We start from the raw sequence: 72,089 nt of genomic DNA on the forward strand, positions 1-72,089 counted from the left end.
CCTGGTATGTAATGCACCTTGTACACGAAGTCAAACAGGCGTACAGACATTCTCGCTAACCTTGAGGATGCAGTGTATAATCCCTTGGTTGTCAGCACTTTGACTAAAGGCTTGTGGTCAGTGCAGAGATGGACCATCCTTCCCCAGATATACTGCCGGAAATGTTCCAATGCCCATACACACGCGAGTGCCTCACGTTCAATCACGGAATACTTTTCCTCCGCTGGAGTTAGTGATCGTGAGGCGAAAGCCACAGTATTCTCATTGCCCTTGGAGTCTTTTTGGGTTAGGACAGCACCAATGCCCTTGTTACTGGCATCAGTTGTCAAATAGTTTTGCAAGGTTGAATCGTATCCTTGCAACGGTAAAGCCGTGCACATGTCGTTCTTGAGGTTTTGAAAAGCGGTTTCACAGTCCTTGCTCCATTCAAACCTGTTCTTAGTTTTGAGCAGTTGTCTTAGATCGTATGTTTTCAATGCAAAGTTTTTGATGAATTTGGAGTAAAACTCCACCAGACCTAAGAACGATCTTACTTCATCCTTGTTGGATGGAATGTGGGAATCCTTAATTGCCTGTAACAATTCCATTTTTGGGCTAATACCTTCACCTGTTATCTTATGGCCCAGGTAATTTACAGATTTACATGCAAATTTGCACTTGGAATGTTCTGCGGTGAGACCTTTACTTTCCAGGATTTCGAGGACTTGCTCAACTCTTACATCGTGTTCTTCCTTGGTCTTTCCCATAATCAGGATATCATCCTGAAATAGTAAAATTCCTTTAATTCCTTTGAAGACATGGTTCATAAGCCTTTGAAACATAGCTGCCGCTGAGGCCAAACCAAAAGGTACTCGGGTGAACCTGAAACAGCCATGTGGAGTAATGAACGTCGTCAATGACCTGCTGTCACGATGTAGTGGCACTTGGTGGTATGCAGACTTCAAGTCCCCCGTTGAAAACCACTTTATACCCTTGGTTGCAGCCAACATTTCGTTTATTTTGGGAAGTGGGTACTGTTCTACAATGATGTTTTGATTGAGGTCTCTCAAATCGACGCAGAGCCTCAATTTTCCGTTGGCTCGTTTGGCAATGACCAATGGGGCGACCCATTCAGAGGCATCGATTCTTTCAATAATTCCCTCGTTCAGGAGTTGGTCCAATTGAGATTCAACCTCCTCTCTGATGGCAAAAGGGATATTTCTTGATTTATGTATCACAGGTGTGTTAATAGGTTTAAGTTGTATCTTATGTTGATATCCCTTGAGCTCTCCTACAGTCCCACTAAATACCTTGGGGTATTTCTTTAGCAAAGAGTCTGCGTAATTCATGTCATCAAAAAGGCTTAGAACGGGATCCTCTCTACTCGGATCAAGGATGATTCCCAAACTTCCCTGATCCATCCATACCAATACAGATGGACCAACTTCAGAGACATACAGTTTACTGTCGGATTCACGACTTTTATATTTGAAATTTAGTCTCTTGTAACCACAAACCTCAATTGGCTCTCCAGTAAATGACCTTATTTTTATGTCTGGTTTCTCTAAGTCATTTCCCAGTTTAGATTCGAACTTATCCTTCCATACTTGCTTGTTGACTATGGTGTATGGAGATCCGGAATCTGCCACAATGTCAATATTTATTCCTCCAATAGTCATGTGACATATGGGTTTTCTTGTTCTGGTTATTTTTCCTGTGGTGTTTATTACATCTACGTACTCGCCCTTTTCTTCTTCAATGCATAGTACATACATGTTAACGTCATCATGTTCATCTTCACTGTCACTTGAGTTCCCACTGTACTCAATCATTTTAATTTTTTGCGGTTTTCTTTTATTACAAGCTTTCACATAATGCCCTTTAACCCCGCAATGTGTGCATTTACTTTCTTTGGCTGGACATTTGGGATCATTGGCCAAGTGAGATGGGCTCAAACATCGATAACAATGAAATTCAGTTTTGGTATCATTTTTCTTGTACACTTTTCTATAGTTTTTTTGATGTACATTGGTTTTGTTATAGATCTTTTTATCAACCACCTTCCCCACGACGTCACTTTTATTTTTCTCTTTCGTCTCTGCCAGAACTGCCTTGGCGCAACGCCCTGTAAGTTCTGCCTTTCTGGCTATATCAATTATGTTTTGTAGAGGATACTCTCCCTTAGCCCAGATTGTCTTGTATGTTGGAGTTAGATCCTTGCATTACAATCTGATCACGTATAAGTTCATCATGTAGGTCCCCGAAACGACAATTTAGTGCTAGGTTTTTCAATACAGACACATAGTCGTCAATAGATTCATTTTCACCTTGTTTTCGGTGGAAAAATTTGTATCTGTCCACACCGACGCATACTCTGGGTTTATAGTACGTATTGAGGTCGTCAATGGCATTAAGGAAAACGTCGCCTTCATTTTCGGCCCTAATCCTTTTGTTTATAGCATTATACACTTTTATGCCACCAGCCCCCAATGAATGCATAAGTAATTTATACTTCCTTTCAGGCTTGACTTCGTCATCTTCTTCCAGTGTGGATATGTAGTTTAAAAAGTAGTCTCTCCACTCTTCCCATTTGAGAACTGGTTCATCCCCTGCTCTTAAAAATGTCTCTGGTGGTGCGAGATTCCACACATATCCAGATGCCATGGCAAGGGTTATGTTAAAAAGGTTGGTGAAAGAACAATAGTGAAATGAGGAAAGTACACGTTATGAAATAGTGAGGGTAATTCTCAAGGTGAGCGAAGATGTAATGAAAATGTGCTAAAAAACGCAGGGGATAACGTATCTGCCAAGCCCTTGGGAGTGAAAAGGGTTAAAACTATCCACAAGATGCCAGTATTATAATCAAAATGCTTACTGGTGTTGAAGTCCCAAAGGATAGTCCTGATACACTGTGTGGTCTTCCTTGAGCGCGCGCTGCACCGGTGGTGGTTTGTTTGCTTAATCCGGTGCGCGCGTTGAAATTGACAGAAGAAAGGAAGAATGCAGCGTTAAACGTCGTGGCGATCGTCAGCGGGAAACACTAGACCGCTAAAAGCTGGACGAAGGATTTTCCAAGATGGCGGCACGTATCACGTAGGAGCGTGATGACGTGCGAAGCAGCTGAGATCGAGTCAAGTAATGTTGACAGTTGACGGATGACAGTTCAGGTGACAGTTGTGGCGGTTGGAGAAACCGTTGAATATCAGTCAAAGAAACGGAGGTTTTTTTTCCACTGTCAGCCACTGCTCAATAGTTAATTCTTAACATAGAAATCGCCACAAAATAATTCTGTAGATCTTTTTTTTTTTTTTCTGAACAGAAAAATGTTACATAGGAGAATATTCACCTCAGGAGAAGCGGATGTTCTTAGTAGTAATAGTTAGCGCTCCGCTGGCACGATGAATGAAAACGAAGTCAAATGAAACTGATTGCAAGTGCCTCAAATTCCAGGTGATGTCCTGTAGTAACTCACGAATAAGGAAATCCGACTGAAGAAAATGCAAGTCTCTTGTCAGGAAAGAATGAATTTTCTTTCTTTGAACGGCGAACGTGGGTTCCGTGTTGGCACTCGTCGCCAAGTTGTTAAGAATGTGCTCACACTTAAATGAAGCAGAAAGTTCCTTTAATTAGCATAAACCAACACATGCTCCAGAAGGGAGGAGCGAATGACGACTTGCAGTGTCGGCGATCAGCTGTCAACTGTCAGTGCTACAGTTGGACAGCTGATGACCTCACAGGTATGGTGTCCGCGCAGGGACACACAGTGGCAAACTAGAACGGTGTCCCAAGTGGGACATAAGAGGAACGTAACAAGATCGTCAGTTATTCTTTATGCACTGTGCCTCCTGGTTGAGTGCGTTGTCCATATGTGAATAAATAACTTATGAATCTTACTTGAGCAGTCATCTTTACACCCCTGCAGCTCCACTCTGCCTATTGCTTAAAGATTCAACCCCCCCCCCGAAATTTGGCTCTAGTTGCGCATCTGGCCAGGGGAACGACCCGTGGAAGCGGCACCAACGACGGAGGGGCGCCATGGGAACCACTGAACCAAGTGATAAACAACCACACACCGGGAGCCCCCAGCACGGCCCCTGGAGACATGCGCAGTCACTGGTGACTCGACCGTGCTGCCCCCTGGGAGACCTGTCGCAGCAGCAGCCCCTCCCTCCCTCCCTGTGAGGAGGCCACGGTGCGCGTGGCCCACGGACCGAAGCTGCGTGACTGGCGCTGCGTGCCTCGTAGGACGGCTCCTCCTCGGACTCCGCCGGTGTCTTAGGCTCCAGCCCGCCTTTTCCCGCACGAGCGCTTCTAGGATGACTCCGCCCCTGGATTTCACGTCTAGACCGATGGCCCAATGAAACGGGAGAACAAGCCCACGTCACGTGAAGGCGGAAAAGAAGAACCCGGAAGTATCCCAGCATCAGAACACGGAAGTAGCGGAGCATCGGAGCACGCGGAGGCACCGAAGGACAGCTATCCACCACTGACTCTAGAGACGAGAGGCGCCGGGAGGCGACCACCCCACGCGGCCCCTCCACCTTCCTGGAGCAGCGCGGCTGACTTGGGTAAGTGCCAGGCACTCAGGGTGGTGCCGGAGGGGGGGGAAAGTCGGCGCTGGCGGTCAAGACTCTATCACTCCCTGTGGATGTGTCCGTTCCTGGAGCATGGCCTCCGATCCAGACCTTTGGAATATAGTCTTCCATCCAGGTTTAAGAGCGTCATGGGTCGGTATGAGCCACATGCTCTAGGATCCTTGCCCTGCTTTGGTATAAGTTAAACAAGTGCTTCACTCTTAGATGCAGTGACCCCCCCCCCCCCCCCCCCCCGAAACAGCCATATGGTTAAAATAGACACTAGATGTGGAGTGCGTTCAGAACTAAATGTTTAGGCAAAACTGGGCAGTCAACCCATCTCGGCCAGGGACTTTATGAAGCTTAAGGGTCCCTATTGCTCCCTGAACCACCTCCTCTGTAATTGGGCTCCAGAGTAATTCTTTCTGTGCCTCCGTTACTTGAGGAAGAGTGACCTCATCAAAGTTTTCAACTTGGGTCTGTTCCTCCGTCTCCTGTCGTGTATAAGGTCTCGTAAAAGTGACCAAATATGTGTGTGCCTTTTTAACATCAGAGACTGTAACACCTCCCACATTCCCTCTAATTCCCCCTGTGGATTCCTTCTCCCTCTTAACCCTCAACTGCTATGCGGGAGCTCTCCTTACTCCCCTGATCATACATCGTCCGCTGAAGCTTCAGGACAGTGAGCTCAGCCTGGTTGGTATAGATGGAGTTTAGTCCACCCCCCCCCCCCCCAATTAGGGCCGTTACCTTTCTTTGGTAGGCCAAAGTAGAATTTTCCTTGTGAGACTTTTCAGCCTCCACAAGCTCGTCCTCTAATGTTTGTCTTTCTGCAGCTCTTTGCTTATTCAGGGAGGAATTTAAAGCTATGCAATACCCCCTTAGCAAAACCTTAAAGGCATCCCAAGTCTTTGAGGGAGAGGAGTCACCTGGTTTTGTTAAGCTGGAAATATTCCCTGATCAATTTTCGTAGGTCATCGCGCCTGAGTCGATCCCGAACCAGTCCCCTCCCGGTTTCAAGATCATACAGATCTCTCCCTCTTTCATGGTGGGGGGATAAGATTCCACGGTAGACCTCCCAAAAAACCAACAGTAACGCCTATGTCACAGTGCCAGAGTAAGCTCGATAGAACTCATGTGAGAACCCATCTCCTCCAGGGGCCTTAGCTCCCGGGAGCGTCAGTAGTGCCTCCTGTACTTCCTCCAGGGACAGCTGTGCGTCCAGTTCTTTAAAGGCCAATGAGGGGAGGTGCATCAGGGTCAGTGTTTGCCGGAATGGTACGTATTGGTTCTCCCTGACCGCCGGGTCTGCTGCATAGACTGTCTGTAGGTGTCGTTGGAACACCTCCAGGATTGTGGCCTTGGTGTATACGGTCTCACCTGTCGATGTGCGCAAGGCAGTGGTCAGGGTAAGGGCTTGCTCCCTCTGGAGAATCCAAGCTAGAAGACGTCCGGACCTGTCCCCATGTCTCTATGCGGCTGCTGCTGATACTGATGGAGCGTATGTTTATCTAGTCTTTCCCATATGTCACTGATGCGTGAACGAACAGCCCAATCCCGAGCAGCAGCAGCTGGTTTGGTCAGATCTGCCGCCCGTGCTTCCGCTAATGCCATCTCCTCTGCCCTGAGGTCTCGTTGCAGCTGTATGCAAACACCACAGGTCAGTCCCATACAGGCCTTCCGTACCACCACTTTCAGTGCTTCCCATTCTGTTGCCCTAGTGGTGGTTGCATCCTCCCAGTTGATTGTCATGTAGTCCGTCAAGACATGGGATGTGGTCTCCGTACCAACCAGGTCTTCTAGATTGTCTGCCGAATTTGCCATGTTCTGGGTAGGTGAGTGGGGGTGACCTAGCGGTTCCACACAACTGATCCGGGCATGATCAAACAGAAATCGAGCCAGATGGGTCACCTCCACATTAGGAAGGCCTCCATCCCCGACACCAAGACCCTGTCCAATCTGCTGTGTGTGTTATGAGCAGGTCATCTGCGGCTTATTTCGCTGTCTAGGAGGGTGCCTGTCCAAGTTTGGATCCAGCACACAATTAAAATCTCCCCATCCAGAGAAGAGGAGCTTCCAGGTCCGGGGCCAGTATGTCTTGTATGGACTGATAAAAGCCTGGATCGTCTACGTTTGGGGCATAGATATTTAGGATAGTGATATCCTGTCTGTCAAGTATCACCCTGTGTTATTCGATGATATTAGTAGATGTAAGGGAAGTTTAAACAGTTTGTTATGCTGAGCGGAAACAAGGAAAGAGTGAAACCCTTTGCACAGATCGCCTTGCAGATGGTGGGTGCAATACCCGGCGAGCGGGACCATTTACAGGTCTCTCCTGGACTGGCGGCGGTTTGTTGACTTCGTACGTCCCTCGATACAAGTTGCTATGTTTAACCCGCTGTGGTAGCTCTGGGTGAAATAACGCACTCCGCACTTACAAGTGTTTCAGTGCCTGGAACCTTCGGGTGTGAAATCTTCAGGCCTGATAATCCATCCAGGAGACACGGCAACCACTCAGAGAGGCGCCGGGATTGAAGCCTTGAACCCAGCTGGGGGGTTTTATGAACTGTGAATGTGTGCTTGTCTGCGTGCGCGTACATATGTGTATGTCTGCATGCTTGCGTGTGCCAATGTGTACATAAACCTGTGTGGATGCGGGCTTTCATATATATGCATGTTTCTGTGTGTAAGCACATGCTTGTGTTTGTATGTTTCCGTGTGCCTTCACATGTGTAATCGTTTGTCTGTTTCCTGGTGTCTCTGCATTTGATCCCACCCACGACCCCCCGAGCTGTTATCTTTCAGAGTTGTTAGCTGATCAGCAGTGCTGGCTACTGTCTCTGACAATCATGAGCAAAAATCACAGAGAAATGCGCATTCACACAATCGGAGAAAAAAATCACATGACGTCAAATAAATTATCAAGAAACATCCATATACAAATGTCACGGGCCAGAGATAAACACACAATCGGAAAAAATATCTTATGAACAGAGAAACAAACGCAAAACAATGAAATAATAAGAGAGATGTTTAAGAGAAACAGGCACAAACAGAATCCAATGTAAAATCAGAGAAACGGTCACCAAGGAATCCAATAAAAAAAGCCCCGAAAGAGTCACATAAAAGCACGCAGACCAGCTTATAAACACTTTCTAAATCGGGCACAATTTGGATACATCATATTTAACCCAGTCACTTCCGCCAACCTGTCCCTGAAAGCGGGTCATCCAAGGCCTAGATTTACAACTGCGGACTGCTAGACTGCTGCAGCAGGTACAGTAACCAACTGAGCTATTTCACCCCCGAAGGGGTTATGGCAGACAAAGCACTGCGAGTACACTAGTGTAAATGCAATAGGTTTCGCATTTAAATGTTTTTTTTTTTTTTTTTTTTTTTTTTTTTTAGCAATTGCCATATTAACCCCTTCTGTGCCCATGATGAGTCCAGCTCGTCATGGCACCCACCCACCCACAGGGGAAGCGCTGGCGCTTCTCCCCCCCCCCCCCCCTTTTTTTCTTTCTTTCTACTGGGAAGGCAGGCGAAGACCTTACCCTGCCTCCCCATCAGTGACGTCAGCGCGCGAGACGCGCTGACGTCATTGGAGGTTTCCCGTTTGCTCTCCGTGGCGCAGGAAGCTATCTGCTTCCTGCGCGACGAAGAGTAAAGGTGAGTTTTGGGGCTGGGGAGGGGGGATTTTTGCATCTGTGGGTTTGGGATAGGGTGGGGGCACTTTGGTATGCCCAGGCATGCCACGAGGCTCGGCTTCGTTTGTGTGTGCCTGTTGTTGCTTCCCTGTGAACTGGATCCAAATTTGAAAAATGCTCGTCTTTCTAGTTGCTTCCCTGTGAAATGGATCCAAAAATGCAGAGCAATGCCCTTCTTTTTAATTTTTCAAATCCAAAGTGCAGCATCATGTAGAGAAATAGAATTTCATATATGAGAATAATAGCAAGACAGAGGGGTTGCAAAGTGGCCAGATTAGTTTTTTTTACATCCAAATACACCAGCATCACTTTACAGAGTTTGCCAGTGAAGTGCTACTTTCATTTTCTCGTCTTTCTTTGAAGAGCATTGTTGTTTCCAGGTTGGGAGAGTGTACTATTCCTGGAGGTACTGCAATACCTGGTTGATGGGTGGATTGGAAAACACAATGTGTACCATGGCTCTGTGTTTATGGATGTGGTCTTTGTATACCATACTGCTTACGTTTTGTAAGGATGTAAGCAATGGACAGTGAAACGGTTCCCTTCAGGGCCCTCTAGTCATGTCCATAACTTTTCAGGTGAAACCACTCGCTGATTTCTGAATAATTAGTGAGAGATCGTTTAGGTAACAATGTTGTTTCTGCTTACATTTCACATGCTTTGCATTCCCTTTGAGTGGTTGCTTTTTTTTCTTTTTTTCTGGCAGCATATTACTCTTATCAAGTGCATAATTTGAATTGAGCCACATCCAAGTGTTTATAGCGGGCACAATTAGGTTACAGCTGAAGGCAGTGCGAGTTTCAGTGGGCAAGTATGGTGTTCAGTGGGGATGTGGCACTATGGCCAGAGCAGTGGAATTTGGAACTGGGGAACCGAGTTCCGCATTCATGACCAGTCCACCACACCACTGTACTGAGGGAGCACATTCCCATGCTAGACCGTAGAAGGCCCCACTAGACCTTAGAAGGCTTGATGTCTTAGCACAAGCAGGTGTTCCCTAGTGGTGTCAATTTTGGGTTAACCTTGAAGGCCTGTCCACCACAATCCATTCTGAAGTCCATCTCAAATTTCCCACCTCCCAGCGTTCCCCTGGGTCTCCTGGTAAAAATGGTGCCTCACTTTTGTGTGGGAGGCCCAAGTACCCGCGACAGGCAAGGGCCCAAACGTTTTTTTTGGATAGGCAATGTTGATGTCGCATCACTACGTTTTCGGCCCTTGCCTGTCGCGGGTACTGGGGCCTCCCACACAAGTGAGGCACCATTTTTACCGGGAGACCCAGGGGAACGCTGGGAGGTGGGAAATTTGAGTGAGTCCGGTGATGCCACAACTTTCCCACACCCAAATGTGTGAAAAAAGTGATTTTGTTCAGCTAAAATTGAGGTTTGCAGGGGATTCTGGGTAAGGAAACGTTGGGGGATCCACGCAAGCCATACCTCCCTGGAAGCCCCTGGGTGTCTAGTTTTCAGAAATGTATGGGTTTGGTAGGATTCCCTAGATGGCCGCTGAGCACCGGGCCAAAAACCCAAGTGACCCCCCCCCCCCCTTGCAAAACCAGGTGGTTTTGAGATAGGCAATTTTGATGTTGCCTCACTACGTTTTGCGCCGTTTCCTGTCGCGGGAACTTGGCACACCCACACAAGTGAGGTACCGTTTTTCTCGTAAGACTTCGGGGAACGCGGGGTGGGTGGAAATTTGTGGATCCACGCAGATTCCGGAACTTTCCACTACAGAAATGTGGGGAAAATGTCTTTTTTTTTTTTTTTGGACAATTTTTTAGGTTTGCAAGGGATTCTGGGTAACAGACCCTGGTGGGAGGCAGTCAAGTCACCCCATCCTGGATTCCCCTGGGTGTCTAGTTTCCAAAAATGTATAGGTTTGCTAGGTTTCCCAAGGTGCCCGCAGAGCTAGGGTTCAAAAACTACAGCTAGTCATTTTGCCAAAAAAGGGTCATTTTTCACTGCGAAATTGAGGTGTGACCACGTTGCGTTTTGCGCCGTTTCCTGTCGCGGGCACTATGCCTACCCACACAAGTGAGGTACCATTGTTATCGGGAGACTTAGGGTAATTCAGTTTTGTAAAGGAACTGTTATTATCTATTGACTTTCGATGCATTTCTGCCTTCCAAATGAAAGACATTGTGTAAAAAATCAGTCATTCTAAAAAATGACTGATAATTCTCATGCCTCGTATGAGTATTCCCAATTTCAGAAATGTGCAAATATCTACTGTTTCTAAACTCTATATTTTGTTCCCATTTCAGAAATACATTTTGTTCCCATTTCAGAAATACATATGTGTCTTTCATACCGATTTTTCCATGTACACATTTTTACAGAATAATTACTATATACCCGGTACATAATAAAAAAACCATTGCAAGTTGCTGCTCAGTTTTTGGCTCTGGGCTTGTCGGGTTCTTGGTGAACCTACAAGTCCTATATATCCCCACAACCAGTAATGTCCAGCGGATGCAACGGTATATTGCTTTCAAAGAGCAGTCCTAATTAGAAGAAGTTACAGGTGAAAACGTTGACACAAAAGGCTGTTTTTTTCAACTAATTTTCAATTTATCCTATATTTAACTGTTTGTTTCTATAAAAAAATCTTGATGGATCTATACAAATGACCCCTTGCTGAATTCAGAATTTTGTCGTCTTCTCGAAAATGTATAGCTTTTCAGGATCCATTATTGCTTTTGTACCCATTTCTGCCATTACCTGGAAGGAGGTCAAAAGCACAAAAAATAGCAAAAATAGGCTATGTCCCAGAAAAATGCCAAAACTGTGTAAAAAAATGTTGGGTTTCTGACAAGTCTGGTATCCCCGAAAAGCTGGGAAAATGGTCATTTCAACCCCACAAACCCTTTTTTGATACCATTTGCAGGGAAAAACCCAGATGCTTTCATTGCAGCCTATTTTTCCAATTTTTCCGGAAAAAAACAATTTTGCTGTATTTTGGCTCATTTCTGTGACCCCTCCAGGGGAATACACAAACCCTGAGTACCTTTAGAATCCCCATGATGTTTGAAGAAAAGGACGCAAATTTGGCGTGGATACCTAATGTGGTCAAAAAGTTACAGGGGCCTAAGCGCGCACTACCCCAAATAGCCCAAAAAAGGCTTGGCACAGGAGGGGGAAAAGGCCTGGCAGCGAAGGGGTTAAATTACAATGCGTTTTTATTTATGTTTTACAAAAGAAAAAAAAAAGTTGTTTACAATGTCAATAGCTCAAAATAATGTCAGTGCAAGACCTATTGCATTATAAATGCTTGTTCGTGTAGCTTCTGTCGCTGGAGCTGGTTCCAGGATGGTTTCAAGTACTATGTCCGTCGTCGGGTTCAGTGTTTCCGGGGTATCCTCTGTCTCAGGCCCAGATTCAGTGTTCGGTGAGGAGAAGGCACCCGCTCAATGGTTTCCAGATGCATGGTGCAGTCCTCGCCCACTGTAATTCTCTGTTCATCTGGTGGGTCCCTGTCCGCGGTCTGACCCGGGTGCCTTTTATTTCGAGTTCTTACCCGAGACCAAGTGCCTCATCCCCTTCTTTTGTTACGCTGTACTTCGGGGGGCCTTTTATTTCGAGTTCTTCCCGAGACCAAGTGCCCCATCCCCTTCTTTTGCTATGCTGTACTTCGGGGGGGAGTGCAAAAAGAACAATTGATGGACAGAATGCAGAACAAGGTCATACATTCAACCCAGTACAGAGATCTGGGCCTAAATCCATCGTTTTTTTTTTTTTGCTCACCATGCCATTCCAGTTTGGACCCAGCCATATGCAAATCAGTCTTGACCCTGTGCCCAACGGGAACGGTCCAGCCCGAACTGCCAGGCCAGGTCCTCCCTGGACTGGAAACAAGCCTCCTAGGACCGGTTTCGGGCTCTCAGCCCTCATCAGCCAGGATAGCTTGACTCCAGTGGCATGGAGAACACGGGACTAATGTCTGGGCATACCCGTCCCACTCTGGGGAGGGCGTCCCCTTGGATCTCCAGCCATTCCCACACCTCCGGCATCTCAAAAGAAATAGGTCCTGCCTTGTGCAATTACCTTCAGTTTGGCTGAATATAGCAGCATGTACTACAGTTGCATATCACGGAGCTTCCGTTATACCGCCAGGAAGGTTTTCCGCGGCTCCTGGACCTGCTTGGTATACTCTGGTAATATGACTATTTTACTGTTTTCATAGCAGAGATTCTCAGTCTCTCTTGCAGCCCAGAAGATACAGTCTCTATCTTGATAGTTCAATATTTTTGTGATTATTGCCCGGGAAAGTGGGGCGGCGAAGGCACCAAGGCTCTGTGTTCTCTCTCCACGCAAAGAGTAAGCCCCACGGACGCAACTGGGTGCGTATCCACCGCTTCAGGGATTGCTTTTCCCTGCCCTCATCAACTTGTTCAGGGAACTCTAGGACTTTTATGTTGCTGTGCCTTGCGCGCCTCTCCGCAACCTTGCCTGGCGCTCAAGGGCCCTTGTGACTGTGAAAGTCTGGGACACCCGCTGCTTAAGTGCCGCCACCTCCCCTTTTAAGTCCACTATGTCTCCCTGTGCCGTGGATACTTCATCTGCTACTTTACGTAAATCGGCTCTCAATATGTTCATATCAATGACAGTCTCAATTTGGCTTTCCAGGACCTTCCTGGAACCCTGGATGGTCGCCAGGAGCTCCACACATGATGGTTTGCAAGTTGCGCCATCTTCCCCCCTCATCCCCAGTGCCGGTTTGTCTTGTTGTTCTTTGCGGGGGTGTCGTGCTTCTCTGGCTGGTTTGTCTGACTCCTAAACCCCTTGTCTAATAAAGCATAACTCTCTTTAGTGAGGAATGGGAAATGCCTGCAGGAAAATGGCACATTTCGTTTTGGAGGTAATGGGATCTAAGTGCCACCCAGCAGCAGAGGGACTCATTTGTCTTGAGGAGTCCATGAGGATAGAATTGAGTAGTTCCTCAAAATAAATGAAGGCACAGCAGTTCTAGGAGGTAGGGATTGGAATAAAGTAAAAGAAGGAAGAAGGCTCTTACTACCTGTCACTGTGAAAGGTGTTAAGCCCCAAACCCTCATGGGTGTCAGTGAATTTGCAGCAAAGCCATGTAAACTTAAAACTTTGTCCTGGTAGTGTCTGAGTGCCTGATTTCAGGGTTGCTCTCACTCTCTGCACCCACGGGTCAGTCTCTATACAGCTGGGCCATATAGGGAAAAATATAACTGATTAGTGTGTGTTCCTAATCAAGTTCTGGAACATGTGGCTCTGCACTGCGCAGCTACTCACTGTTGAGACCAGGCACGGGGGTTTGCATAATGGACCACCTACCCCTGGACAACCTTGGGCAGCGAGACACCCCTGTTGACGCTGCTTTGAGAGAAAATGACGTCCACAGTGAGAACTAACATAGGGAAGGAAAGAAGGACTGGTGCAGGGACATGCAACTGGTTAGGCAAGTAAGACTCCTGAAAAATAAAGCAAAGTTGTGTCTCCTAAAGAACTGGTGATCACCACACTGCTCTTGAGCAAACAATTGATACAGTAAACATTTATATCAACCTGCCGAGAGGAGACCATTCAGAAAGTGTCAACGCTAATGGGCGCAACAGATAAACGACGTCACCAGACGTTAAGAAGTTGCAGGAGTCTGTGAAAAGATTAATAAATGAAATCCAACTCCTTTGCAAGGAGCGGAGGAAGCCGAGGGGAGAGCTAAGTGTAATCACATTCACCTGTTGGAAATGCACAGCAAGGCTGAAGGGCCATCAATGGATCTCCTCCTCCAGGACTGGAGTACAAAGACCATGAAGTCTAAGAGACTGTCCTCTTTTTTTTCTCTCAATAGAAGAGCACTCTGTGCTCCTGCCCCACCTTTGCAATCATGCAAAGGATGTATGGACGCATCCTGTTTAAGGGTACAACAGTGCAGGTTTTCCCTCACTTCTCCTGGGCAGTGCAGAAAGAGCGGACTAGCTTTCAAGCATTAAAGAAAGATCTCGGGGAGGAGCCAAGATGGCCGACGGGACGGACGCTTGAGCTCCCGGCTCCGTGGACCGTCTGGCTTCCTTTGTTAATCCTGATCAATTCTCCTGACCTGCGCCGCTCTACCGCCGCGGATTACCGGCACTGAAGTGACTGGCGTTCTCCTGACACCTTTGTCGGCGGGTTTGGTAGCAGACTCGGTGTTTGCTTCGACCTCCGGCGCTCCCCCTGGTCCCTGCGTAGATGGCCGCCGCTGGACGCCGAGGGATGTGGACGGGGTGCTGAGCTGGAATACTGCGGGTGGTCGCGGGGGTGACAACGCTGGCTGTGCGACTGGAGTCGGACCCTTACGTCCGGGTCGGACTCCCCCTCGCGCTGGCAGTGGTGTGGACGACGTTGGAGCCCCCTAATACTAGCTCTCCTCCGCCACCCTGAAGAAAAGCGAGCGGACTCCATTTTGAAGTGTCTTCCTGCGGCGAACGGCCGGTCCTCACGGCAACCGTGGGGCGCTCTCGCCCTGTGCAGTTCCCGAGTGGAGCACGAAGTTTTTCCGGTGTCTACATCCTCGGATCTCCGGTATACATGGTCACTTTTGTCCCGCTACTAAGTGCCTGCAGTGGAGATGACAATGGCGCCTGTTCTTCTTGCTGAGACGCTGGCTGATCCTGGACTCGCAGGGTCTGCGCGCCCATGTGCCCCGGAGCTGATTGCCGCATCGGAGGAGCAGCGGGATAGGGCGGACCGATGCTTGGTACAGAGAGACCCGACCTGTGGGGATGTATTGGCCGCCCTCGTGGCGTTTAAAGTGGCAATGCAGAGTACTTGCTGGGCGCTGACCCGGAGAATCGATGAGGCACTGTTTGCAACGGGACGTTCCCGGCTGGAGGATCCCCCGCCGCCCATGTTTTCTCCTGGAGGTGAAACAATGTTGCAGAGCGGAGGGGCGGTGGCGCGGAGTCCTCCTGGCTACAATGTAACGCGTCAACCCATCGACACGGATACAGTTGCAGGGACACCCTCCACTTTGAACGCTGTGACTCTGCCTACGAACTACCTGTTGAGACCTAGCCTTTCACTTCCCTTGCCAGATGTTACCCTGAAGGCACCTATCGCTGGACTTCTGTGGCATGTTACTGCTGCGTTTGGGACCCTGCGGTACGATACGGCTTTATTGTCCCCTTTCCTCGAGAGCGGCCATCTTGTCTCTTTGTCCTGGCTGAAGGTGACTCGCAGCAATGGACGGGCCTGAACCACATCTGCCGGTCCGGACAGGGGTGATGGCAGGCTCGTTGTCGCTTTGGTTGGATCGGCGGACGGGGACCTGGACTGATACACGTTTTGCTATATTGGCTGAGTAGTTTTTAATGACCTGTTTTTTGCTACATGTCGCTGTGATTTCGCCCCCTGTTTCCTTCTTCTGCCGGGGGGCAGACTTGTGAAGTACTGAAGTGCTGGGGGGTATTGATTCGGGACCACCGGGTTTACGTGGGTCTTTTGATACTGTGCTGTACATGGCGCAGGAGGTATGGGCGGCGCGGGAGTCCGGGAGTTCGGCAGTGGGGTGGGCTCCTCCCCGCTTTTCCTTTTCCTGGGAGTAATAGGGTAGTGCACTCTTCTTTTTCTATGGTCCTTTTTCCTTTCTTCTTTTCTTAATTCTACATTTCGGGTTCCTATGGGGCGACAGACACGTAGCTAGGGGGGGGGGTAGGCCATAGCCTCGGCATGCGTGTAGGGTGGGGGGTCTTCTTCGGCACATTTTTTATTTCTATGGGCCTTCTTTTTCCTTTTTCCGTCCTTTTCTTACGTCTTTTTCTAGGGTCAGTGGGGGGGACTGCTGTTAGGAGGGTAGCGGCTGGGAGGCACACTTCGCTGCGTATCTATATCCTGGTATTATAGTTTCGTGCCGCCATTTTAGATGTGTTCACTGTTAGTTGACTCTCCTGTTGGCTGTTACCCATTTATCATATGATCGTCTGTTCTGTACACTGATCCGTTCTAGCTTCTGTGTCTCCTTACATAAAAAGTTTTAAAATTAACCTTGCTGTCTCCTGCCACTCGGTGCACGTGGATTTATTGTAACATAGGTCGTATGCTTTTATGTGCTGCCGTGCCACCGAGTGGACGTATACTTTGCTATCAAGCTTCAGAAGTGTCGAGGCCGGCCGGATGGTTGTAGGCCCGTATTTGTCTTGTACACAGTGCTAAATAAAGGTTTTTAAAAAAAAAAAAAAAAAAAAAAAAGGAAAGATCTCCAGCAAAAGGGCATGAAATGTATGATACTTTTCCCACCATGACTGAGGGTCCTCCTTGAAAAATAATCCTGGTGCTTTTTGACATTGGAGAGTTGGGGTACTGGAATTACGTTTGGAAGAGTACCCTGCTTCGTAGTGTGGGCTGGACTGCTTTTGAAGCACGGACAAGGCTGATTTGCATATGCCTGGGTCCAATCTGAAGTGGCACAGTGGGCATAAATTATGAACTGGGATATGGCCTGAGTAATTAACCAGTGATCTGAGATTAATTCAATTATTCCACCCATCCCTTTGGTGTTTACTTCAGTACTGGGTGGAAGGATGGCAGACTGTCAGACACCAGAGAAACGCATGTCAGAGACAGAGGACAGATGCCATGAAGGGAATGAAAGACAGATTATGGAACTGAATTGAGACTTCCATGAACACCACTTGGTGGTGGTAAATGTGTAGACCAGCCAAGAGATCTGATTGACTCCATCCAGGGAAACTAGAGAGATGTGGGATAGACTTGGTGAGGGGGTGCGGTTGGGGCTATTCCTAAAAGGTGGTGAAACTGAGGGTCCTTTAGATGAGGGACTAGGGTTGGAGATGCAAATATAACTTTGATATCCGATGGAACGTCAGATAATATCTGGAACATACCATTGGCATCTGCGGCTGTCGGTAGTGTGGTAGTGTTCAGGGAGGCGGTGACCTTGTTCCAGCTACGGCCGTTGGGGGGGTGAGGGCGTTGGTGTACGGTGAGTTTGGTGAAGGCGAAGTGCACGCAGTGGTGGTCGGTCCAGAGGAGTTCGGTGGGGTGACGTTTCTGCTCGCAGACAAGGTAGGGTCGATTTTGTGTCCTGCTCCGAGGGTTGGATCGGTGACTAATTCATTTGGAAATAGGCCTCTCTTGTAGCTGCAATGACATGTCCTTGAATATTGAGGTTTTGTCTAACGTTATTCCAAGTGAATTAATTGACTCGATCTGTTTGCAGCTAAGGGCAGTAAAGTTGCTAATCCATTCTTCTGCTGCTGGAGACCCATAAGGTGGGCATAGTTGTAAGAATTCTGTTTTTAGTGTGTTTAGTTTTAGGTTGTTTTGTGCCAGCCAGTGTTGTTTCCATGAGTGTGCCATTTAGTCTTGCGATATCTTCTAGAGACTATATCTTTAGGTACATCTCTCTGTCACTTACGGAAATGTGTTAAGATAGGTTTGCTTGTTTGAGTATTTCCGTCAGTGGTTCCAGGTATAGGCGTGTTGGCTGTCTGAAGCAAGACCAAAAGAACTTAAAAAAAAAAAAAAGTAAGACTTGGAATAACTTGTGTATAATTTGTGCTTACAATGTGCACTTTAACGAATTGTTGATATACCTATGACGTGTGCTGAAGATTTCTTTGTATATTCAGTTTTTGTATTTCAACGACAACTTGAACATCAAAAGATGTAATCTAAGATTAGCAGAAAGAGCCTGGAGATCCCTTCCATCCTCAGAACTTTTAAAATGCTTAAGATCAACGAGGAACACATACAACAGAAGAATAAGGCAAGTGAAAGCTAATTTCTTTATAGCACAGCTTGACCAAGCCAGAAATAGGCCCAAAAAACAATTTGAAATAGTCAAGCAGCAGTCACGCCGGAACCAGCACCTTCCCAAACTGTGAAGAACTGACTGCCTTCTTCATGGAAAAAAACTACAAAGATCATGAACTACAACTAGTGAATGAACTACTACCAGCTGCCTCACTCACTTTTTCACTCCGCACCCAGTATACTGAAGGTAGTGATCCATCCAGGCACCCCTCCAAAAACAATGCCTCTTGCCGCACCTGCTCTTCAATCAACAAAAGTGACATTTACAAAATTCTTTCATCATTAAACCCATCTAATCCCTTCACTGACCCTCTACCTCCATCTATGTTCAAAGAGATCAAAGCCTTCATTCTCCCACTATGGTCTAAGATAGTAAATGCCTTTCTCCATCAAAGCACTATCCCGGATTGCCTAAAATCAGGACAAGTAACCCCCACATTAAAAAACAAAACAACGCAGACTGCTCTGATCCTAATAACTTTCAGCCCATCTCCAACATCCCCACTCTTGCGAAGCTCTTAGAAAAATGTGTCTAGATCCAACTATGCAACCACATAGACAACTTTCAACTCCTTGAACAACACCAATCAGTATTCCGTCAAGGTCACTGCACTGAATCTGCACGCACTCATGTTGTGGATGACCTATTAAAAACGCTGGCTCTAAATGAATCATACCTCCTGATAGTGCTCGACTTTTTGTCTGCCTTTGACACAGTTAATCACAATAGACTATTGGAACAAAGGATGGGCTTATTATGGGTCGTATTGCAATGGTTTTCCTTATTCCTCTAAAACAGATCTCAGAGAGTCAAAATGAATCGATCTCTGTCTACGCCCCAATGCGATCACTCCTGGCTTTCCTCAGGGATCTGCTCTCTCACCCATTCTCTTCAATCTATTCCTGGAACCACTGGCAAACCACTTATAATCCGCTACCATCCACTATAATATGTACACTGATGACACTCCGTTGTATCTCAAAATCACCTTCCCAGAGGACATTTTATTTAGGGGTGGGCGGAATTTGCGAAAGCCACTTTCGCAAATTATCGCGAAAATGTTAAAAATCTCCGCAAACACGCGGAAATATCGCAAAGATGCGGAAGTTTTTTCCCGCCCGTTCGCGGTATTTTCTGCATGGTCGCGGCTCGCCAACTTACCCATGCGGTTGCTCGCGGGCGCGGCCATCTTGTTTTCACTCTTCTCGCGGTGCATGATCGCGAGAAGAAAGACGTGATCGCGTGACGCATGACGTCACTGCGGTCGCGAACTGTCGAGACAGCGCAAATGGCTACCAACAATCCAACATCTCGTGGAGAACGCGACCGGATCGGGAAAACTTGTCGGCGAATGCGGGGATTCAGGTAAGGCGAGCGCAAATGGCTACCAACAATCCAACATCTCGTGGAGAACGCGACCGGATCGGGAAAACTTGTCGGCGAATGCGGGGATTCAGGTAAGGCGATCGCGCGAGAATGTATTATTTTACAGCGCGAGCAAGAAACAAATTATCGCTAAGCTGCGGAATGCGGAAATTTTGACATTTTCGTGCTCTCCGCGGAACGCAAAAATGTCAAATCGCAATTTCCGCGAGCGGAACGGAAATTTAGCCCAGGCCTAATTATATTCCACCTTGCAAAATACACATCTCTGGCTCACCGATAACCATCTCCCACTCAATACTGCCAAAACAGAATTCTTTCTCATCTCACCGCTGAATAACATCCCCAAGATCGATCTTTGGTTGAAACATCTTGCAGCCCTCAACTGCTCTCCTCACATCATAGGCTCTGCTAGATCCTTGGGTTTTACATTAGACAAACATCTGAATATGCAGGATCACATTAGCGCAGTCCACAAAGTAGCGAATTGGCAGCAGAGCATTCTGCGGAAACTTAAACCCTACCTTCCACATGACAAACTAAAACAAGCGTTCTAAGCTCTCGAATTGCACAGACTGGATTATGGTAGTGCCACTCTATGTGGCTTACCTCGATACAAGTTGGCCTCTCTTAAGAGCCTCCCTCAACGCGGCAGCCAGACTTGTCTCTGGAACAAAAAGAAATACACACATCTCCCCGGCCCTAAAATCCCTGAAGTACTGTACGAAACAAGAATTCAACACATAATTGCATGCATGACTCATAAAGTGCTACACGTCAATACCTCCAGATATCAGGCCCAAAAGCTAGACAATCGGGGGGGGGGGGGGGGCTGCAGACCTTCGCGAAGTGCGCACACCCTGCTTCTGAAACCCAAATGAACCCATAAAAAGAAAACGGGCGCCAGAGCGTTGTCGCGTTTCAGATATGGGATTCTCTACCACCAGACGTTTAATCTCTTCTGCCACCTCCTTCAAAAAGGAAGCAAAATCGTTTCTGCTGACTGAGTTTTTACCCTAAGACAATATATTTATGCTTATTAAAATGTAACCATACGGATTACTCTTTATGATGCTTGGCCATCTTATTGCTGACTATTATTGAGATCAACCTTTTTAGTCTATGTACTTTCATTGCTGTGTTTGTCATTTACTCTATCTGTCTATTTTACCAGTCAAACTGATACCCTACCTCTTGTCATGTAAAGCGTTCTGATACCCACTAGGGTCATGTTCGCGCAATACAAAACTTTATAAATAAAAAAAATATAAATTTTTATATGAATGTCAGAATTCTGGGCTGTTTTAGGTGTGGTGAGGGTGCTTGCCTCTATCGCTCCATCGTCTCTCTGCAAATCGGAGTCTTCTTCTTTCTTCATTTTGGTGACCGTTATACCAAGGTTGTGTTCATTTATTTTTTATTCTTTTTTGTTGTTTTTGGGGGGGGGGGGCTACCGTCTCCATTATGTCATTCATTGTTCTGTTTTAGTGTTCCATGAGTTTGTGAACATCGGAAATGCTTTTCTGGGGTTGAAGTTTTCTTTGGCATAGATCATCTCTATTCTTATTTCTAGTATCCCTGACCCACCGTCTAGGTCCAACCTCTTATCTCGTTGCCTTTGCTTCAGGAGCTGAGATGTGGACTGAGATGCTGTGATAATCTGACCAATCGTATGCCGTTATGGAGTCTATGCATAGTGCTTCTGCCATGGAGATAACGGTTAGTGATGTTCCTTTGCCGTGTGTTTGACCTGTACATGTGTTTTACTTATTTATTTTTTACAGTTTTTTTTATATAGCGCGAACTTGACCCGGATCGGGTATCGGAGCGCTTTACATAGCATCAGTTGCTTTGCATGAGGACACATTTTTTTATTAGGCATGGGGAGATTAAGTGATTTGCCCAGAATCACAGGATGTTCCGCGTCATTGCCGAGACTCAAACCCAGTTCCCCAGATTCTAAGTCGCCCTAGCCGTTATGGCCAACTCCTCTCCCCTGATTGCACCAGATTATGGTCTTTGAAAAAAGATTTAGTGCAGTCACATGTGGATCTTCAATTTAATTGCAATTTAGGTTGAAGTCCCCTAGAAAAGTTGTGTTGGGGTGTCGTAAGGTCTGTACTGTGATTATTTGCTCATGAGGGTCTGGTTGTATCCAGGAGGGTGGTAGATAATGTGTAACTTGGTCTGGGAATAAATGCCCCTAACCCATGAGGACTTCAACTCCCATATATTCACAGGAGGATATCTTTTCCATTTGGAATCGTTTGATTTGAAAGGTTGATCTGTGAATGCACGCAGCCCGCACGCCCCCAACTTGGTGTTAGTGTGTGGTTCAGTCTAATGATGTTGTAGTTGGGTGGAACTAAGATTTAATAGTGGTGTGGAAGAGTTATTTAGTCGGGCCACTGTTAGGATTGTTGTGTCTAGCAGGGATGTGGAATTCCTATAGCCCGATGCCCAGGGCATATTGTTTGGGGTCAAGGGCAACAAGTTTTCATGTGTATTTTGTCCTTGGGACAAGTAGGGCCAACCCCCTTCAGCACAAACCCTTTGGCCGCCAGTTTGCAGAACCACACTATGGATCAGGGAAGGGCACTGTCGGCAGTTAAGGTAAAATTTTTGTCCAAAGATTAATGCTGTTCGATCTTGTAATTATGGTTCATTAATTGAAAGCATTTATTATTAGGGTGAGCGCTCTAAGTAAATGTTGTAATCTCCGCCTGCACTTCTGACAGTGGTTCCAGTATAGAAACGTATACACGCGTTTTCAAAGTTTAGCAATATGAGGCTATGCATACTGCTCCCAGAATGCTCTCTGATTTGATGCAAATATTTGCAGAAACTCAAGAGCAAGATTGATGATTCTTTCCTTTCAAAATAAAATGTTCATAAAAAAATGAAGGCAAGAAAAAAAACATAATGCTAAACTACTGTAAAATTTCAGGTACCATTTCTTTTCAGCTGCAGCATCATTTAGTAACGTGTTGATGCATGCTAGTATTTCCCAATAATATTCATTATGTAAAATCCGTGTAACCAGTTTCAGTAAGATTATGGGAAACAAAAATAAACGAGGATCGGCAAAGCCAGTAGGTCTGAAATTGGTGGTCAGCTTTTTAGTTTTGTCAATGTGCGAATTGTTTTGGCATGGTTTTTGTATAACCTTATTGGTGTGTGAGCTCCCGGGTCCTCACCTTTATAACAAACATTGGCAAAACCAACAATTGTTTTTGGTCTCATAGCATATTCTGCCACAGTATTTACTGGTATTGAGCAAAACTACTGTGTGCCGATATGCTCCTTGTGAAAGAGCACATGCTGTCACTCACAGTGAAGCCAGCCGTACAGTGAGAGAGAATAATTTTAATAAACGCAAAACGTCATGGTCCACACCTGACCAAATTAGGGAACCAATTATTAAACAGTCTCAAAAGTGCACCCATGATATATGTCCTTGCATTAAGTGCAGCTATACGGCTTTCATGAATTCCCAAGAATTTACAGAAGTAGGACAAAAAATAATACTCCTAGAAATTATTTGTAAACTACATTTTGGCATGAGCAAATATGCATGTGTATCTTTGCTCGTACGAACATCTGAGCGTTTGCAAGTTCACTTTCCCTCCAACCACTCTTTTCCCAACTCTGGAAGAAGGTTTACGTCTGCCATTGTAAGGAGTACATTTCCAATATTTCTCAGTATGGAAAAAAAATCAGAGAAGAGTTGTTGAAAATCCTTAAAACATGCAAGTTAGTAGGTTTGCAGAGACTCAAAAGGGCATTCTAACCCTGGAACTATTGTGTACCACTACCTTCAGTCCCAGTATGTAGATCTGCGGAAATGTGACAACATAAGGAGATCGCAAGTATTCAAATATTACCATGGTATGAGCCCTGGCATTATCAGAGCTCTTATATATGGAGATTGCTGCCATAATTTGTCGCCACGCTACATGGCACTAAAGGGACGAGTGGTTTTTGTTACAGAACGGGTAGATTTCTGAAGCAACCTTCCCCATGGACAAGTAGATATTTTATTAAATTCCACACCCCTGGCCTAGATTGTGACAGGATGGGGTCGGCTATGTCTTTGGCATATTTAGCTGCTGTTTGCAGTTGTGCAGTAAGCATTTCAGTGTCTTTTTAGGCTCTTTTTTTTCTGTCTTGATTACCTGGTATGGAGGTGATCTGTCTTAATTTTGAGAGGTTTATTGTAGAAGCAAGGTATGATTCGTTGCTCCGGAGACGTATTTATAGCTATAGTGTGTATTTTATAAGTTGTGTCTGTGTGATGAGGGTATGTTATGTAACATTGGCTAAGGTCATCAATGTCCACCTCTAACATCTGGTTTGTTGTCCAGTTGAGGCAGATAGTTGTATTTGGCAAAGGCATAGAGATCCATCTAGGTGTGCTTGATACTGTGTGTTTGATTGTGGTGGTTGTAGATCTATGTAGTCTCCTAGGTTTCTGAGCTGTAGTTATTTCAACTACCAGCTTAAGGTTGGCCATGATATTCCATAATTCTTGTCTTATCGTGTCTATTGTCGACTCGAAGTTGTTAACACATGCTTGCCCGGGAGAAGTAGCATTGTTTGTGGTGCGGGGAAGGGGAGAGACTTATGAGGGTGTGCATGCTTGTTCTTTGAGAAATTGCTTGCCTGGTTTGGGGAGTTGTGCGAAGAGGTAACCCGCACAGTGAGTGGGAGGAAGTTTTGACCAGACACTTAAATAGCTTACTGATGTGCACAAAACTGTTCATCAGAACTTCCATCTTTAGACCTCCTCAACCTACTATTCCAGTGTTCACAAGCTTTCTATCTCAAATGCCTATAGCTCTCTCTCAAAATGAACTCAGACTCTGGATGTCTGTATTAGCTAATAAATGGTATTCCTTTGTGCCAGTTTGCATTCTTTAACAATCTCTGGTTTTAAATCCACAGGTGATTGAAGAGTGGGCATAAAAGACAAAATGGTGATCGGTAATGAGCAAATAATTGAAAACTATTAAAGGACCGATGCTAAAGAATTAAAGTTGCTTCAGAGCTCCAACAAGAGAAAAGCATCCAGGAAAAAGATGTGGTGAGGAACTTGGATTAGAGTAAAATAAAGAATGTGAAAGCAGTTTCTCTAAATAGATTTGCTGCTGCTCTAATGGTATATGAAGAATGCCCTGGAGATGCTAACCCAGGGCAGGAACACCATCTGTCTGAAGCAGAGAGGACAAGCATCGGTCTAAAGTTCTATCCAATCCAAGAGAAGATAATACACACCGAACAAGTGGGGCTTGAAGAGTTTATTAGAGACCTCAGCAAATGGAACACTTGAGCACCATATCCAGTGAATTGTCTTTAAATCAAAAACTAATTTCTGTTCATCACTTATACAGTGTAAAAGAAGCAGCTTAAAAGACAGGTAGTCAGGTTAGGACTAAGATATCTTCTAGTTACAAACTAACGATGTAGGTAAATCTGGGAAGAAGGAGAATAAAGGGAAAATAAATGCACCTCTGTGACCAATGACCTATTGCTTGTAGTCCGGGTCCACATGTCCACTACCATTCTTGCCCATTAGATGCGACCTCAGTTACTTGTTTCCGGGCAAGACCTGCAAAATCCTTAACATCCTCATTGTAGTCTTGTATACAGACATAGAAGACATCCGTAAGAAGGGTGACAAGAAACAATGTGCTGCTACTGATACACAATAGTATTCTGAATGTTCATGCCAATACATTATGTGAATATGTACCTAGCTTTGAAATACTGAACCCCAACCAAAGACATAATCAGTGCTTCATTAACTCATAAATAAGTATGAGAAAAGGGTTAGATAATCCACATGGATGTAATGAAGAGGCAATAATCCCATGAGGGGCTTCCCCATAAGTACCAGGGGCTGCTGATATGAAGGTTGTAGGGTGAATTAGGTTGCCTACAGAGGTTATAAACTGTGAACTCCACAGAGAAGTGATATTTGGCTAAATAAGTGTCCCAAGTGTTAAGTTGAACAAGTGCAGCGCATTTGAGTGGGTGATGCTAAACGCATGCGGAATAAGATTTAGTCTTGTCTTATGGCGTGTCTGCTAGAAAAATTCCAGCTTGGAGATATTAACTCCAGAAAGAAATCTTATCTCATAATGGAATGTTTACTAGACAAAACTGAACTTGAAGATATTAGCAGCAAAAAGAAGTCTCATACATGCTCTGAATGTGAGAAGACCTTTAGTTTGCAATCCAGTCTCAGTCGGCATGAGAGAACTCACACTGGGGAAAAGCTTCATCAGTGCTCTGAATGCCAGAAACGCTTCACTCACAAACCCCATCTGACTCGACATGTGAGAACTCACACTGGGGAAAAACCTCATAAGTGCTCTGAATGCCACAAAGGTTTCCTATGTAAATTCAGCCTTATTCAACATGAGAGAATACATACTGGGGAAAAACCTTTTCATTGCTCTGAATGTCAGAGAAGCTTCAATAATAAAACCCTTCTCAGTCAACATGAGAGAACTCACACTGGACAGAAACCTTATCAGTGCCCTGAATGCCTAAATAGTTACCAATGTAAATCCGATCTCACACACCATGAGAAAACACATACTGGGCAAAAACCTCATAAGTGCTCTGAATGCCAAAAAACCTTCAGTCGGAAAAGCATTCTCACCCGGCATGAGTTAACCCATACTGGGCAGAAATCCCATCAGTGCTCTGAATGCCCAAAAAACTTTAGTCGTAAATACCTTCTCACTCAACATGAGAGAACCCACACCGGGGAAAAACCATATCACTGCTCTGAATGCCAGAAAAGATATAGGCTGAAAGCTGGTCTTATTTTCCATGAGAGAACTCACACGGGGGAGAAACCATATAAGTGCTCTGAATGTCACAAAAACTTTAGTGATAGAGCTAGTCTCACTCACCATGAACAAACCCATACTGGGCAAAAACCTCATCAGTGCTCTGAATGCCTAAAAAGTTCAGTTATAAAACCAGTCTTATTGTACATCAGAGAACTCACACTGGGGAAAAACCTTATCAGTGCCTTGGATGCCAGAAAACCTTTAGTCGGAAAAGTCATCTTACTGTTCATGAGAGAACACACAATGGGGGAAGAACCTTTTCGGTGCTCTGAATTCCAGAGAAGCTTTAGTTATAAAATAATTCTCACTCCACATGTAAAAGCCCATACTAGCTAAAATAAATGTATGAGTGTTATGAAGGTTTGTAAAGATTCAGTTGGAAGAGCCATGTTATAAAGGAAAAGTGTCTTAGTGTTTTGAATGCCAGAAAAGATTTATTCATAAAATTAATTTCAATGAACTTGAAAGAATGCGTCCAGTGCTAAATCCTTATCACTGTTCTGAATGTCAGAAACACTTGAATGTAAGCTGGACGCCCCTCGACGTGAGAGAACCCACACTGAGTGAAATACCTTAAAAATATACCCTTTGCCAGCAGCACTTGAATGTAAGATGGACGCCCCTTGACGTGAGAGAACCCACACTGAGTGAAATACCTTAGAAATATACCCTTTGCCAGCAGCACTTGTCACATCCATTGCAGTGGTTGTAAACCATCTATACTAAGAGCAAAACTGGTTTACTGCCAATCTCAAAAAGCTGACACTGATAATTCCTCAAATAGGTCTTTGGTTCTCCCAAGCACAGTTCACAGGCCCCTCTTCTAAGTTTCATGGGTTACCTTCACAACAGCTTTGAGAATGACTTGTTTTCCTTTTTTCTTTTAAACATATCTTTATTGCACATTTTATAGTGGACAGTCCATTCTTAAGATTAATTCATGTCACGTCTTCTACACAGATCAAACATTTATAAATATATTCCTATCTTTCCCACGCAGAAGAAACCTGCGGAAAAAGTTACCCAATTGACCCCCATTTCCACATTTTATAGTGCATAGTAAGGTGCTCTACTATCCCTCTTCGAGTGTAGCCACCTACCCGTCAGAGGTGCCCACACCCTTGACCCTTTCTTCCTAGCCCCCTCACCTTTTTTTTTGCATATACTGCCATTTCCGTATGATAAGTAGTCATTAGACGAGCGAGCCATTGTTGGACCGATGGGTAGAGAGGTCTTGCCATGCCGTAGCCAAGCTTAGCCGAAAATCCATCATTACAGTAAACAGAAATGCCTGTGCCTGGCTAGGGACTGATTCATTAGTAATCCCCAGTAATATAAGTTGTGGGCTCTAATCAGGACTCGTTCAACCTTAGAAATACCTTTGCCCCTCCTTCTTTTTTCAGTAAAAAAATCACAGAGCTGAAGATATTTTAAAAAACGTGTCATGCCCCAGATTAAACCTGTGCCGTAGGGTTTCAAACAATTCATATAGGAGTCCCAACAAATTACTGGGAGATTAAAGTTTTTGTGTAATGCAGTGTAAAAGTTCAGCCAACCCAGCCCTACTTTCTTCCGGACCGCGGCCCATATTTTAAACAAACAACGGAGGGTCTTAAATCTAATTTTTTTTATAGTACCCATACCAAAGCTGCCTCCAAAGTACACCCCATGCCGCATCCCCTATCAGAAGCTTGTACGGGATTAGGACTTTGATAAGCCTCTCCTTTTATCCCCAATAAAATAGACATCTGTTGCAGGGCAGTGGACCAGTAGTAGGTTGTTATATTAGGTACCGCTAACTGCCTGCACTTTATCAGGAGGGTCCGATATTTCAGCAACCTTATAGGCCCAGTATAAGCCCACAAAAATCGAGAGATTGCCCCATCAATAGCCTTAAACCATTGGTTCCCTACTTCAAGAGGGATGGCCCTAAAAAGTAGAGTATTTTAGGCAAAAAAAAATCATCTTGATCAAATTGATTCTACCTATTAAAGACATTTGTAAGTTATTTATTCTGACAAATTCTACTATTGTACTTTTTATTAATGGATATAAATTTGGATGTATAATTTTATCTACGTCAACTGTGATTTTTACCCCCAAATAGGTAGCCCCTCTACCACACGCCAATCCTCCCATTCCACTCTGTTTTTTTTTTTTTAACAATTTGGTTCTTATCCTGATTTAATGGATATCCCAAAAATCTGCCAAAATGCTAATTTCTCTTAATGCTTCCCTGGGATCTGTAGTAACTACTGCCAAGTCATCGGCGTAGACCAGTATTTTTGTTTCCCAATCATGCGACCGAATAAGCTGAATAAACCTATTTTTTTACTATCCACCTTATCATAGCATCAATATACAAGGCAAATAACAAGGGAGAAGAGGGACATCCCTGTCTAGTACCTCACTGTATTTTTATAAGTTCCGACTAGCCTTCCATAATGGAAATCCTAGCCTTGATCTGCTGATAGGTTTTCAAGGCCATTTAAAACCTGGCCCTTAAACAAATCTGCTTGATCAAAAACCAGAGACCGCCTAAGGGTCTAGGGAAGTTCTTCGCAGTTGAGCGGGCCCATAGAGTGCCGGGTGGGCGGCCCAAGGTGGGAGCCACACCGAGGCCGATCGTCGCCCGGCTCTTTCATTTTCGAGACCGGGACGCTATCCTGCAGGCCTCGAGGGTAACGGGCCCGGTCCCCTTCCAGAACGCGTCGGTGAATTTCTATCCTGACTTCACCCAGCAGGTGCAGAGGCAGCGGCAGGGCTTCCTGGGGGTGAAGAGGAGGCTTCGGGAGAGGGAACTGAAATACGCCATGCTCTTCCCTGCCAGACTACGTGTGGTGTTTGAAGACCGAACATTCTTCTTTGAGTCGCCTGCCATGGCGGATGAATGGCTGGACGCTCTGCCTCGACGACGCACGGAAGAGGACACTGCCGTAGACTGGGACAGTGGCCGGGATGAACAAGGTTGATGTCTTCGGAACCGGACTGACTCGGACTGACTTCAGATAATGACTTGCAGTAAATACGGAGGTTGTGGGAGGACTTTCCTCCCTTAGGGTACTTTTTGTAGATTTTGGGTTTGGTAGGGCGACAGGCACACTGCAAGTTGGGGGGGCTTTGTAAGCTGGTGCAGGGTGGGGGGGTTTCCGGGATTTTAGGTTTGTTGTTGGGGGGGGGGGTTTGTTTCCGCAAGGCATAGTGATTATTTCCAGGACTGTTCCATGGTGGCTCTTCGGGTGTGGGGTGGGCCTCTTTACGTTTGGGGATGGGGGGTAGGGGTTTAAGTGTTATAAGCTGGAATGTTAATGGTTTGGGGGATCGCATTAAGCGTGGGATTGTTTTGCAATTCTTGAAACGGTCATTGCTGGATGTTGCCCTGCTGCAGGAGACGCATCTTATAGGTAATACGTGCTATGCCCTGAATAGGAAGGGTTATACATTCATAGCTCATTCGGGATTCTCCTCTGGGTCCAGGGGTGTGGGCATCCTAGTCAGAGCCTCGCTACCATTTGAGGTGGACTCCACCATTGTTGATGATAGGGGGAGGTTTGTGGCGGTGGCGGGGCGGTGGGAAGGAAGTACTTTGGTTTTAGTTTCGGTTTATGTCCCGCCGGCCCTGCAGGCCTCCACGTTCACAGATCTGGGTAGGGCCCTGCTGGATCTCCCGGGGGGTATGCTTGTAGTGGGAGGTGATTTCAACGCTGTTGGCTCCGGCCTGCTGGATAGATACCCGCCCAGAGACACTGGGGGGGGGCTCAGAAGTGGCTTCCAGACTTTCTAGATACGCTTGGCCTGATAGACTGCTGGAGGCTCCGGCACCCCACACAGAGCCAATACACTTTCCACTCCGGGGCGCATGGTAGCCTTTCCAGGATTGACTACCTACTCACTCTGGCTGCGCATGCCTCATTGGTGTCTGAGGCCAGGCACATGGCGCGTGGTATATCTGACCATTCGCCGGTGTGGGTCAGGCTGGATCTGGGTCGAGAGGGAGGGGGAAGGGTGGCCCCTATCAACCCTTGGTATTTCCGAGACCCCAAGATGCACAGCGCGCTGGTAAAGACAGTAGATAATTTTTTCAAGGACAATCAGGGATCCGTGGACTCGGCAGTGTCGCTGTGGGAAGCATTTAATCCCTTGTAGTGGCTGCCAAGCGGCGGAGAGATGGCGAGGTTTTGCAGGTTGAGGAGGAGATCGCGGCTTTGGAGGGAGCGCTGGAGGAGGAGGTTACAGAGGCCTCACTGCATGAGCTGTGCTTGAAGCAATCCGAGTATAAGGACCTGGTGACGAATGCCGCTAAGACCCTCGGTAGGGAACAGCAGGGCCGTCTGTATGATGTTGGTGACAAGGCCGGGAAACTCCTGGCTTGGCTGGACAAAAAAGAACGGGTCAATAGAGTAGTGCCGGAGTTGACGGGAGAGGGGGGAGAGGTGATTGTGGAACCTGAGAGGATTGTGCAGTGTTTCTCGGACTATTTCCGTATGGTTTATGCCTCAGTGTCGGACAGGCCGCCCGAGGACTCGCGTGACCTCCTGCGTGATATCGCATTGCCCTGTCTCTCTGATATAGATAGGGACGATCTAGATGGTGACATAACGGTCGATGAGGTGGCGGGGGCTATCCGCGCGTTGAACTCGGGCAAGGCCTCGGGTCCGAACGGCTTGCCGGTCGACCTGTACAAGCTGTTTCCGGATAGGGTTGCCCCTCACCTGCGCGCCATGTTCGTGGAGGCGCGGGGGAGTGGGGCCCTCCCGTTGGATCAGCGACTGGCGACGATTGTGGTTATACACAAAGAGGGCAAACCCCGAGATAAGTGCGCCTCATATAGGCCTATCTCACTCCTTAACGCAGAGCCGAAAATTCTGGCTAAAATCCTGGCGGCCCAGTTGATTAGGGTACTCGGTGACTTGGTCCACCCGGATCAATCCGGATTCATCCCGCACCGTAACACAGCGTTAAATCTTCGGCGCCTTCATGGTGTAATCGCCAGGGCAGGCACGCTGCGTGAACCAGCTATTGTGGCGTCTCTCGATGCCACGATGGCCTTTGACACGGTGGAATGGGCATATTTGTGGGCCGTGTTGACCAAGTTCGGCTTTGGCCACGGTTTTGTGAGCTGGGTGAGGTTGCTGTATGAGGGCCCTCTCGCGAGTGTGGTGGTAAATGGCCGGGCGTCGACTCCGTTTCAGCTTGGGAGGGGTACTCGGCAAGGTTGTCCCCTGTCGCCATTGTTGTTTGCCCTCGCCCTTGAGCCGCTGGCTGCGTGGATGCGCTGGCACCCGGATATACGGGGACTTAGATGGTCGCCTGAACACGAGGACCGTATATCGCTCTATGCTGATGACATCCTGTTGTATCTTGCCTCACCCAAGAAATCACTTATAGTGGTCTGTGACGTACTCACATCTTTCGGTAGGAACTCTGGTCTCGTTATCAACTGGAGTAAATCGTATTTATATGTTCTTAGTGGCGAGGTTCCACCGATCCCTCGAACTTGTTCGATCCAGGTTGCTCAGCAGGGCTTCGTGTATCTGGGGATCTTTATCTCCATGGACTCTGCCGTGCGATATGAGAGGAACCTGCTCCCCCCCCTAGCGCGCCTGAGGCGGGATGTGGAGGGCTGGCGGAGGCTGCCGCTCTCCCTCGTTGGGCGCGCGGCCCTGTTCAAAATGATGTCTCTTCCCCCGGTTCCTCTACGCACTGCAGAATACTTTGGATTGGGTACCGGCCAACTACTTTCGGGAGGTCGAAGGCCTCCAACGAACGTTGCTGTGGGACGGGCGGCCGCGAATAGCTATTGCAAAGTTGACGCTTCCATGGTACGACGGGGGTATTGCGCTTCCAGACATCCGACGGTACTATTGGGCCACCCAGCTGAGTGCGATTAATCATGGGTTTTATGGCCCTGCCCTCAGCCCTGGGTATGCCATGGACAGGTGGTTGCTGCGTGGTGGTAACTATTACAGGGCGTTGTATTCGCGGTCCCTGGACTCGTCCCTCACGGGGCCCACTGGTGTGGCGGTGCGTGTGTGGAAGATGGCAACTGACTCGCTGGGCTGGAAGGATAGGCTCACCCTCGCTACCCCGCTGTTTGAATCTGAGAGACTGGGTACGCTTTGGCACACAAAAGGCTTTGACAAATGGGACTTGATCGGCATCTCCAGGGTCGGAGATGTCCTGATTAAGGGGAGGGTGAAGTCCTTTGAAGAGTTGCAGAAGGAGTATGAGCTGGGGCCATCTGAGTTTTTCCGCTATATTCAGGTGCGTCACGCCCTCCGATCAGTCCTCATAGAGGGTGAGAAGGTGCCTGAGTCCTCTCCTTTGGAGGACCCGGTCCTTGATGGCCATATGCCCGAGAGCACGATCTCGCTCATCTATAAGAAACTGATCAACGTCCGGGCGGATATGCTTCTGGGATTGAGGGACCAGTGGTCTAGGGATGGCCTCGAGTTGGATGACGAGGATTGGCAGTCTGCTGTTTCCTCTCCTAAGGAGGTTGCGATCCCGTCGCGTCTGAGGCTGGTGCAGCTTAAAATACTGCATCGAGTGTATGTGACGGGGCCAAGGCTGGTTCACATGGGATTCTCGGAGGACGGCCTATGCAGGAGGGGATGTGGTATGGTGGGTACTTTCCTGCATATCATTTGGGAATGTGGTGTCATCACTGAATTCTGGAGTTGAGTCCATGCAGTGATGGGGGAGGTGACGGGCATTGCTATGCAGCCGGAAGCGCGGTGTTGTCTCCTGAATGTCTGGGGGCCCACTGATCATAATGCGGCGCAGACCCAATGGGTGACTCGGGGTAACATGGTCGCTAAGAGAGATATAGCGCGATTGTGGGGATCCGTGGGGCCCCCCACATTGACCGCGTGGAAAGAAAATATGGACTGGAGTATGCTAAGGGAGAAGACGGTATATTGCGCTAGAGGCCGCCCTCGGAAGTGGCATGCCATCTGGGGGCGGTGGAATCAATACAGGGGGGGAATTTGTCTTGCCCCTGATTTGGATCCCCCCCCGAGGAACAGCTTTCCTCCTAACCTTCTTTCCAGCTCAGTACGGTTAATGGACTTCTTTGGCCTCTGCTGTCCCCCTTCTTCCTCTTTTCACAGTACTGTAAATGGTAGATGATTGGGGTCCTGCCTCCCCGGGGGGGCTATCACCATGGGCATTAAGTGTTCTTGCCTTGCTGGGGGTTGTTGTGTGTTTTGTGTTTATTTAAAAAATGGAATCTTTGCACTTCTCCTTCACTGTACTGTGGACGCGTCTCTGTTCCTTTTTATCGAAGCTGCCGAACCTCCGGGTTGTCGGCTGAATAGCTGTGTCCAGATTTTTGAAAATAAAGGTTTAAAAAAAAAAAAAAAACACCAGAGACCGTGCCAGGAGACCCTGTCAAATGCTTTTTCAACATCCAAGTGTATTGAAGCCATGGAGTCGCCTTCACTGCTGCTGCTGAGCCGAAAAGTGTGATTACCCGCCTGACGTGGTCAGTTGATCCTCGATCCGGAACAAAGCTGTGTTGCCAAGGAGACACAATTTTGCTAATTGTTCCAGAAAGCCTTATAGCCAAGATCTTGGAGTAGATTTTAGAGTCATTGTTCATTATTGTAATCGGCTGGTATGAGCCTAGTTCTAATGGAGACTTACCTTATTTTGGGAATACCACAATATTTATTAAGGCCCAAGACCCATGTGGCGCCTCCCCTTCCTGTACTATCAGCAAAAGTTCCAGCAGGTACCTATTGAGGCAGGGGGACAAAATCTTATAGAACTCTTCCAGAATGAGATCCGTTCCAGCTGCGAGGGTGGAGGATGCTAACTATTTCCTCCACAGTGATTGGTTGACCTAAATATTCCTGGTCTTCCTCCTATATTCCCCATCATCACTGAGTTCAGATATCTTATCAAGTCCTCAGACTCCCCTCCCACATCCTCTGTATATATCTTGGTACAATCTCTAAAAGGCAGCCCTTATTCGTTCTGGATCCGAGACTATTCCTGACACAGGGTCTTGAACTTCCTGAATATGGGACTGGAATATTTGCTGCCTGGTCCACACCGCCAAGAGATGACCCACCCCTCACTATATTCGTAAAATGTATATTTCTGTGCCAGAAATTTGTCTGCAGCCTTCTTTGTCCAAAGACTCACTGTTGCTGCTTTAGCCACAGCCACTTTCAGCTGTGCCGTCTGAGTCTCCATACCCCAGGCCACTGTTTCCCTAACCATAGCTTCTGCGAGTGACAGCCTTTTATAGAGGTCACCCAGAAGGAGTCTCTCTCTTTTTTGACGGGCCCAGCTGTACCGGTCAGTCTCGCCTTGAACCCCATATTTAAAGGCATCCCAGATTATCCCAACGGGAGCACTACCCATGTTTTTTTTTTTAACATAAAAACTAGAATCCATTCCTGCATATAATTGAGGTATGCATCATCCAGTAACAGCCCGTTCAAAAGACCAACCCCGCGACTGACCCAACTTATCTAGATGAGGGACTTGTAATACCAACGGGTTATGGTCTCACGTGACCGTGGGATATTTCTCTATTTGACTACCCTGCAAAAGATCTAGGGAAATAAATAAAAATAGCCTAGCCTTGCATATACTTTATGTGGAGCTGAAAAATGATGGACTGATACCCTGGGGGTAGTCCCTGACAAAATTGCTACTCAAAAATGGAGAAAGAAGACCAGGACAAGCTTAACCGGCCAAGACACAGATACCAGCACTGCCGGCAAAGTAAGATGGGACTATTCTACTACCCATCAGGTTTACAGTGAGGACGGGGGAGGAAAAAGCTTCACACAAGTCTGCTCGGGCAATCTCCCCGATCCAAAAGACCTCCCTCTATTGAACTTATTTACTCCACCTTAAAGCAAATGCAAGGGGAGGCCTGGTTGGAAAATTGCAAGGGTCAATTTGGAAAATCAGTAAAACTTGCTCAGAAATGAAGGCGAGAGTGACCCTTGTGGAGGAAAGGGCCGGAGTAACAGAGGGGAAAGGTGGGAAACTCTAAATGCATAAGGAGGCACATTATGAGGAATTCGAGAACCAAAGGCACCAAAACATTCTAAGGTTTCTGGGTCTAGCAGAAAACATTGAGGGGAGTGTTATCAGATGTATTATGGTGGGACTTCTAAAGGGAGTTTTTCCTGACTTACCTCAGTGGAACTGGGACGCTGAGGTGCAGCAAGCTCATTGTTTTCCAATTCAGCTAAGAAAAAACCAAATGGCAGGACAACCTGAATGTCCTCGGGTAGTTTTATTTTTCTTGGGTAACTTCCTACTCCGGTAAGCCATATTCAACAAAGCAGAAGGCAAGCGCACCTATGAGGTGCATATGTTCTTTGTCCGCCCAGACGTTTGCCACACTATTGGGGAAAGGCGATGGCGACTACGCCAGCTCATCTCATCCTTTCAGGGTCTAGTTAGTGAGGCATATCTATTACATCCGGCCCGTCTTAAGTCATCTCTAATGGGAAGGTGCAGATTTTTACGTCTTAAATTAAGACCCAAGAGTATCTGAAGGAGATCAAAGGGGGGTCCATGTTGCCAGGATTAGAATGAAACGTTTCACATAATGTTAACTCTAAGGATTTCTGCAGCCGGCAGTCTATGGACGTTAAGAAGGGGGGTCTTTTTTCTTCTTCTTACTTACTTACTTATATTATCTTTACCACCTAATCTTCCTTTTCCTTCGTTTGTCTTTTTTTTCTGCCCTGGTTTTTACATGAGGGTTGGAGCCTGGGGGCACTTCGGGGAACGTGGAGTTGGTGGCATCAACAGGGTCAGATCTGACCTATTTGCTTGTTTGTGGTGGGGGTGGTCAGGGGGTGGGTGCCGTAGGGTGTGTTGGGGAGGGGTTGGGTGGGGCAGGGGAGGTCATCAAAGTAGACAGGGACAGTCATGCACAAGGGGGGTGACAATTGGCTTTTCACACATTTATGAATGAGTAATTTGCGGATTGCAACTATTAACATTGTGGGTTAAATGACCCCATGAAAACGCGTAGGGTAGCCCTTGATATGCTTTATCTCAAGGCAGGCGTCATGTGTGCAAGAGACACACATTGAGGGGTCTTGGAAGACACTGTTAGAGACTTTAGGGTACCAAGTGGTAGGTAGTACTTCACAAGGAGCACGTAAACGGGGGTGGCAATTTTGGCGTGGAAAGGCAGGGGCATGTTCCCAAGGGTCATCGCTCAGTGTTATTTCTTTAAAGAGGGTTTTACACTTTGTTCAGTATATGGGTCAGTCTTAGATGACCCAGCGGTGTTTGTGTGGCTAAACTTTGAGTTATCCTTATGGCCACACCCGCTTATCATGTGTGGTGATTTCAATATCAATTTGAATGTGGATTTGGTAGGCACGGGGGCTAGAAAGTATAAACGTTGTACATCTAAGGCTCTTAGGTCTCTGCTGGATCTAGGCTCCACCCATGTTCTGAGGGACGTTTGTAGAAAGAAATCTACCTCAGATCCTGGTTTTACATATTTGACTTGAAGTTTTCCAATGGCAAGATCATTAATATGCTCGCTAATATAAATGTCCCATATCCGCCAGAATGAGATAATTGTCCTTGCAGACCGAAGCTCCTGCTGGGATTCCTCTGCCACACTAGTTGAAAGCATTTGTAAATAAAATTATCAATAAAGTAAAACATGTTACAACCTGTTCAAAAACCTGCAGTGCCAAAACCATTAAACATGACCAATATGCCTCAGTGACAATCATCACCATATTTGTCAAAACATCTCTGTTGGTAGGAAACATCCCAGACGTACATGCTATTATAATTAAACCTCTTGTAAAGACACCTGCCAGTGACCTGAATGTCCTTGCCAAATATAGACTGATTTCTGGCCTACATCAGTATTACTAAAATCCTGCAAGTGTCTTAGTGACTTCTAGCCAGTCATCAGGCACCAAAGAAGTATTACAACTATACTATTGAACCTCAGGTAAGCATCCCTCTCTGCCAGGTACAATAGTAAAAGCTGCATATTGATCCTCCTAGTCCACTTTATATACAGACAACCACATCATTCTCTCTTCTCCGCTTTAGACCTCTTTGGGGCTCAGATGTGTTTGACTCCAGTGGCTCGGATTTCATTTAACTAACTGCAATGACCAGTAATGTTTCTGAGGGTTCATCTCTCAGACCAACTCTCTTCACCCCCTTGAATGATGTTCATTTCTCCATGTAACAGATAACGTGATGGAGGAGCATGTTACTATACATTTGAAGGAGGCCCACATATCAAATCCTCCAATTTAATTAAAGCGCTATTAATTTTGCAATCTGGCAGTTCTTAACTGTTCCTTTCATCTGTATACCCTTCTAATATATGGGGAAGTTCCTCATATCTTGACCTGCCGGGATTGATGAAACAATAGTATATCCCAAATAGGGTGACTCTTGTGCTCTTTCTGCAGTCTTTTGGTTTTTAATACTGTTATGATCACCACACACATGAGAAATAATGCGACCACAACAATATTTGGCACCTGGTGTATATATGCTTGTAACACCTCACCACCGTGTGCTGTGATTTAGACACACAGGGAATAGGACAGTAGTGTTTTACAGTGATATTATGCATTAATATGATTTTCTCTCCATAATAGGTAAAACCAGTACTACCAGTCATTAGACAGAGTAAGTCATGGTGGCATAAATTTCAAACATTAGTTCATGATTGTCATTACGGTCCACCTTAGTGTAGATAGTTTTTTTACGTTTGGTCCTGACGAATCACCTCTAGACTTATAGAAGAGGCGAGAAACCTGTTGACCAACCACATGGAAGAGCACTACACCTGAGACATTAACTTAGCATTGCGCCTTTCCTTTTTATTTTAATCAGAGTAGGAGACCCCACAATTAAATTATTTTTGCTGGTACTCCCAACCCTGTTTTAATTCACATAAACATCACACACCACTAATTCATCTACACTCGCTAAGCCCCTCACCCCCACGGCACCAAACGGCTATTTGGAGAAAGATCCCCGCCAAAGTGCCCCTCAGTGGGAGCCCGTCTGGCATTGCAGCACCGGCCAGAGGAGGAGCAGGCTAATGAAGAAGCATGACACCCAACTGGGTGTGTGAGAGCATTATATTCCAAAGAAATGGATTCCCATGTCTTTGACTCTATAGCCTACTGTCTTATGTATATTGCTACACTCTAGTTTATTCAGGAACAGCACAACTCTAATTTTCATAAAGCATCCCTCTCTGCAAGGGACTACAGTGAAAGCTGCATATTGATCCTCCTAGTCCTTTTCGCAGCTTTATATACAGACAACCACATCATTCTCTCTTCTCCGCTTTAGACCTCTTTTGGGCTCAAATGTGTTTGACTCCAGTGGCTCAGATCGCATTTAAGTAACTGCAATGACCAGTGATGTTTCTGAGGGTTCATCTCTCAGACCAACTCTCTTCACCTACAATGGCTCCACTCCCTTCTATCCTCGACAACACCAGCAGTGGCTACCACGCATGCTGACAATACCATAATACACATTAAAATCCCAAAAGAACTAGAGAAAAAAGGTAACTGTGTCATTGCCTTCAACACATACAGAAATGGTTGACAAACAATTGGCTATGTCAGAATAGCACCAAAGCTTTAGACACTGTCTAGTTCCTCTCTCCCAACCCAATAAATCAGTTAGAAACCGGGGAATCTTTTTCAACGATGAACTGTACGTCTCCACTTGCATTGTCTTTTTTCTTCCTCTTCTGCTGCCTTTGTGGACATCCACCCTACTGTATGGAGGGTCCAAACTCATGAATATCATGTCAAATTCAACAAAAGGATGAGGATGCCAAAAATGTATAAAATATTATGCTGACAATCGCTGTGCAGCCAAGTTGTCGAAGCTCCAACAAGGCGATCTGGTACTTGCCAAGTCGAAGATTAATCACAAGGATGATACAGACTGAGCCCCTCCGCTTTATGTGATCACTGATGTCCATGGCACCATGACTACGGCCTGGTGAGATGAGCACACCATCACTCGCAAATCATCATATTTCAAGGCTCTACTAGGAGGAGAACGTGAGTTAGTGATGACGAAGATGACTCCAACAACCCTGGGATACTTGATGCTGGAGGAGAAAATCATGAAGGCAGCACGAGACCAACTACCAAACAAACTGTGCACCCCTGCTTTGCTTCCCAGTCCTTAAAGTCTTGGTTTTCTTATGAAAAAACAAGACTATAACTCCTAGAAAGAAAAGAAAAAACAGAATTGGCATAACACATCACGCCAGGACCTGAGAAACTTGGCAGTTTTATAACTATGGATACCTTCACCAAGCATGTTGCGTCCTGTCTCTAAAAATTCATCTGCTCTGTTCTGTGTGTCCCTCTGTTTAAAACCTCTCTGTTGTAATACAATTATGTATAGCTTGTTTAAAACTTAGATTTCCTTTATAAGGCATTCTTCACCCTCTATCGCCATTTACTGTGCTTTCACTCTCAATTCTCCCTCCACTTTCTGTTTGGTAGGTGTTTATTTCCCTATGTGTTTTTTTTTTTCCTCTGCTCTACTGCAGCGCATGCTCCATCTCCATTGTGTGTACATAAATAGCTTCTGCCCTTAGGCTAGTCAGTTGCTGTAGTTTCCTGGCCTTGTATGTCTGCACAGGGACTGTAGTTATAGGAAAAAATAAACCGCTTTTTCAAGACTTACCGCCTCTGGCACAACTCTAAAGTTTGGTCACAAGTTATTCTGCAGTCCTTTGTGGTGTCCACATCCTGCACTACAGCTGATACAGGTTTTTGCGTCCTGTAATCACATCAGAATTTCTCATAACTGCATGTTCCTGCTAGCTGATATTTTCTTCAAAAATGGTTTCCTGCAGCTCTGGCAGTACCGGTGAAAACTGCTTTGTGGTATTTATTTTCCTGATCAATGCATTTCATCAATTCATCAACTTGGAGGGGCTGCACCCTGTTATTGTGTAACTGTGTCACTTAATGTTCAAGTTGAATAACGCTTCTGGCAATTAATTTCAGTAAAGCTTTATGTGCATTGAAATGTAATATCTACAATCTTTACGAACTCAAGTTGCTAATTTTCATAAAAATGTGTTCATTAAAAAATGTAGTTTGTGTGTGTGTAGATATGTAATAGAGCATTCTTTTTGGGAAATTCACTTTTTTCCCTTTGGGCCAGTTCACTCCGCAAAGGTTTCTGAATTGTCTTTTTTTAAACAAAAACAGATCTTTTGAACACTTAAAAAAACACCGAAATTCACCAGTTATAGTTAGCACAGCTAACTATAACGTGTGTGCCCCCATCATGTACTGCTTATGACCTCACATATTACAACATTCATGACATGTTCTGTTACATAATTTGTGACAATACTGATGACATCTCAAATGACATAATTGATGACATCACTGATGACATCTCTCAAAGTATGTTAGTTTGTTTTATTGTTTACACAGTGGTGAGTAGTTACCATATTACGTTTCTACCTAGTTTTGTACAGCCTGTATCTAGCTAATGGGTATTATTACAAAACTCATGTGCTCTTAATACATCATAGGTGTGTAGGTATTGAGCACCTTATACATCTTTGCACTGAAGAGTAGTTCTGTGCAGATGACAGTTGACTGCATGTGTCCATTCTGATCCTCACATTTTTTGGTTCTACGGAGAAAGTTTCCAACAGGGTAAAGATTCTACTTAGTAGATACTACGTATTGTAAGCACGCTCACCAGGCACTCCTTCCTGCGGTCTCAATTGGCACCAAGACACACACCCCGTGATGTAGAGACTCACCTTCTTTCGGTGCACACGATGATCAGCCGATCACCTCCACAGTCCCAGGTTGCACCATAGCACGCACACTGCTTCACTGAGACTTACTCCAACTCCGGTGCCCCGATATCCAGGCGCTCTTCACCAACCCCTTCGGCCGCACCACGACACGCTCACCGTGTCCGAGCCTCACTTCGCCTCCAGGGCACTCGATGACCAGGTTCTCTTCACCAGCGCCTCCGGTGCACCCCGACACGCACCCTGCGCGCCCGAGACTCACTCCACTTCCGATGCACAAGTTTCCCAAGCGTTCCTCACCAACGCCTCCTGTGCACCATGACACGCACACTGCGCGTCCGAAACTCCCTTCACCTCCGGTGCACAGGCTGACCAGGTGCTCTTCACCAACGCCTGCTGTGCACCACGACACGCACCCAGCGCGTCCGAGTCTTGCTTCTCCGTGTGTCCAAGATCACAGGGCACACCTTCCAAGGGTCTCAAGCTGCCACAACATGCACCCACCGCGTTGCTTGAAACTTCTCCGGAAACTTTTATGTTCCTGTGTTTCCAAACAGGGAGCCAGCTCACCTCGGGCCCTTGGGGTAACAAGACACAGCACAAAGCATAGTCTTCTTCAAGCAGGGGGACCCAGCGCACAAAACACAGTCCAACCAGCCTCTTCCTTGGTTAAAACTGCAGACCAGATCAGGAAGCAAGGGTTGGTACTTCCCAGCAGTCTTTTCAGTTGTCCCTTCCTTAGCAGAGGTTACTTTTGACCACAAAATGAGTCCAAGCCTTTTCAGTCTCAATCCATTTCTATTCAAACATTCAGGGGTCTCAGCTCTCATAGTTATACCCCTAAATGTCTTTAAAGTTCGTTGTGCTCAGGGGTCCCTGACCCCTGCCTAAATCAGTTCTGGGTGTTTCCCTCCCAGTGTCCCCTTTCTCCCTTTGATACTGGGAGCCTGGATCCTTAATCACTTAGCAGGAGATGGGTCAGTTGTTTTATAGCAGCAACCCAGGCCTTTTCATCTCCCGGGTTTCTCCTCCCCCCTACTCTCCAGATGCAGGGCAGCCTGGTGCCATCTCAACCCCTCCCTGGGTCAAGACCTCTCCCAGCTCCTCTCACCTCTGAGATCCAGACAGTCAAACCACATTCAGCAGAGACACCCAGAAATGCCTAAAGCACAAAACTCAAGCCACTTTCTAAAAGAGTGGCTTCTGAACACCCAGTGACAAAACCACTTTCACTTTCATAGAAAGATGTGTTATGACTCTGTGAGTTCATACATACTAAACTTCACCTCTCCATTATAAACCTATGGGAAACTAGGCTAACAAACACAATTCCCAGCCTCCCCCATTCTGTCCAATGGGCAGGATGGCCTTTCACCAGTGAAAAACGAAATGGAGTGTTTTTCACTGTCAGGACATAACACACACCTCGGTATATGTCCTGCCTTTTACTTACACTGCACTGTGCCCAGGGGTTACCCGGGACCTACCACAGGGGTGCCCACTGTGTACGCAAAAGGGAAAGTAAGGCCTGACAAGTGGTTGCACTTGTCAGGACAACATGCTAACTTAAACTGCGGGCAGGCCCTACACTACAGGCCTGAGTTCTCTTCTCCACGCACCTTTGCATTACTAGCCCTGGCACACACAGTGCACATCACTTTATTAGTAAGGCAAACATACCAATCATGGCCAACCAATTACCATTACATTTTACACAGGGAACACTTGTACTTTGCACTGATCGGCAGTGGCAAAGTACCCAAAGCATCTAAATTGGCAACTCTGTGTCAGGAAAACGGTCTGGGTGGAAAGCAAAAAGTTTAGGGAACTTTAGCCAAAAAGGATAAGTCCTGCATTTGCTTTCAAAATAAAATGCTCATAAAAAAATGAAAGCAGAAAAAAAACATTTTGCTAAACTACTGTTTAAAATTCAGGTACCATTTCTTTGCAGCTACAGCATCATTTAGTAATGTGTTGATGCATGCTAGTATTTCCCAAAACTATTCATTATGGGAAATCAGTGTAACCAGTTTCAGTAAGATTATGGGAAAAAAAACTAAACAAGCATCATCAAAGCCAATTGGTCTGAAATAGCTGGTCCGCTTTTTTAGTTTTGTCAATGTGCGAATTGTTTTGCCACGGTTTTTGTAAAACCTTATTGGTGTGGGAGTTGCCGGGCCTTCACCATTATAACAAATTTTGGCAAAAGCAACAATTTTTTGGGGTCTCAAATAGTATACACTGCCACAGTAGTTACTGACATTGAGTCAAACTACTGTGTGCTGAAATGCTCCTTGCGAAAGAGCAAAATGCTGTCACTCACAGTGATGCCAGCCGATACAGAGAGAGAGACATTTTAATAAACTTAAAACGTCATGGTCAACACCTGACCAAATTAGGGAACCAATTATTAAACAGTCTCAAAAGTGCACCCATGATATATGTCCTTGCATTAAGTGCAGCTATACAGCTTTCGTGAATTCCCAAGAATTTACAGAAGTAGGACATAAAATAGTACCCCTAGAAAATATTTGTGAACTGCATTTTGGCATGAGCAAATATGCATGTGTATCTTTGCTCATGCGAACATCTGAGTGTTTGAAAGTTGATTTTCCCTCCAGCCACTTTTTTCCCCAACTCTGGAAGAAGGTTTACGTCTGCCATTGTCAGGAGTACATTTCCAACATTTCTCAGTATGGGAAAAGATCAGAGAAGAGTTGTTGAAAACCCTTAAAATATGTGAGTTAGTAGCTTTGCACAGACTCAAAAGTGCTTTCTAACCCTAGAACTATTGCTTACCACTACCTTCAGCCCCAGTATGTAGATCTGCAGAATTTGGCAATATAAGGGGATCACAAGTATTCAAAAACTACTATGGTATGAGCCCTAGAATAATCAGAGAGGCTATATCAGAGCTCTTATATAATACGTTTGCTGCCATAATTTGTTGCCACACTTCATGGCACTAAAGGACAATTAGATTTATGAAGCAACCTGCCCCTTGGACAAGTAGATATTTTATTAAATTCCATACCCCTGGATGTGACCGGATGGGGTTGGCTATGTCTTTGGCATATTTAATTGCTGATTGCAGTTGTGCAGTAAGCGTTTCAGTGTCTTTTTAGGCTCTCTTTTTCTGTCTTGATTACCTGGGATGAAGGTGATCTGTCTTACTTTTGAGAGGTTTATAGTAGAAGCTATGATTTGTTGCTCCAGAGAAGAATTTATAGCTATAGTGTGTGGTGAGGGTATGTTATGTAAGATTGGCAAAGGTCATCAATGTCCACCTCTAACATCTGGTTTGTTGTCCTGTTGAGGCAGATAGTTGTGTTTGGCAAAGGCATAGAGATCCATCTAGGTGTGCTTGATACTCTGTGTTTGTGGTGGTTGGAGATTATGCGGTCTCCTAGTTTCCTAAGCAGTAGTTATTTCAACTGCCAGCTTAAGGTTGGTCATGATATTCCATAATTCTTGTCTTATCGTGTCTCTTGTCGACTCGAAGTTGTTAGCACATGCTTGCCCGGGTGAAGTAGCATTGTTTGTGGTGCTGGGAAGGGGAGACTCCTATGTGGGTGTGTATGCTTGTTCTTTGAGATATTGCTTGCCTGGTTTGGGGAGTTGTGCGAAGAGGTAACCCGCACAGTGAGTGGGAGGAAGTTTTGATTAGACACTTGAATAGCTTACTGATGTGCACAAAACTGTTCATCTGACTTTCCATCTTTAGACTTCCTCAATCTAGTGTTTCAGTGTTCTCAAGCTTTCTATATCGAAATTGCCTAGAGCCCTCTCATCCCTCTCTCAAAATGTACTCAGACTCTGGATGTCTGTATTAGTTAATAAATGTTATTCCTTTGTGCCAGTTTGCATTCTTTAACAATCTCTGGTTTTAAATCCACAGGTGATTGAAGAGTGGGCATAGAAGACAAAATGGTGATCAGTAATAAGCAAATAATTGAAAACTATTAAAGGACCGATGCTAAAGAATTAAAGTTGCTTCAGAACTCCAACAAGAGAAAAGTATCCAGGAAAAAGATGTGATGAGGAACTTGAATTAGAGTAAAATAAAGAATGTGAAAGCAGTTTCTCTAAATAGATTTCCTGCTGCTCTAATGGTATATGAAGAATGCCCTGGTGATGCTAACCCAGGGCAGGAACACCATCTGTCTGAAGCAGAGAGGGCAAGCATCGGTCTAAAGTTCTATCTGATCCAAGAGAAGATAATACACACAGAACAAGTGGGACTTGAAGAGTTTATAACAGACCTCAGCAAATGGAACACTTGAGCACAATATCCAGTGAATTGTCTTTAAATCAACAAATATTTTTTCATCACTTATAAAGTGTTAATGAAGCTGCTTAAAAGACCAGGTAGTCAGGTTAGGACTAAGATATCTGCTAGTTACGAACTAGCGACGTGGGTATATCTGGGACAAAGGGAAGGAGACTAAGGGAAAATAAATGCACCACTGTGACCAATGACCTAATGCTTGTAGTCCGGGTCCACATGTCCACTACCATTCTTACCCATTAGAAGTGACCTCGGGTATGTATTACCAGGCAAGACCTGCAAAATCCTTAACATCCTCATTGTAGTCTTGTATACAGACATAGAAGACATCTGTAATGAGGGTGACAAGAAACAATGTGCTGCTACTCCTACACAAGAGTATTCTAAATGTTCATGCCAGTACATTATGTGAATATGTACCTAGGTTTGAAATACTGAACACCAACCAAAGACCCATCAGAGCCTTATTAACTCTTAAATTAGTATGAGAAAAGGGTTAGAGAATCCACATGGATGTAATGAAGAGGCAATAATCCCATGAGAGGCTTCCCCATAAGTACCTGGGGCTGCTGATATTAAGGTTGTAGGGTGAATTAGGTTGCCTACAGAGGTTATAAACTGTGAACACCACAGAGAAGTGATCTTTGGCTAAATAAGTGTCCACAAGTGTTAAGTTGAACAAGTGCAGCACATTTGAGTGGGTGATGCTAAACACATGCTGAATAAGATTTAGTCTTGTCTTATGGCGTGTCTGCTAGAAAAATTCCAGCTTGGAGATATTAACTCCAGAAAGAAATCTTATCTCATAATGGAATGTATACAAGACAAAGCCGAACTTGGAGATATTAGCATCAAAAAGAAGTCTCATACATGCTCTGAATGTGAGAAGACCTTTAGTTGTCAATCCAGTCTCAGTCAGCATGAGAAAACTCACACTGGGGAAAAACTTCATCAGTGCTCTGAATGCCAGAAACGCTTCACTCGCAAACACCATCTGAATCGACATGTGAGAACTCACACTGGGGAAAAACCTCATAAGTGCTCTGAATGCCACAAAGGTTTCCTATGTAAATTCAGCCTTACTAGACATGAGAGAATACATACTGGGGAAAAACCTTTTCATTGCTCTGAATGTCAGAGAAGCTTCATTTGTAAAACCCTTCTCAGTCAACATGAGAGAACTCACACTAAACTGAAACCTTATCAGTGCTCTGAATGCCTAAATAGTTACCAATGTAAATCCGATCTCACTCGACATGAGAGAACACATACTGGGCAAAAACCTCATAAGTGCTCTGAATGCCAAAAAACCTTCAGTCGGAAAAACATTCTCACCCGGCATGAGTTAACCCATACTGGGCAGAAATCCCATCAGTGCTCTGAATGCCAAAAAAACTTTAGTCGTAAATACCTTCTCACTGTACATGAGAGAACCCACACCGGGGAAAAACCATATCACTGCTCTGAATGCCAGAAAAGATATAGGCTGAAAACTGGTCTTATTTTCCATGAGAGAACTCACACGGGGGAGAAACCATATAAGTGCTCTGAATGTCACAAAAACTTTAGTGATAGAGCTAGTCTCACTCACCATGAACAAACCCATACTGGGCAAAAACCTCATCAGTGCTCTGAATGCCTAAAAAAGTTCAGTTATAAAACCAGTCTTATTGTACATCAGAGAACTCACACTGGGGAAAAACCTTATCAGTGCCTTGAATGCCAGAAAACCTTTAGTCGGAAAAGTCATCTTACTGTTCATGAGAGAACTCACACTGGGGGAAGAACCTTTTCGGTGCTCTGAATTCCAGAGAAGCTTTAGTTATAAAATAATTCTCACTCCACATGTAAAAGCCCATACTAGCTAAAATAAATGTATGAGTGTTATGAAGGCATGTAAAGATCCAGTTGGAAGAGCCATGTTATAAAGAAAAAGTGTCTTAGTGTTCTGAATGCCAGAAAAGATTTATTCAGAAAATTAATTTCAATGAACTTGAAAGAATGAGTCCTGTGCCAAATCCTTATCACTGTTCTGAATGTCAGAAACACTTGAATGTAAGATGGACGCCCCTCGACGTGAGAGAACCCACACTGAGGGAAATACCTTAGAAATATACCCTTTGCCAGCAGCACTTGTCACATCCATTGCAGTGGTTGTAAACCATCTATACTAAGAGCAAAACTGGTTTACTGCCAATCTCAAAAAGCTGACACTGATAATTCCTCAAATAGGTCTTTGGTTCTCCCAAACACAGTTCACAGGCCCCTCTTCTAAGTTTCATGGGTTACCTTCACAACAGCTTTGAGAATGACTTGTTTTACTTTTTTCTTTTAAACATATCTTTATTGCCAGACATCCCACCACTGACCCACACCTTGGATGTCCTCCTTTCCTGCGGCAGGGGACGTAAACTGATTTCTCTCCTGCACAAGGCCATGAAGCAGGACTCAAAACCCCCCATCCCTCCCCGGTGCTGCCGTCTCGGGCCGCCTGGGAGGCAGATCTCGTCGCCCTGCTGGAACAGGGATAATAGGTTCCTTTACACGCACGGTCTCATGCAATGCGAGGTTTAAACTGACGAACTTCAATTTTTTACACCGCACCTACCTAACCCCGGTATCCCTGAGACGCATCTCTGGGGACAGGGGAGATGGATGCCCTAGATGTGCTGCTGTGAAAGCGGGCTTCCTACACTTAGCATGGGACTGTCCTTTGGTCAGTCAATTCTGGGTGGGGGTGGTGGACCGCATAGTTGCAGCTACAGGCCTCCGGATGGCACTTGAACCCCTGCAATGCTTACTCGCATTAGTCCGGAAACCTAAGAAAAAGAAACTGTCGTATAAAATCCTACAATTAATGTTGGTACTAGCCAGGCACAGGGTGGCGATAACTTGGATGGGGCAGAGGGCCCCGGAGATACCCACTTGGCTTAGAGATGTCCGCGAGTGGTCCCTGGCTGAGGAAACCCACATGCAACTCCCTGGAAGGGATGAGAAACTGCAGGACGACTTAATGGCTTGGCGCGTCAAGTGTGCGTCTGGGTTTGCAGAAGGGGAGTCCTCCCCACAGGACACAACTGATAGTGACGGCAGTGGGTTGGATCTGGGGCTGACGGGGAGCGAGAGGGTTGACCCCAGTAGGGTTCACCGACTGCATAACTGCCATGCCTGGTTCCTGCCTCACGGTGCTTTAATTGTATGTTATTTTCCCTTCCCCCATGAGTCCGTTCCCTCCCTGATGACGCCTGTAGTCCTAAGTGCCGCTAATGAGGTTGTCGATTTGCTTGCATACACTGATTTGATGCCAATTTGTGTTTACATGGTTTTTCATGATATAAATTGAAAATAAAGTTTCAAAAATAAATAAATCTTTATTGCACATTTTATAGCTTACGTTCTAACGTACCTATCCAAGTGGACAGTCAATTCTTAAGATTAATTCATGTCACGTCTTCTACACAGATCAAACATTTATACATATATTCCTATCTTTCCCATGTAGAAAACACCTGTGGAAAAATGTACCCAATTGACCCCCATTCCCACATCTCACAGAGAATAGAAAGATGCTCTACTATCTCTCTTCGAGTGTACCCACCCACCCGTCAAAGGTGCCCACACCCTTGAACCTTTCCTCCTTGCCCCCTCGCCTTTTTTTTTTTGCTTATACTGCAACTTCCCTATGATAAATGGTCATTAGACGAGCAAGCCATTGTTGGACCGATGGTGCAGAGAGGTCTTGCCATGCCATAGCCAAACGTAGCCGAAAAGCCGTCATTACAATAAACACAAATGCCTGTGACTGGCTAGAGATTGATTCATTACTAACACCCAATAATATTAGTTGCGGGCTCTGTACTATACATAGTCCCAGTCTTCCCTCCAGGAACTCAGTAATGTTCCCAATCAAGCCACCTAGGGCTCGGCAGGTTGCAAACAGCGTATCAAATGCGCCCCGTATGAATGGCAACGGTTTACAGTGCTCGTTTCTGGTTCCACCCCATTTAGCTATTTTCCCCATAGTGTAGTACAACTTGTAATCTGTTTTAAAATGCTGTACTTGCAGAAAGTCCAAAATTAAGATTGTCTGTGCAGATTTCGGGACTCCGAGAGAACGTCTGTTCCTGCTTGAACCTTCACTTCCCATCAATTTATCAGCTTTTCTATATCATCTGGCATGAGGTTATTCAACAACTGATAAAGCTTCCCGATGGGGGGGTTTGCTAATCAAGACTCTATCAACCAGTTCAACCCTAGAAATACCTTTGCCCCTCCTGCTTTTTTCTGTAAAAAATCACGGAGCTGAAGATATTTAAAAAAACGTGTGATGCTCTAGATTAAACCTGTGCAGTAGGGTCTCAAACAATTTATATAGGAGTCCCCAAAAATTACCGGGAGATTAGAGATTTTGTGTAATGCAGTGTAAAGGTTCAGCCAACCCAGCCCTACTTTCTTCCGGACCACGGCCCATATTTCGAACAAACAACGGAGTGTCTTGAATCGAACTCTTTTATAGTATCCATTCTAAAGCTGCCTCCAAAATACACCCCATACTGCATCCGCTATCAGAAGCTTGTACGTGATTAGGACTTTGATAAGCCTCTCATTTTATCCCCAACAAAAAAGGCCTCTGTTACAAGGCAGTGTCCCAGTAGTAGATTGTTATATAGGGTATCGCTAACCCCCCTGCGCTCTCTCAGGAGGGTCAGATATTGCAGCACACTTATAGGCCTAGTATAAGCCCACAAAAAGCCCCATCAATAACCTTAAACCATTGGTTCCCTACTTGAAGAGGGATGGCCCGAAAAAAGTAGAGTATTTTATGCAAAAAAATCATCTTGATCAAATTGATTCTACCTATTAAAGACATTTGTAAGTTGTTTATTCTGCCAAATTCTACCCTTGTACATTTTATTAATGGATCCAAATGTGTCTGTATAATTTTATCTACGACAACTATGATGTTCCCTCCCCCACCCAAATAGGTAGCCCCCTCTACCACTCGCCAATAATCCCACTTCTGTGTTTTTAACAATTTGGTTCTTATTCTGATTTAATGAATATCCCAAAAAATCTGCTGAACTGGTCAGCCTCTTCATTTATTTCTCTTAATGCTTCCCTGGGATCTGTAGTAACTACTGCCAAGTCATCGGCGTAGGCCAGTATTTGTGTTTCCCAATCATGCGACCTAATAGGCTGAATAAACATTTTTTACTATCCTCCTTAGCATAGGATGAATATACAAGGCAAATAACAAGGGAGAACAGGTGCATCACTGTCTAGTACCTCACTGTATTTTTATAAGTTCCGACTGGCCTTCCATCATGGAAATCCTAGCCTTGAGCTGCTGATACAATGCTTTCAAGGCCATTTAAAACCTGGCCCCTAAACGAATCTGCATGATCAAAAACTAGACACAGTGCCAGGAGACCCTGTCAAATGCTTTTTCAACATCCAAGAGTATGGAGTCTCCTTCACTGCTGCTGCGTCAAAAAGTGTGATTACCTGCCTGACGTGGTCAGTTGTTGCCAAGGAGACACTATTTTGCTGATTGTTCCAGACAGCCTTGTAGACAGGATCTTGGAGTAGATTTTTGAGCCACTGTTCATTAGGGTAATCGGCTGGTATGAGCCTTGTTCTAATGGAGACTTCCCTTATTTTTGGAATACCACAATATTTATTAAGGCCCAAGACCCATATGGTGCCTCACCTCCCTGTACTATCAGCAAAAGTTCCAGTAGGTACTTATTGAGGCAGGGGGACAAAATCTTATAGAACTCTCCCGGAATGAGATCCGTTCCAGCTCCCTTCCCAGCTGCGAGGGCAGAGGTTTCTAACTCGGTTTCCTTTACAGTGATTGATTGACCTAAATATTCCTGGTCTTCCTCTCCTATATTCCCCATCATCACTGAGTTCAAATATCTTATCAAGTTCTCAGACTCCCCTCCCACACCCTCGGTATATACCTTTGCTAAATCTCTAAAAGGCAGCCCTTATTCCTTCTCGATCTGAGACTATTCCTGACACAGGATCTTGAACTTCCCGAATATGGGACTGGGCAATTTGCTGCCTAGTCCGCACCGCCAAGAGATGACCCACCCCTCACTATATTCGTAAAATGTATATTTCTGTGCCAGAAATTTGTCTGCGGCCTTCTTTGTCCAAAGACTCACTGTTGCTGCTTTAGCCATAGCCACTTTCAGCTGTGCCGTCTGAGTCTCTATACCCAAGACCACTGTTTCCCTCACCGTAGCTCCTGCGAGTGACAGCCTTTTAGAGGTCACCCAGAAGGAATCTCTCTCTTTTTTGATGGGCCCAGCTGTACCGGTCAGTCTTGCCTCGAACCCCATCTTTGAAGGCATCCCAGATTATCCCAACAGAAGCACTACCCATGTTTTTTTACATATAAACTGGAATACATTCCTGCATATAATTGAGGTGTGCATCATCCAGTAACCGAGCCTGTTCAAAAGACCAATCCCGCAACTGACCCAACTTATCTAGATGAGGGACTTCTAGTACCAAAAGGTTATGGTCTGACGTGACCATGGGATATTTCTCTATTCGGCTACCCTGCAAAAGATCTAGGGAAATAAAAAAAAAATAGTCTAGCCTTGCATAAACTTTATGTGGAGCTGGAAAATTAGGGACTGAGGCTCATCAGTCAGCCCTGGGGGGTAGTCCCTGACAAAATCGCTACTCAAAAATGGAGAAAGAAGACCAGAACAAGCTGAACCGCCCAAGATACGGATACCATCACTGCCGGTAAACTGAGGTGGGACTATTCTACTACCCATCAAGTTTACAGTGAGGACGGGGGAGGAAAAAGCTTAACTCCAGTTGGCTTTGGCAACTTCCCTGATCCAAAAGACCTCCCTTTATTGAACTTATTTACTCAACCTTAAAGCAAATGCAAGGGGAGGCCCGGTTGGAAAATCGTTGGGCCCACTACGCCACAAAAAATTGCAAGGGTCAATTTGGAAAATCAGTAAACTTGCTCAGAAATGAAGGAGAGAGTGACCATTGTGGAGGAAAGGGCCAGAGTAACAGAGGGGAAGGTGGGAATCTCTAAAAGCATTGTGGTAAATAATTTAATTACCGGTACTTAATTTGATGCGGAAAATCTATAATAATAGCTCAGTAAAATAAGAGGCAGAATCCGTGGTATTAGAGGTTCGGAACGGGCTTTATTCCAAAATCAATTCGAATTGATGGACTCCATATTCCATCACCACGAAGGTTCAGGAAGTGAAGGACCATACTTTATTGACAGGTAATCATTTTTATACAATAGGCATTACAGTGAAACAGATGCAGGAGGCGTAACAATTGATAACAAAGATAAAACATACATGCGTAACTAAAATGGGTGTAACTGGGCGTAACTTAAAGAACGTCATCAGGTATGATGTCATAAATGGGTGGTTTCATGAAAGAATTTCGCAATGTCAGCAGAAATACTCGGCAGAGATGCGCGCGCAGCAGCATGACGTGTGATTGACGTGCAACTAGGGGGTGAAGGGGACTTGACATTTAGCTCTACATGTGGAGACAGAAGTCTGGGGGGTCAAGTCAACCTAATCCCAAATCATATCTAACATCCTATGTTTAAAGAACTATGTTATCCAAAAAGAAAGGTCTTTCGAACAAAATCTATTCTATACTGACTGTGTGTGCGTGTACAAGCGTCTAAGTGTCTACACTAGATGCGAGGGCAGAAATCTTCCATAGTAACAGGGCTATGAATTACTTGCATAAAGACAGAGAAGCCGGGCCTTTTGCTCGGTAGCTGGAAGAATGTTTACTTAAACTACTAGACAGGAATGCATTGAATAGGGAGCGGAGCAGATAATCTCGAAGGTGAAATACAGTTTTTGGCAGGCAACAGGCTGGAGTCAGGCACCGTTAGCCGCGCAGGGAATAGGACAAAGTTCATGGATACAGATGCGAGCTCAGACTGGAGCTTTCAGAGGCAGAAGGCAGGAAAAGGCTTAATGGCAGAATCAGGGCCTACTCGCCTGGACTGTAAAATGGGATAAATGAACCATATAAAGCCGGTGGCCTTTCATACTTAGGAATGGAATATCCGACCCATTCATGGCGGATCTGAAAGAGGACATGTTGGCGGTGGACGCACATGTGTTTGCGTCTTCATAACTGGAACTGGAGGGAACATACATGTACTTGTGATTTATACATGAAACCGTTGGGGTCCAAGATAGGGGACATAACTGATCATAAAAATCCATATTTCCACATTCCCTCCTTGTCCCCTACTTGCCCTTAAGAGATATCAATCTTCATCAATCCGTTGATCTGTTCATATAGCATCATTTGTTCTTCTTTCTTCTTCCGTGATGAATGAAATCTTGGTGGTGGAATACACGATGTGGCACACAGACCACAAATCGCTGGTCCACATTGTAGGCATAAGCAGCAACTGAATAGTATGAGAAAGCCAATACCTAGGAAGGATAGGACCCTCCATCCAAAGGTAGATAATACACTCCAAAACCAACCGGACCAAGTCCAGGTGCCTGGATTCTGGTGTATCTGGCTTACAATCTTATGAAGGCGAGTTATGGTTTTATATACAGATGGCGAATTTTCTGGTATGAAAATGCAACAGCTTGATCCGATGACCCTACAAGCTCCGCCCCTATCGGCCAGGATGACGTCAAGGACAAGACGATTTTGAAGCACAACAATCCGCATAGCAGACTGCTCTTCTGTTAAATTGCCTAAGGCGGAAATAGTTTCGTTCACTACTGCTTCAAGGGTTCTGGTTAATCTACGTATCAGCTTACTATTGGTAACTGTACCTATATAGGGAAAGAGACCTTTATTGAAATCTGTGTATTTTTCCCATGCTGTCTCAGTGTAATCGACTATTGGGAGATCTCTCCGTTCTCTATTGTGTACTAAATGAGTATTTCTATGATAATCAGGAGGAGCTAGGAAAACAGGTGGCAAAAGGAATCCGATGTAGCAGGTACCATCCCAATCTAGAGGCAAACGTATATATGCAGTCTGACCACATATGAAGTAGGAATGGCGAGAAGCTCTAAATGTAGACTTGCCTTGATCACTGAATTCTATTACAGTGGTGCATCTACTATGGCCCATATGTATGGAACCATTCTTTCTTACACATAATTCACCTTTAACTGGAAATACTGACATAGCGGGCAAAATTGGTGCAGCTTCAGATTCAACATTCAGGATCATGAGATTAAGCGTGAAATTCCCTAATCCATATACTTCATTTTCTAGATCAGTTCCTGTTCTTTTGGGAAGTCCCTCCTTGTTAGGGTAGCAGACTTTAAGCAAAACTAAGTTCAGGTTTCCCCATACCCAGTTGTCTTGATAAACTGCGGAATTCGAATCTAGGGAATTAATTAGACTAAACCATGCTCCACAGGAGCCATTGTGTGTGAACGGATATGGAAAGAGAGGCAGAATTCCCTTATAGTTCTGATAGGGAGGGAGTCGGCCACATATCCAACAATTTGTAGCATTGCTAGCCTGATGGGAATGATGTAACATACTAATAAAAGTGTTATTGCGCAGCGCAAATCTATAGGACAACTCATGCGGGGGTAATTCACTAAAAGAATGTTCAGCAGTAACATTGTAAACATGTTTAGAAATAGGATAATATACGTGCAACAATATACTTGCAGCGATTATTAAAAGACTTAAGAAAAACAAAATTAATAACGTCACTGTGCAATGACTACGCAGTGATTTACAGTACGCATGTTGTTTCAACTGCATCCTTCGGTTTCTTTCTCTATTCAGGTCTAAGGGATACATGTCAGAGACAAATTCGACCGATTCACCTTGGAGAGGACTTAAACAATCAAATTGTCTGACTTGTTAGACCGTAGTTTTAGTTTATATTGTTCCTTGTCATTCAGTTCAACCAAAGGAAGCTTTGAGTCAATCGGTGAAGACACGCGAGGTGTGTCGTTTACATCGGACGGTAGTCCATGAAATTTCTTGATATGACTTGAATGTATCCAGCCTTTGCGACCTTCGATCTTCACGGCTGTCCTCGTGGTTAACAGTACGAGATGGGGCGATTTCCACCTAGGATCCAGCTGAGACTTCCGGTCAAAGTTCCTCACTAACACCAGGTCCCCGGGAATTACGTCATGGGGTTTCACCTCGGTGTTGTCGGGAAAGGCTGCAGCTACCTGTGAACGACAAGATTGTAGTGCAGACATCAAGGAAGCCAAGTAATCTGTCAGCATATTACAGTCAACATCAGTTATTTTGCGTGGTATAGGCGTCCCCCACATATTTGGTGGTCTACCGAAGATCACCTCATAAGGGGATAGCCCTGTTCGAGAGTGTGCTACCATTCTCATGTAAAAGAGTGCAACTGGTAAGGCTACTACCCAGTCGACACCTTTCTCTCTACATATTTTGGACAATCTAATTTTCAGAGTTTGATTATGTCGTTCCACGAGACCTGCTGCCTCGGGGTGTCGGACACAGTGAAATCTCCATTGATAGCCTAACAAAAGTGAAACGTGTTTCATTAGTTCGGATGAGAACGGCTGGCCGTTATCTGAGTAGACAACACGTGGTAAACCGTACCGTGGGAAGAATTCTCGAACCAACTGTTTGGCAGTAGTCGGGGCAGTGTAATCTGAAACCGGATATGCCTCTGTCCAACGGGAAAGAGCACAGACAACTACGAGAACATATTTGAATCCTCGACATCGTTCCATCTGGATATAATCCATCTGGAGGACTTCAAAAGGGTGATTAGGAGGCTGAAATCCACCTTGTTCTACGGGAATGCTTTTACCTGGGTTAAACTGACAACAGATCATACAGGTACGAACTTTTTGTTTAGCTGCTGCTCGTAAATGTTTGTTGAACCAAATGTGTTGAATGCTGTCTAGCATAGCTTTTTCTCCTAGGTGCGCTGGACTATGTACAGTATTAATAACGACTTGGACCATTGAATCAGGAAGGAACCATACAGATTTTTCCTTCGTCATCCATCCTTGATCCGTTTGGATCCCTCCTAATTCAGTCCATTTCTTTATTTCCTCTGGTGTAGCATGTGTCTGTATGTCAATTACGTCAAGAGCGGGATCCTTAACCATCATGCAATGTGTTGGTGTCGGGACTATTGTCTTTGTCATGTCAGATGTTTGAGTTTGAGCAGTCTGTTTAGCTGTTCTGTCAGCTAGATCATTGCCTTGAGAAATGATATCAGTAACTTTCGTATGAGCTTTACATTTCATAATTGATATTGCAGTGGGTAGATGTATTGCATCTAATAAGGCATGAATGAGGGGTCCGTGCTGAATGTGGGCACCGTGAGAAGTTAAATAACCTCTCTCTCGCCACAGCACGCCGAAGTCATGTACAACTCCGAATGCATAACGTGAATCAGTGTATATGTTGACTTTTTTATTTGTGGCTTGAATACAGGCTTGTGTCAGAGCGATGAGCTCTGCTGCTTGAGCTGACAAGGTATTTATGCAATTTGTTTCAATGACTTCAGTGTCTGTTGTGACTGCATACGCGGCCACTAGCTCTCCTGTACTTGTTCTCATACATGAACCATCTATATACAACGTCAGGTCTGGATCTGACAATGGGACGTCTGTCAAGTCTTGTCTGGGTTTCGTCGTGATAGTGATAACTTCAATACAATCATGTGCTAGTGGGTCTGTTCCGTTTACTGGTAACAGTGTGGCAGGATTCAATGTACTACAACGTCTGATTTGTATGTGTGGCTGAAACAATGTTAATTCGTAACCAGTGAGTCTTGCTATAGTCAAGTGTTGTGTTTGTGTGCGGTTCAAGAGAACCTCTACTGCATGTGGTACTTGTACTGTCAATGGATGTCCTAACACTATGGCATCGCTTTGTCGGATTGCTAAAGCTGTTGCTGCCACTGATTTCAGGCACGCAGGCAGAGCCTGAGCTACGGGATCTAATGTACTAGAAAAATAAGCACATGGTTTGTGTGATCCTGCTTGTTCCTGTGTGAGTACTGACAAGGCAGTACCTTCGCGTTCTGTAACAAAGAGTGTAAACTGTTTATTGTAACATGGTGTTGCTAAAACAGGTGCTTGGCATAAAGCTTTCTTTAGGCTTTCAAAAGCTTGTGTATGTTCCTGAGTCCAAGGTAGGACAGTCGATGTGGCTGCCTCCTGTGTTGTCAACTGAATGAGTGGTTTTGCTAGAAATGCATACTGCGGGATCCACTGCCTACAATATGAAGTGAGGCCTATGAAAGCCCGCACCTCCTTTTGTGTCTTGGGTATTGGCATGTTAGCAATTAACTGGATGCGATCTGGTGTAAGCTGCCTTCCCTCCTTGGACAGCGAGTGACCAAGGTAAACAACTCGCTGGACACAGAATTGCAGCTTAGAAGGGGACACCTTGTGCCCCTTTTCGGCCAAAAATTGTAAAACCGTCAGTGAGGCTTTTTCACATTCAGGTTCGCTTCTAGCGGTGATCAGCAGATCATCGACATATTGAAGCAGGGCAGTGTTGACTGGCATGTGGATACTGTCAAGTTCTCGTTTCAGTGCTTGGCTATAGATGCTGGGGCTTTCTGTGAATCCTTGAGGTGCGCGTGTGAATTTAAAGCTTCGTCCATTTAAACTAAATCCGAACAAGTATTAGCTTTCCGGATCTATTGGGACGCTGAAAAAGGCATTCTTGAGATCAATTACAGTAAAGAATGTTGCTTCGGAATCAATGGCTGTCAATAATGAAGAAATGTCTGGGACTACGGGGTATTGTGGTACAATACATTTATTTAATTCGCGCAGATCAATAACCAATCGATATACTGGCGGGGCTTTTGGATCAGTTCGTTTAAGAATCGGAATTATCGGTGAATTACATACATTGGAGTCGGTTTCCACAACCACTCCTTGGGTAATAAGCTCGTCAATGATTTGCAGTAAAGCCACTACAGCATCTGGGGGTAACTTGTATTGTCGCATTCGTGGTAGTACCACTCCTGCCTTTAGTGTGACTCGATATGGTGTAATGTTCATGCAACCAACATCTGTAGGGCCTTGTGCCCATAAATGTGTGGGTAAAATCTGCAGTCGGTCATCCATGTCTCGGGACACATAGTGCCCTTTGAAATCACGTAAAAACAATCTTACTCCTTCCGGAGAACAACATATTATAGCTCCTAGGGCTTTCAATGTTTTTATACCTAACAAGTTTTCTGGACATGATTTAGTAAGTAATAAATCTGTAGTTCGTGTCAAGGGACCAATCGTAAGTGGAAGAGGCTGTGATACTTCGTTAATGATAGGTTTTCCTGAAAAGCCAAGGGAAATATTCTGTGAGCCTGAGAGGGGTGCCCCTGGAACTTCACTACGTTTTATTGTTGTTCGGCTTGCCCCTGTATCAAGTAAAAATTTTCTATCTTGGCCTAATAGTTCACTGTGTACATAAGGTCCTTCTTGATCTACAGGGACCTCAATAAGGGGTAAGCCAACTTCCCTCTCTAGGCTGTTTCATGAATATCGTTGATAATCAGGATAGTCATACTGTGCGGTCTGGTACATCTGTCGTGTCGTTGTTTGTGTGGCAGCAATAGGCTGCGGTGGTGGAGCTGTCATATATTGTTGCGGAGCTGGCATGGACTGTGCATGCTGCGGAGCTCCTTGTTGGTTCTGATCCTGTCTAAGTGGCCGTGGTCTTTCTTTTGTATTACCTATAGCGATATTATGTTTTAAAACTGGACAATCGTGTACATAATGACCTGGCTGTTTACATTAGTTGCATGTCCCTTTTACAGGACCTGTTGAAACACTGGACTGTGTCATACCCTTTTTATGACCGTCAGCTGGAACTGTCTGGGAAACTAGCATTTTCATTTTCGTGTCTTTCATGCGTCTTTGTTCATGTTCTTGTTCCTCTCTAATTCTATTGTGATGGTACTGTAGCATTTGTAACATTTGTGACGGAGTGTTACCTTGCCATGTACTCTCGAATTTCAATACTCTGTTCTTAACTTGGGGCAAGGAATTTTCAACTAATTTTGTCACAAACAGATGTGGATACGATTCGCTACTTGCTTTTATTCCACTATTTATACCAAAACATTTTTCAAATCGGGAATAGAAATCACTAGTGTCTTCATCTGGTTTTTGTTTACAGGCTGAGATTGCACCCCAGTCTTCCTTTTTCGTAGTTAATAAACGTGGCAGTACCTGTACTAGTAAACCTGGTAGTGTTTTGGTCTTTTCCCCAAGCCCTGAACCTGGACCTCGACCTTTTTTTTCGTTTTCTAATGCTGTCCAATCTATCTTCTGGTCTCCCACCTCCCAATCCTTTTCCTTGAGTTTTTCGTAAATGCCCGCAGGCATTAATACCTTCAATATTGTCATAATGTCGGGATAGGTATACTCTCCCATGAGCAACATGTCTTTAATTTCACGGTGGAAACCCGCTGGGTCTTTGTCATGACTGGGTACCACTTTCTTCATTTCTAATAGTTCTATTTTAGATATGGGTGTGTATACAAACACACGTTTAAACTGATTGTCATCACCTTTTATCGGGTGCACTTCGCGTGAGGGATTCTGTCTATCCATGTAATACGTCGTTCTTTCCTTGATGGGCAGTGAGACATGTTCGGGACATACAAAAAGAATGTACTGTTTTCTGGATTCTAGGATTTCTCTAATTAACTCAGTACCTGAACCTCTCCATTTATTCGTGAGTAATTCAGTCAACATATCAGGTAAGGGACCAGGATCGGAGTGTTGGCTTTTATATAATATAAGGAGTTGTTGAATCATATAGATACCAGCTAAACGCTGTTCATCTGGGGCGAGGTTCAAAAACGTGTGCGCTAATGTATCATCACTATATTTTCCGGGACTATCAACCCAATGAACGGCTGACCTGGCTAATTCTTGTTCGTCCATAGAATCGAGTATATGATAACCCCTTCGTTCTCGGAGTAATTTGTCAGCGGCTTGGAACGAATGTTCGGGGGACCTTATATTTATTATAGGGGTTTGGAAACTTCTGCTATTATCTGGACGTATCGGACGTATCGGATCAGTAAAGCATCTAGTATTATTGCAAGATCTTCCTCTACCTACATAGGCCATGGTTTCTAACTGTCCTGTGGGCAGTTCTAATTCTTCCTCCTCCTCGGTTTGTTCAGGCTCGTCTACTGCTAATCTTTCTTCGTGTATTCGTTCTACTTCTTTGCGGATCTTGCGGCACATAGCTACTATACATGATCGTTTATCATGTCTTCCCTCTGATATATTCCGACTCCATGTGGTAAGAGTTTGCATTTCTTCCGGATTTACCCCTGGTCGGTCTTGATTTCTGATCACACAGTTTATGAGGAAACGTAACAGTTCCCCCTGTATTTCCACTTTCTGGTACTCCATGGCTCTGTTAATACTCTCAGAATCTCGCCCTGACTGGACAAAGTGATATATATTTTCTAAATGTGTAGTCATTCCTGGTAGCCTCCCTAAATATATTGCAGCTCGTCGGATACGTAATGATGCCAGCAGCATTTCGTCCCCTTTTCCGGGCACCGGGTCATATCTACAATCTATTAGAAGTTCCTTGAACGTGTCGGGAGTTACTAGTTTGGGCGTACGTTGGTGGGCTAATTCTTGAAAGGAAAGTTTATTTACTCTGGGTGGCGTGGAAAAAATGTTTGATGTACCTCCGGTAGCACCACCTGGGGTGCTGGATGTGAAAGGATTCGTTGAACGTGATATAGCAACCATAGGTGTGGATACAGATGTAGAAACAGATGTGCTTGCCGGAACTGGTGTCGGAGTTTGCTGTTGCGGAGGTACAGACGGAGGGGGGTCTTGGCGTTGAACCCCCTCGGCAAGCGGTCTATGTGGCGCAGCATTAGCATACTCGGGAGCTGCGTCGTCTAAATAAGAGGAAAGAAAAACATCTTCTGCGGTTCTGGGATGCCCTTTGGGATGTACTTTTATCGGAAACAATTGGGGTGGCAAGTCTTTTGGTATCTCTGGAGTAGCCTTAGGTAATCCTTCGGCCAGAAGAGGATACATACCATTCATAAGGGCATTTCTTTGTCTGTCTATTTGTTCTGATTTTACTCGAGTACCTTCTTCAATTAATAGATTTTCTCGAACTTTATTTGAATTCTCCTTACTTTTCTCTTCCTGTCTGAGCGCTTTTTCTGTACGTCTATATGATTCTTTACGCCATAATTCAATGGCATCTTTCTGTGACTGTCTAGCTTTCTTTTTCCATAATTCTTCCTCTACTTTCATGATGCAATCTGCATCCCAGGTCCCAGCTGCGGGCCACCTCTGACTTTCTGGTAATTCCTTGGTGTAGTCTACCCATAAATCAAGAAATAATATGGCGTCTATGCCATGTTTATGATACATGAAGTACCCTGGAGTGTCCCTAGGAGGAATGGGAACAGCTTCTTCGAGTACCCCTTTTCTAGTTTTGATCTGTCTTAATTTCGAAAAGAGCGGCATATTGAGAACTGATCTGATACCTAATTTTGAACACGTTTAATACAACAAGACACAATAATGAACAGTCATTCACACCACAATATGCAGAACGTATTTAAAACATTTTAACATTTAACATTGAATGAACAACAATGATGGCCATTTAGGGAACTAGTCACTAAGCATAATACTCGGCACTAACTAGGTAATTCTGAATTATATACTAGAAATACTTGATATACTGCTGAACAGTACAGATACACTGCTGAAACAGTGCAGACCGGATTTGTGTACCCAAACCCGTCTTGACCGGCACAAACTATGTGCACGTCAGAACGCCTCCCCGACAATGGTACTCACCGGGTAGCTCGGAACGGAAGGCCTCGGAACTGAACTGAACTGGACTTGAACCGGACTGGACTCGACTCGAAACTTCGGAAACTTCGGAAACTGGTGGGCCTCTGTATACCTCGGATCTTGCTCTCTCAGCTAGGCTCTGGTTGGGATACTTCGCACTTCTCACCGCCTCGTCTGGGTGTTGATCGCAGCCTCAGTTACCCCCGCTCGGCAGGAGGGAGATACAGGAAATCCTGTGGGTACGCGTTGTTGTCCGTCCAGCTGTGACAGGAGACCGGGCCTGCAACGCACCTCCGGCGCGTGAGATGAGAAAGTGTCCCTGTTCGGGCGCCATATATGTGGTAAATAATTTAATTACCGGTACTTAATTTGATGCGGAAAATCTATAATAATAGCTCAGTAAAATAAGAGGCAGAATCCGTGGTATTAGAGGTTCGGAACGGGCTTTATTCCAAAATCAATTCGAATTGATGGACTCCATATTCCATCACCACGAAGGTTCAGGAAGTGAAGGACCATACTTTATTGACAGGTAATCATTTTTATACAATAGGCATTACAGTGAAACAGATGCAGGAGGCGTAACAATTGATAACAAAGATAAAACATACATGCGTAACTAAAATGGGTGTAACTGGGCGTAACTTAAAGAACGTCATCAGGTATGATGTCATAAATGGGTGGTTTCATGAAAGAATTTCGCAATGTCAGCAGAAATACTCGGCAGAGATGCGCGCGCAGCAGCATGACGTGTGATTGACGTGCAACTAGGGGGTGAAGGGGACTTGACATTTAGCTCTACATGTGGAGACAGAAGTCTGGGGGGTCAAGTCAACCTAATCCCAAATCATATCTAACATCCTATGTTTAAAGAACTATGTTATCCAAAAAGAAAGGTCTTTCGAACAAAATCTATTCTATACTGACTGTGTGTGCGTGTACAAGCGTCTAAGTGTCTACACTAGATGCGAGGGCAGAAATCTTCCATAGTAACAGGGCTATGAATTACTTGCATAAAGACAGAGAAGCCGGGCCTTTTGCTCGGTAGCTGGAAGAATGTTTACTTAAACTACTAGACAGGAATGCATTGAATAGGGAGCGGAGCAGATAATCTCGAAGGTGAAATACAGTTTTTGGCAGGCAACAGGCTGGAGTCAGGCACCGTTAGCCGCGCAGGGAATAGGACAAAGTTCATGGATACAGATGCGAGCTCAGACTGGAGCTTTCAGAGGCAGAAGGCAGGAAAAGGCTTAATGGCAGAATCAGGGCCTACTCGCCTGGACTGTAAAATGGGATAAATGAACCATATAAAGCCGGTGGCCTTTCATTCTTAGGAATGGAATATCCGACCCATTCATGGCGGATCTGAAAGAGGACATGTTGGCGGTGGACGCACATGTGTTTGCGTCTTCATAACTGGAACTGGAGGGAACATACATGTACTTGTGATTTATACATGAAACCGTTGGGGTCCAAGATAGGGGACATAACTGATCATAAAAATCCATATTTCCACAGCATAAGGAGGCACATTATTCGCAAATGACGGATGTAATGTGGAAACTTGAGGAATTTGAGAACCAACAGCACCGAAACAATCTTAGGTTTCTGGGTCTAGCAGAAAACATTGAGGGAAGTGATATCAGATGTAATGTAATGTAAATTGAAATTTATAAAGCGCTGACTGTCACTCCACGAGGAGAATCCTGGCGCTGAGGAATTTGAGGTGAGAGGGGGTCCTGGATGTACTAATTCATGGCCATGTTAGATCATTGTAAGACAGCAAGCATCAGGGGTATTATAAATCCATGTCTTCAGAGCCTTCCTGAATTGAGTTTCTGTTTTTTGTAGTCTTAATTGTACTGGGAGGGCATTCCAGGCTTTAGTCCCTAGCGTGGCGACAGTTTTTCCACCTTTTGTTATTAGTTTAGAGGTGGTAGGTTTAAGGAGGTTAGCTGTCGAAGATCTAAGAGTCCTAGTAGTAATATAGGGGGAAAACCATGCTGAGAGATACTTAGGTCCTGATTTAATCATGGCTCTATATCATCATCAAAAATCTTTATTTCGGTCACTATGGACCATAAAAGAGAACAACATGCATAAAATGGTGTAACACTTAAAAGAATAAAAGAGGTGGTTACTAAAACCATTACACATCAATAAAAGCATTTCATATATGTAATTAGGAGGATTTTGAAAAGGATTCTCTTGTGAATCGGAAGCCAGTGTAAGGCTGTATTATGGTGGGACTTCTAAAGGGAGTTTTTCCTGACTTTCCTCAGTGAAACTGGGACGCTGAGGTGCAGCAAGCTCATTGTTTTACAATTACGCTAAGAAAAAACCTAGTGACAGTACAACCTGAATGGCCACGACCAGTTTTATTTTTCTTGGGTATCTTCCTACTCCGGTAATCCATATTCAACAAGGCAGAAGGCAAGAGCACCTATGAGGTGCATACGTTCTTTGTCCGCCCGGACTTTTGCCACACTATTGTGGAAACGTGATGGCGACTACGCCAGCTGATCTCAACCTTTCAGGGACTAGTTAGTGAGGCGTATCTATTAAATCCGGCCTGTCTTAAAGTCATCTCTAAAGGGAGGGTGCAGATTTTTACGTCTGAAATTAAGGCTCAAGAGTATCTCAAGGAGATCAAAGGAGGGTCAAGGGTGCCAGGATTAGAATGAAACATTTCCCATAATGTTAACTCTCTGAGGTTGTCTGCAGCTGGCAGTCTATGGACATTAAGAAGGCGGCTCTTTTTTCTTCTTCTTACTTATATTATCTTTACCACCTACTCTTACTTTTCCTTTGTTCGTCTTTTTTTCTGCCCTGGTTTTTACATGAGTATTGGAGCCTGGGGGCACTTTGGGGAAGGTGGAGTGGGTGGCATCAACAGGGTGAGATCTGACCTATTTGCTCGTTTGTGATGGGGTGATCAGGCGGTGGGTGCAGTAGGGTGGGTTGGGGGAAGGGTAGGGGCAGGGGAGGTCATCAAAGTAGACAGTCATGCACAAGGGGGGTGACAATTGGCTTTTCACACATTATGAATGAGTAATTTGCGGATTGCAACTATTAACATTTGTGGGTTAAATGACCCCATGAAAAGGCGTTGGGTAGCCCTTGATATGCTTTATCTCAAGGCAGGAGACATACATTGAGGGGTCTAGGAAGACACTGTTAGAGTCTTTAGGGTACCAAGTGGTAAGTAGTACTTTTCAAGGAGCACATAAATGGGGGTGGCAATTTTGGCGTGGAAAGGCGGGGGCATGTTCCCAAGGGTTCTGCGAGACAAATATGGACCCTGGGTCATCGCTCAGTGTCAGTTCCCCAAAGAGGGTTTTACACTTTGGTCAGTATATGGGTCAGTCTTAGGTGACCCAGCGGTGTTTGTTTGGATAAACTCTGAGTTATCCTTGTGGCCACTCCCGCTTATCATGTGTGTGGATTTTAATATCAATTTGAATGTGGATTTGGTAGGCACGGGGGCTAGAAAGTATAAAGGTCGTACATTGAAGGTTCTCTGGATCTAGGCTCCACCCATGTTCTGAGGGACGTTTGGAGAAAGAAATATTCCTTAGATCCTGGTTTTACATATTTGACTTGAAGTTTTCCAATGGCAAGATCATTAATCTCTTGCCGATAACTGCGCCTGCTATCTACCTCGCTGCACCTACCTGGGCTTCAGTGCAGACATCGTTGGCTCCATCGCTGTGTGTCTCCCCCGCCGCCTTCCGACATCAGAGGCTGCCGTAGGGGGAGACTACAGCTCCCGGCATCCCGCATTGATCCGCCCATTTCCGGCGGAAAGCGCGCCCGGAGGCGCTACATCAGCTTCGGCTCCCTCGGTGGAGCGGGGGGTCTCTTGCCGATAACTGCGCCTGCTATCTACCTCGCTGCACCTACCTGGGCTTCAGTGCAGACATCTTTGGCTCCATCGCTGTGTGTCTCCCCCGCCGCCTTCCGACATCAGAGGCCGCCGTAGGGGGAAACTACAGCTCCCGGCATCCCGCATTGATCCGCCCATTTCCGGCAGAAAGCGCGCCCGGAGGCGCTACATCAGCTGCGGCTCCCTCGGTGGAGCGGGGGGTCTCTTGCCGATAACTGCGCCTGCTATCTACCTCGCTGCATCTACCTGGGCTTCAGTGCAGACATCTTTGGCTCCATCGCTGTGTGTCTCCCCCGCCGCCTTCCGACATCAGAGGCCGCCGTAGGGAGAGACTACAGCTCCCGGCATCCTGCATTGATCCGCCCATTTCCGGCAGAAAGCGCGCCCGGAGGCGCTACATCAGCTGCAGCTCCCTCTGCGTCGCGGGACGCGCGTGGGCGGCGCCGGGCTGAGCCCGGGCAGAGGGCGGGCCGTCTGTGGCCGTCCGGGGCAGGAGGAGGCAGGGCAGGGCCACGGACTTTGGCTTCTAGAACTCTGAACCAGGTTACGTAGTAACATATCTCTTTCTATTTTGTTCATTGTGTATATTTTGTTAGTTGGCCTTGTCCATATTATAGTGTTTCTCATTAATTAGACAACCCATTGTTGCACTATTCATTTGGTAGTTAGTATTCACTGGCCCTACTATGTCCAAACTCAGGTCCTCCAAACTGGCGGCTAACAAGGATACAAGGGCAATGGACAACTATCTTGTTAAAGTAGTCAGTAAGATTAACAAGGATAGGAGATTATCATTGAGTAGGGTAAGTCCAGAAACGTCACCTACAGGGCAGTGTCTGTCTACCTTACCGTTGCCCGATAGTAGTTTGGTTAATAATACTAATAATGATGATACAAGTATTGATGTACCCACGGAAGAGCAGGGAATTTTTAATGAAATTACCACAAGTCAGAGCCCGACACCATCACCAAGGCCCTCTGCAATTCAATCTCCTATTCGGAGAGTGGTGCGTGCCTGTAGGAAGGTTCCTGCTAAGAGGGCGGTAGGTCGGAAGATCAAAAAGGCTGGTACAACACCTCTCAATAGGGGAGATACCCCTGAGCCCATAAATATCGTAGAGGGAAGTAATGTGCATTCAGCTCAGATTGATCTTCTGGCAACCATCTTCGAGTCTAAATTGGAAGCACTGATTAGACCCCTGGTGGCAAAGTTAGATCTAGTGCTCCGAAGGGTCAATAGTTTGGAAGGTCTCTTAGACTCTTGTATGACCCGGTTTACTACCTTGCCGAGCCCTCAATCTGGCTCATTAGGTACAATGGGTAATAATACAGTGGATCCTACAGCACATGCTTTAGATAGCAACAGGGGTAATGGCTCAGGGCTTAATGCTCAAGCTTCTTCAGGCGCAATCGCTCTGAATATTCCATCTTCGAACCTATCTTTAGCGGGAATTGCAACAGCACAAATATCAGGACAATCACAAATCGCACAAAAAAGCAGTCAGGATAATTTAGCAGGGGTAGATACTGTTGGGAGAAGTAGACCTAGGAGGAAAAATGTTATTAATCTCCCTCCGGAGTGTGTCCCATACACCGTGGTATTAACAAATGTACCAGAGGTTGACTCCTGTATGATTGATCCTAGGTTAGAAACTTATGATGCCCTTAAAAATAAAACACTTGCCTGGCTGAATCGGAATTGTGGTTTCCCATGTGCTTTTGCTAATGATATATTATTTACCCGTAGAGTTAGTTGGATTGGCAATGGTACAAAAAACACTAGAGGGGATTGTATTATTATAAACTTTAAATATCCACAACATGTGGCAACAGTCCTCCTCAGAGCTGCCACTTTGCCAACCCTGGAAAACTCAGTACGTGTCAGACCCCTTGGCTTCTTTTATAACCACTTGGACAATACCCAATATCGATTGCCCCATGAGCAAAGGAACCCTCTAAATGGGCACGGAAGGGGGATGGTTGGTTGTGCTCTGAATGCATCTGAGAATATGTCTCGGGCTAAAAACAGCGGGGACCGACATTGTTTTCAGTTAGCTAATAGGCAGTCCGATAACATCCTACCTCTTTACAATCGCTACACTGCCCTATCATCATTAGAGGAAAATGATTGACTGCCCGATGACTTGGGGAACTCTACCCAGTCTTTAGCACAGTCCCTCAAGATAGCCACATGGAATATTGCCGGTTTAAAGAATAAAATTGGGATTGCCGAATGGGAAATGACATTAAAATCCTTTGACATTATTGCCTTGCAAGAGACCTGGGACTGTATGAATAGCTTTTCCCTGGATGGTTATACTCATTTCTGCAACCCAGCTATTAGTAGTGTGGCTGGAAGACCTAAGGGGGGCTTGTTAAGTCTATTTAAACTGGACATTAAAGGTACATTAACTCAGTGCTCATCGGGCTCTGAAAACTGTCTAATTGTTGAGCTTTCTACCCAAGATAAGGCTAAGATTCTTTTTGTAAATTTTTATAACTCACACGCAAATGAGTGTACCAGTCAAAATTTGGAAGTACTGGATACATTTTTGTCAGTCTATAGTATTAATGTAAATATTTTTGAATTAATAGTACTAGGGGACTTTAATATACACCCATGCACCTTACCATGTATTAGACGGGATGATGAAGGTCCTCCCCTTTCTTCATCTGTTCATCCGGAACATACCAGGCGTGGAGAATATCTTGAGTTTTTTTTCGCAAGATGGAATTTAGTCAGGTTGCGGGGAAGGCAATAATAGGTCCCCTACGTTTAAGGGAAAAGACATGGGTACTGTTATAGATTATATTTTTGTGTCTTCTTTTTTGTTAAATAACGTGTTAAATTATTATACTGATGTGTCAGTTTTTAGTGATCATAATCCTGTTTTACTTGTATTAAAGAATACTGAATTAATTTCTCTTAAAACAGTAAAAGTTAGAGGGGGCCTGAACCTTGAGGTTAAAGACCAGAATCGTAGGCTGAAATGGACAAAAATAGTCCCTGAAATCTTTCTTCAAGAGGTTTCATCCAAAACAGAGGATGAAGTCTCAATATGTTTAGCGGAAAGTACAGAGCCTAAAGAGGTTATAGTAGCATTTGATAATATCTGCAAGGAAATTAATCGTAGTCTCCAGAACAAATCCAGGCAGAAGGCGCTAGTGGGCAAAAGATGGTTCGATAAGAAATGCTCAAAAGCGCATGGAGTACTACTAAAAGCACTAAAAGTAATTCCTAAAAACCGTGCAGATATAGTTAATGCAAGGAATGCGTACAAAAACACTATTCTAGAAAGAAAGAGGGAATTGAAAGACAATGCTTTGATCCAACTACTTGAACCAGAAACCATAAATCAGCCTCTCTTCTCGGACGACACAAATACCCCTCTAGAGGCAAATATTCCTGATGAGGGTTGGATTAAACATTTTAGTCAGATATATACGGAAACATGTAATACTGCCACCCTTGATGGCACTCTAGAAGTTGCAGCCGGGGAACTCTGCACTGCTGAGGACACTGTTATTTTTGTGGCAGCTGATGTGGAAAGGGCTATAGATTTGACCCTGAAAAATAAAGCTCCGGGCCCCGACGGGGTACCAGGGGACGTTTTTAAAAGTGCTCCGAAATTTTGGTCCAAAGTGCTATGTAATGTTTTTAATGCTCTTTTAATTGATAAAATCCCGGACTCGTGGAAGAAATCCATAATTATTCCAGTTTTTAAAAAGGGTAACAGGCAAGACCCATTCTGTTACAGACCGATTTCACTGATTGATTCGTCGGTGAAAATAATAGGCTGGGTTATCTTAACAAAACTGAACGACTGGTTAACAGAGAAAGGGGTCTTATCAGACGTTCAGTACGTCTTCAGATCAAAAAGGAGCACAATAGACCAAGGCCTGAACTTGCATTTACTAGTAGAAAAATACACGATGGCCAAGGAGGGGTCCATCTACCTGGGGTTCATGGACCTCTCGTCAGCCTTTGATCTTGTAAATCGTTCCAAATTATGGAAAATCTTGCTCGATATGGGACTGGACAGGGCCCTTGTCAATCTTTTAGCAGATTTACATACTGATCTAATAGCCTCGGTCAGAGTGACCCCAGAGGGGCGTTGCACGAGTCACTTTAATTCAGAAAGGGGAGTTAGGCAGGGGTGCATTTTGGCACCCCTTCTATTCACCGTTTATATAAATGCCTTGGAACCTACACTAAAAGATGCAACCCTTGACATTCCACGTATAGGAGAACTCGGAATTCCAGTTCTCCTATACGCGGACGATGCCGTCTTGCTTTCCCGTACTGGTGTTGGCCTCCAAGGATTATTGGACGCTTTTGAGGTCTTTATGGGTTCTCTGGATCTAAAGATCAATGTTAAAAAGTCTCCGATAATGATTATGGGCAAGAGTAGTAAAAATAAACTCTTAAAAACTTTCACTTGTGGGAAGCAAGAACTGTGTAGAGTAGCCACTTTCCCATATCTGGGGATCACTTTTGATGAGAGAGGTACCTGGAGTCCCCAGATAAAAAATAGAAATATCGCCCTTGCTAGATCATCTTCTGCACTCCAGGGTTTTATGAAAAAATTGGGAGCAAGGCCAATAGTAACTTTGTTAAAAATCTACAAAGCAAAATGTCTCGCAGTTGCTACATATGGAAGTGCGATCTGGGGTAATCGTTCCATGGAAAGTATACAGATCATGGAGAATAAATTCTTAAGATCTGTTCTCTCTGTTCCACAGTCTACGCCAACATACATTGTCCATACTGAACTTGGTGTAGGTTATATTTCAGATCTGATTAGAGTGGCCCCCGTTTTGGCCTGGCTAAAGACTTGGGTGAATCAAGAAATTCCCCTCAATCATATCATTCTAAAAGATTGCCTGCAGTTGGATAAAGTAAATAAAATAGCATGGCTAGTCTACATTAAAAATTGCCTTGTTAAATTGGGGAGACCAGACTTCTTTTTTTCCCCGGAATCGATAACTGTTAAAGACATTGGTTTGATCAAAGGCATGATGGGAGATTTGTTAAGACTTGAAAGGGAACAAGTAGAACTGGAGAAACCTTCGGTGCGGGCTAGTATCATTTTGAGCACACATGTTGGCCCTGAATTATATTTAACTATTGTAAATAAACCTTTTCACCGTTTTCTCTTAACACGTTTTCGGTTTAACCTGATCCATCTAACCCTTGGTCATTTCCCAACCTGGTGCACTCCCGAAAATGCAATGCCGTGTAAATGTGATAATTTTTCGATCCAGAACACATTGCATTTTTTGATGTTCTGTGATCACTTCACGGCATTAAAAAAGAAATACTTGATTCCGATTTTAAAGGATGCTGGATTTAATCAGGTTAAACCTGCACTTCTGTTTTTACAGCTATTGCAGACCCCTAGGATTATGTTCCATGTTGCTAGCTTTCTAGTGGGTGCTGCTAGGGTTAAGAAGAGGAAGTCGGCTATTAATCCAACTAATATGGTTTTATGAATGGCTACATTTTTATTTTTCTATATGAAATGGTCCCTCTGTGAAATTAAGAGAATATAAATGTAATATGCAAATGATGTGTTTAGATTTTTTAACTAACTGACCTCTTTTAAACATTTTAGTAATTATGAATTATTGATTGTGTGAAATCATATTGTATTGTTCCTATGTCTTTTTATGATATTTATTTATCGAAATAAAGTATTATGACTGACTGACTGACTGACATTAATATGCTCGCTAATATAAACGTCCCATATCCGCCAGAATGAGATCATTGTCCTTGCAGACCGAAGCTCCTGCTGGGATTCCTCTGCCACACTAGTTGAAAGCATTTGTAAATAAAATCACCAGCAAACTAAAACCTGTTACTTATCACAAAGAAATGGGGATCAAAGCATGAATACCCGCACCAGTCTTAACATCTCTTGTAGTTTAGCCACAAAACAAGGTGCAAAGGATCCTGGGACACAATCCCCTAGGTCCCAAAATAGAGAA

At 45.0% G+C, this 72,089-nt stretch overlaps 1 pseudogene; it reads left to right on the forward strand.

The window, feature by feature from the left end:
- The first annotated feature begins 25,500 nt into the window (after positions 1-25,500).
- LOC146839067 (uncharacterized) lies at positions 25,501-47,242 on the forward strand (annotated as a pseudogene).
- Positions 47,243-72,089: the final 24,847 nt, after the last annotated feature.

This window comes from Triturus cristatus, chromosome 4_2, assembly GCF_964204655.1.
Source record: "Triturus cristatus chromosome 4_2, aTriCri1.1, whole genome shotgun sequence".
In the NCBI taxonomy this organism is placed as follows: Eukaryota; Metazoa; Chordata; class Amphibia; order Caudata; family Salamandridae; genus Triturus; species Triturus cristatus.